We start from the raw sequence: 64354 nt of genomic DNA, 5'->3' as shown, positions 1-64354 counted from the left end.
TGGAAATGTCACCATTGTTCACTATAAAACATAGTATTATGTTTTGATTACTCAAAGACCATGAGTTATTTGCATCAACTTAAGTTAGTTGCATTGTTTGAAAGTAAAAATGTGCTATGTCACGTTTACTTGGCTATGTTAAGTTTTCCCAACTCAACTCTGTAAAGTAAAAATTACATAAAACGGAAAGCACTTCATTAATAGGGTGGTTTGTCCATTTCGGGACACCGTATATCCTCTTTAATCTCGCTTGTTCACAGTCACATGATTATCCCGCTTGTTGCAATGCACATGGAGATACATGGCTCTGCAAAATCCGCCATCATCCTTTGAGTAAAGGTAAGTAAATATCTCTTTATTACCAATACTTCAACAGTTTTAAGTGTTTTGTATACGTTAAATTGTGGTGTAGGCTGAGGTAAAAGGGGGAACTATGCTAATTCGTTACTCTTACTCTGTTTTGCTAACTCTGCTACCTGACGTTTTAAAAAAAAAAACAAAAAACAAAAAACATTAAAAAGTCAACTCGTTGAAGCGACTGATTATCAAATACGCATTACTATGTATGTATTTGTGTAGTTTTTGTAAAGTTGTGACGATTCCGATAGCAGTATCGTAAACGCCACCAATACAAATTGGCACCCCTAGCACCATTAGCGCCATTAGCTAATGTTAGCTCTGTTGGCGCCATTAGTGAGCTTATGGATATGTTGCATTCAGTGTTTTTCCGCTAATATCACTTTCTTTTTCCAACAGATATGAATGTGGTCTTGTAAAACTGTGGGATGACTGCATCGACAAGAGTCCATCTACTAATACACTACAGGTTGGATCATGGCAATTTCGGCAGCAGACACCCATACCCATGCATTTATTCTGATTGCCCTTGTGTATTTAAAACTTGGAATGCGCTTCATAGTTATTTAAGCATGTCACATACTAACCAAAGTGTTGAAAACTGTGTTACTTCAGCTACATTTGTCAGTTGTGTCCAATAACTTGCATAGCATCAGCTGTCATCAGCATCATACCGTGGGCTTTTTAATTGGTTATAATTGTACAAAGTGTGAGAGTTGTTAAGAAAGTTAGTTCAAGCTTAAATTATTTCAAAAGTTATGTAGATGTATTGATATGGTAGATGTAATTTTCTATTTTAAACCAATTTTGATACACTGAGAGTAAACATATAGGTATTCTACACATTGGGTATTCTAGATTAAAATCTGAAGATTTGTACTACATTAGGGTTGGGAAATATATCTAGCAATATGAAACAGATGTAATATGTTTTGTAATTTGATATGGTAATCTTGTGATATTACTTGTGGAAGACTTTTAAGATGTATAACTTTTTTCTGCACTTTTTTTTTTGTCTTTTTGAAATATTTACCAAGATAAGTGTCGAGTTCACACGCATTACCACCATCCCGCTTATCAGTTTATGGCGCTGCTGGTCCACTACGCTGACAGATTAACCAAAGTTCTCCGCAAGAATGGAGGAGCAGTAGGACACAAAATCGAAAACTTTATGGCTGTCATTTGACAAGGTTTGTGTATAATTACTTGCATACTAAAGTTGCTGCAGATAGTTTGCATAATTATTCTGCCACCCCACCATCCACCTTTACACTAACAGAAGTCACATAAGACTGTAGCCATCAATGGGCTTTCACACTTACCCCTGTCCTTGCTGTTAACTGACAAGTGCACCTGTAGCTAAATGGGATTTTATGAATGAATATGTGACCTCTGCATTAAAGTTGGCTGGCCAGCAGTTGATATCTGTGCCAGGGATCACTTTTAGAGACTTTTCCATGTTCCAAATGTCAATGACTTGTTTATGCAGTATATTTCCTGTTTCGTTTTGCAGAACGACTCCATTGCAACAAAAAGATCTTGCAGCTGTATTACAAAAAATTACAAATCCAGCAAGTTACGCACAAATCCAGCATTACAGACACAGATATTTTGAGTCAATTTTCTCTCCATAAGATAGAGAGGAGGGGAGAGAGGGAGAGTGGAGAGAATAAGGAGGAAGAGGAGGCTTAATCCTCAGGCGGACCTGAGCAGCAGAACCACGACCAGATGCCACGTCGTCGATTCTCATTCTGTTCCTTCTTTGACTCTTTTTCGTCTTTTCTGCTATTTTTTTGCTTCTTTCTCTTGAATTTTCTGCTCTTTTTCCCATCTTTTCTGCTCTTTTTTTGCTTCTTTCTCTCGAATGTTCTGCCGTTTTCTTTCTTCCTCTTCTCATTTTTTCACCTGCTTCTCTAATTCTTTCTTTCTGGCTTTCAGCAGTTTTTTTTTTCTATTTTAGCTTTCTGTATAAGGAGCTTCTTTATTTCATTACTATCTTTATCTATCTCTGACTGTCCGAGCTGCAAATTCATCACTTCCAGCAGGTTCATTGTCTCTTGTTGTCTCTTTATGAGCTCTGCTGTGTCAGTATTTTTCTCCTGAATGTCTTTCTGCACTTCTGTCAGTTCTTTCAATGCCTGACTTACTTTCTGACATTCCTGATACTGTCCAGGCAGACCTTTCTTTCCCTCCTCCAGCTGTTTTTCTTCATTGAATTTTTAATTTTCTCCCTTAAATTTTTTCCTTTCTTCCCGAAGCTTTCTGGTGGCCTTTCTCAACCTTTTTTGGATTTTACAGACCTCCGTGTGCTCATCCATCAGCTTTTTATTTTCTTCTGCCACACTTGAATGTTTCAGATCATCAAACAAATTAAATATTAGACAAAGATAACCTGAGCAAATAGAAAATGCAGTCCAGACCTACTTGGCCCTGTGTGGGAAAGTAAATGCCCTCTCCAATGGTGAGAGATTTTTAAAATGTTTTAAAAATTATCAATGACCTTGAAACTAATCACATGTTCTTGGGGCCCTAGGAAATATTTCCACAAAGTTTCATTAATTTTGGTTCAAGACATTATCAGTTATATTGCTAAGAGGCAGAAAGATAAACAGACAAACATAACCTCCCTCCTCTCAGTGAGCAGGGTATACATGCTTTAAGAGCCCTTCTGGCCTCTCCATGAAGCTCTCCTACATAGTCATTCCAGCCTGGCTTGATACCATGTGAGCTGGTTTTATACAGAGGCTTACTTGAGGTAAAAATGGTAAATGGACTAGTTCTTATATAGCGCTTTTCTACTCAGTCAGAGCACTCAAAGCACTTATACAACACGTTTTACATTTACCCATGCACTCCCATTCATACAAGCACTTCCATGTTTTTACTAAGCTAAGTGCTTTTTTAATTAACTAACATTCACACACATTCATACTCCGACGGAATGGTCGGAGAGCAACTTGGGGTTAAGTATCTTGCCCAAGTATACATTGACACGTAGCCTGGAGTAGCCAGGAATCGAACCGCTGACCTTCCGATCAGTAGGTGACCTGCTCTATGTTAACTCAGCACTAAGTTGAGGGTTCTTACAGTTCATATCATGGCATGAGATGGCTTCTTTTGGTAAACCCGCTGTCAAAAAGTAAAGAAAAAACACCCTAAATATGTTTAGAACTACTAGGGCTGGGGAATATGGACCAAAATAATATCTCAATATTTTTTTTTACCTGAATGGCGATATATGAACTATATCTTGATATTTTTTCTTCCCAAAGGTATAAACAAAAAGGCACTTCTGAGTCAAAGCTACATGTCCCAAATGTCACACAGACACTTTTATTAACATTCAGCTGTAGATGTACATGAGAAATTGCTCAAAAATAAACCACTGGCATATTTAAACAATAATGATCATAAAATAAATAAATACAAACCTTTCATCCTCACTGACAATGCCATATCAAGATTAACGCGAAGTGTATGTACTAATATTGAAAAGTTTTGCGAGATATGCAAAACTGACTTTTTTTTTTTTTCCCCCATGTTCCACAGAATGAATCTGTGCATCTAATAAAATTAGATGCACGGAGAAATGCAGCATCTATATTATATAGATATATAATTTTACAATAAAAACTTCCTAAAAACCTACCAAATATGGTGAAAAGCAGCCAAAATTTTAGCAACTCACCCAAAGCTCTGTATATTTACCTCCGCCAAGGAGGTTATGTTTTCGGTCGCGTTGGTTTGTTTGTTTGTCTGTCTGTTTATCAGCAGGATTACTCCAAAAGTTATGAACGGATTTCGCTGAACTTTTGTGGAGTGGTTGGAAATGACAAGAGGAAGAAGTGATTAAATTTTGGCGGTGATCCGAATCACGATCTGGATCCAGGAATGTTTTTTAAGGATTCTTCACTATTGCAGGATACAGGCAGAGCCTTACCCTTTAAGAATGTAGCCTTATTAGGCTGAAAGACACCACCCACTTTTCTCTGCCCCGTGTGTGTGTATGCGGGCTAGCGCAGGAGACGAGCGCGAGGGAAAAAGTGTGTTCGGTGGCGGTGGAAAAAGAAATAAAAGTTCTGTTGCTAAAATCCTTCGACTTGCTGCATTTCTCCGCCTTGCTGAAGCTGACCCACATGGATGAGCAAGTTAGTTACCAGCCACGAGCCAAGCGAAGTATAAACCAGAAGTCTCCCTACTACGGTTAGGAGCCGCGATCTGGTCGAGGTAACACACTATTGTGGGATAGGAGGTTATTGTTGTCTGGGAAAGATGAAAGATTATTTCACAGTATTTAGATACACGTATTACAGCGTCAGTGACCCAATGGCCTTGGCGGAGGTTTGCGCTCTCTGAGGGCTTCTAGTTAAATATATATATATCACACCTGGTGCTATTAACATGAGTTTCAATGGAGGTTTTATTGTGTTGGGCTGGCAACTGTCAGTCAGATCTGACAACCCTGGGGATGGGCAGTGGTGATAACCTATTCAGCTTCGGTGCGAATTACGGCAGATGGAAAGGAAAAGGTCAAAGCCATCAGGTGTGCAGTTTAGGAAAAAGAGAAAAGAAGAACAGGAGAAACAAGCAAAGATGAAGGTAAGCAGAAGCTGTGTAATATTTCAGTTTCTTCCATGTTTTTTCAAATAAAATTTAAAAGAAATTCTGAGTGTGTCTGTGATGGTGGGGAGACCTTCTGTTAAAACCTGTCTGTCAGACCATGGCAGAAAGCTACATGCACCACACATCAGGTGCTCATTACCCCCAAAGTGGAGTAGTGCGGTAGGCGCTGCTGTGGCGATCGCTATGGGGGGGTTGGGGGGGGGATGCTCGCCCAGGGCGCCAAACAGGCTAGGACCGCCACTGGGTACAAGACGTAACATCACTACTTTTATTCCTTTTTCCACCGCCACCGAACACACTTTTTCCCTCGCGCTCGTCTCCCGCGCTAGCCCGCATACACACACACACACACGGTGCAGAGAAAAGTGGGCGGTCTCTCTCAGCCTACAACATACAACCTGTGGCTTGAAATACATTTCCCATAAGGCTACATTCTTAAAGGGGAAGGCTCTGCCTGTATCCTGCAATAGTGAAGAATCCTTAAAAAAAATTCCTGAATCCAGCTCGTGATCCGGATCACCGCCAAAATTTAATCACTTCTTCTTCTTGCCCTTTCCAACCACTCCACAAAATTTCATAGAAATCCGTTAATAAGTTTTGGAGTAATCCTGCTGACAAAAAAACAAACAGACAGACAGTCAAACAAACCAACGCGACCGAAAACATAACCTCCTTGGCGGAGGTAATAAGAATTAAGAATTTAGGGAGCAATGACATATGGTGGGCTTGTTTACTTTACAACAATCCCACCAGTAAAAAAAACTAAAATAAATTATTTTATCCTTAGCAAAGCCAGTTATCAACAACAGTTTTTCGGTTCTTCGGTTTATTTGAGGGCATAATTTTTAACCCATAAAGAGTAAAGTTTTTCAGTTCAACTTAAGACAACATAAACATGTACACAACACATTCTGCTGATGAATATTTATAACAGTTTAATTGAAGCTCAGAGTTCCTTCACTGTCATAATGTTTTACAGTCTCCAGTATCAGCAGGTGTTTTTTTTATATATATATAAATATTTTTTTATTATCACTATCAGCAACAGTAGATGATGTGTCTGTTTTTATCTCTTGCGGTTTCTCAACATATTTTCTTCTGCCAGTGCTACATAAGTTAATAATTAACCATTAAACAAGTCTGCCTTGCTTACTGGCAACTGTACTGAAAAAAGATGCTATAAAACTAGAGGCCAAGGCTGCAAGAGGAACATACGTACAGAATCAAAAAATAAAATAATAAAAAAATAAACTTCGGTACACAGAAGGGCTACGAGAGGTCCCAGGATTTCCATTCCACAATTTCTATCACATTGATTTCAGAAGTCACAAATCCCTCACACTAATGTATAGAATAATATCTTTAATCAGCATATACTACATTAATTATGATAAATGCTACAAAATGTCAACTTTATGTAAAATCGAATGCTTCAAACTTCTTACTGGTGGTTCTGTGCTAAACAATTTTGGTTCATACTTCATTTCTCCTTAAACTTCATTAAGTTGTATTTAGTGCTAGTTCTTTTTGACTGCTCCTCTGTAATAGACTGATTATTACAGGTTAGACTGCCAATAAATCATTGTTAGATTTTATTATGGGTGGTTTCTGTGATGTTCTTGTCTTGTGCTGTGCTTACAGATCAATGTTCATTGCTTCATCAGTATCTGAGTCATCTCCCAGTTCCCCTATTTTCACTCCTAGGCCACTGTCCAAATCAGTATCAGTAAACAAGACTTTAGAGGTTTTTTTTGGTGGTTTTCCATCTTGGTAATTTTGTCTGCTGCTGGAGGATGGTTCCTCATCTTCTTCCTCGCTGTCCTCTCTATCTGGGATGATGACCACCTCTTCTTTGGCGTTGGGGTCAATGTCTGCCTTAAACCAGACAGATTTGTACCCCTCCTCCATACGCCTCTCCTTTGTCAGGATGGGTTTTACATCTTTGTCACTGTCAGCCTTATCTGAACCCACATCACTGGTGTCATCAGGCAGAAGGGCATTCAGTGGTGCCGAAGACCTTCCGATGGCCTCTTTGTTTGGGATGTCCCACACAGGTTTTTGTGTGCTTTCACGTCTCCTCTCGGGACCACTTGAACCCACGCTTCCTTCATCATCGTCGTTCTGGAAAGCTTCATTGGTGTACTGGATGCCCTCTTTTTGACCACCTGGGCCTTGACCCAGCTGTGAATAGACACGGGACAAGATTTATAAACAAGATGAGTCAAAAGTGCTACTGATCACTAGAGAGTGCAGCAATATTTACAATGAATAAATATATATTGATGGAAAATGTTCAGACTTATTCTTGAATCAGAAATTTGCAGTGGTATAACTCTGTCCTCACTGCAACCTCCACTAGACTTTTTTACACTTAGTCTGTCCTGATTAGCCTCCTTAACCTCCTGTTTTATGGAGTAAACCCTGAATTATCTTAAATGTCTCAGTCAGGGACACATTTCTTCAACTGTCTTCATATTTATTCTGAGTACAGAATAAATGCAGAACTCTTGCTATTTCAATTAGAAATGCCTTTGTCCAGTTGTGGATATTGAACTTCCTGTTGTACGACCTATGCAACAATTTTTCATTCTTGGAAGGATGAATGTTTAAATTTTGTCCTTAAGAATGTCCAGCAGAAAGCAAGGTGGCCAAAAAAAGAATTTAGCAGAGCAATGTGATGACTAGGGACCAAAGTGTTGGAAAGGGGTACGTCCGGATGATGGTTCAAGTTTCCTCACACTCTTTACTTGCCCTTACTTTAAGCACTTTACCAACCTATTGAACTTTAAACTTACGGAGCTTCGAAATATGCTGGCTTCATAGATCTTCCTCCAGTCTGCCTTCCCCCTCTGCATGCGATGGGCAAGCACGCCAGTGATCACCAGACAGATTAACAGGAGAGCACCCAAGGTTGCGCCCAGTGCTGCCATATCTGCTACCCCATATTCACCTGATAAGCTGACGACTGCAGAAACAAAGGTCAGGAGATACAGGCATTAAAAAACAACAAAGCAAAAAAACAAACACTGACTGTGCTTCTCAGATGTGACTGCAGTTTAATGGCTGATCAATTGCAGACAATGATGAATGATTAATGGTTGACAAAGATCTCATAAACCCTTTTTTTTTTTTAGCAAGTGTTTGGACTGTGTCATCAAATGTTTTTGCTTGAAGTAATAATTGTAACACTCTTACTGGAAATCTCTGATTTCTATATTGCAATAGAAATTTTAAGCAAAAAAATCTAGAAGCTTAGTAAAGTCAAGCAAGTAATTTTAACAAAAATTGATGGATTTAGTCTGGTTTGGTAAGACTTGATTGCACATAGCTTGACTTCATGTATGAACTTACCGTCTACTGTGACAGATTGTGCTACATACTAAAAATGCCATGCTAAAAGTCTGTACTGCCCAAGGAGCAAGCTGAAAAATGAAGCCAAAGCCAAGAACTGCACTTCCTCAAATGGCCTATAGATAGTTTTAACCTTCATAACAACTCTGAGGAAGGCAGTGTTGCCAGTGTTATGTGTCCAAGGTGACCCCCCCCAATCCCCATTTGGCAGCTTTTAGTGACTTTTAAGACAACCATCAGCCAGTTTTATTCCAAAACAGTTGGCATCACTTGAGGAAGGCGAATTTTTTTTTTTTTTTACAACTCATCCATCTGGATACTGGAGTTAGGGGCTTGGTGACATGAACGTCCGAACACAGGCCACTATAGCAGACTGATTTCCCCAAAGTATAACCTCCACTACTTTGAATTATTAAACAAGACCTTTCCTGTTGCACTGTTGATGTTTTCTGGAGCATTTTTAATGGATTATCAAACTAATTATATGGTACAGGCTATCCAAGAAGCTATGTATGTAACTGGAAGGCAGTAATCTACAACGTAACCTGATGTGCACTTCTCGTAATGAAACTACACGTTGGGTAGCCTGTAAGGCTTGTGAGTGACCTGTTCAGCATGGCCGATTCCTCCCATGCAATTCTTTTTTGCTGCATTTTTGGAATTTATCAATGAGAGAATAACAATCATCATCTCAATATAAGGAATAATAATAATAGGATGAATCAGGACGCACATATGCCAGCAAATTCCTGGAGGGAAACTGCTGAAACTATGGATGTGAAGGAATGTACAAAGAAGTGAAAGGAAAAAAAAAATAGAGGGAGCAATATGTTTGCACCTGAAAAAAAAGCTGATGACAACAAAGTGCAAGGACTGAGGAGGGTAAAAAGTCCCAGCATTTTATTTGTTTCTGTTGGCTGGCACTGCAAGTAAAGGACTGGGACATGACCACATGGTAATTAATGCGCACAGTGCATCTTGCACAAGCATAAATGAAAATGTGGCAACGATATCGGACACTTTGTAGGTTACATACGTAGGCACCTCAAAGACCCAGTGCAGAAGTAAAATCAGGCCCTACACTCATACAGTTTATGGATGCAACTTTCACCCAAATATGGTAACTTCTAGCACCAAAGAAAAAAAAAAAAAGGGAAACAACATTGCAGTAGCTGAAAAGCTAATGTTAAATCTTCAAAATGCATAGTCCAAACCAATGGGTGACAGTACAACTACATCTGTACTGTCCCTGATCTTGACATAAACAATTCAAGCTCCCACAACATATTAAAGGTTAATATTTACTAGGTCTTGTTGCATTTTTTAAAGAAACAGCTGCTGTCACTGCATGATGGAGTGATATTACAGGAAGCTAAAAGTAGACCATTGTCTAAAATAAGGGTGGGGTCTTATAACAACTCAAAATGCGAGACTACCGCTTTAAATTTATGTTAAAAACACAAATTAAGACTATTGACTATTATTTAGGAGCTTTTTTCTCTAAAGTTTATGATTTTGTAATCTAACAGAAACAAACTTGTTTTGCAAACATGCTAGATTTTTTATTTTCTTTCTTTCTTTCTTTCTTAACACCATTTTGGTCTTATACGTTATCCAGACGTTTTATTTATAAATATATTAGGGGTGGGACTTTAACGCGTTAATTTCGATTAATTAATTACGGGGAAATTAACTAATTAAAAATTTTAACGCATTTTAATCGCACTTTGCACCGTGGAACGTTTCTCAGTGCACGAGTTCCCGGCATACAGATTATATCGACGCACGATGTCCAAATTCAGGGGCCGCATCGTTCGAAGGACCCGGCCCACGTCGTTCGCAGCCCACGAAGACCACAAAGGCCGGAAGTGAGCGGCTAGCCTTCATATCAGCGTCACCTGCCATCACCTCTGCATAGCTCATGTCGCCTAGCAACCGTGAGTGCGAAGCACAGCTGTGTAAAAGCAGCTGTTAAACGGAGAACGAACTTTTTCTCCTTTTTGTGGTTTAATTTTAAGTCTTTATTCAAAATAAGCTGTTAAAACAAGCATGACAACATCAAGAAATACAGCTGAGCGAATGATTAATTTGCAACTATATTAAGTGAGACATTAATGTTGAATAAAACTATCCAGTTATGATGCTTAACTTTAATTTCAGGAGTTTGCTTATCACAGGAGCACTTCCACCCTTTGTTGGTCTGTGTAGTAGACTGGTGGGAAAATAAAAAAAAATTTTGAAGTTTAAGCTTATGTATATTGATTCATTCATCAACCAAACTTAAATTAATATTTATCATGGTAAATATTTAAATGTGACTAAAATGCAATTAATTTTGATTAATTAATTAATTACAAAGCTCCTAATTAATTAAATTAATTTTTTAATCGAGTCCCACCCCTAATATATATATATATATATATATATATATATATATATATATATATATATATATATATATATATATATATATATATATATATATACACACACACATATGCCACTCTAATATTGTTTGATTTGTTTTAAAATCCGTGGTGTTCAATTCTTTGTTAACGTGGCAATAACTGGTCTTATATTTACTGCTAGTTTCTTTCTTCTCAACAGGCCCACATTTGATTTGATGAAGACAAATGGGTGAGCACCTGGTGGTGCCTTGCTGGGAGTAGAGACACTTTCTTCAGGGGTCAATGTACCAGAGTTTGTGATGGAGATGGTGCTCTCACTGGGGCTGGTTGTTGAGATGCTGCTCGTGGCGGTGGATTCACTTATGGGTGTTGTGGTGATAAAGTCTGTAGTACTCAGAGGTAAACTGCTGGTGGTGAGACCTGGGAGGAGAGCACACTTTGAAGCTTAATGGTTTTACCGCATGTCCCCGTTTTCACTGACGCTTTAGGTGCCTATGCAATTTTAGCATTCTTCTAAGTTCATTGCAAGCCACATTGTGAAACCTGGATCTAATAAACCTGCGTAGGACATGAATCTTTATGCATGTGGATAATCTCTGTTCAGTCTGGGAAGGGATACATGGCTGTTATTCTTCTGCTGTTTGTCTTCATGCCACTCCCCTGGTTTGATCATGACAACTGGTGGACACATCATATTACCAGGGTTTATGGCCACAAATCAACAAGACTTTCTTCTTTGTTGGTATTCCAAACATTTTGCTTTGCACATATTACTTCCATCTATTCCATCTGGGTTTGGTTTGTCGAGTGCAATTGTCTCATTTCAAGATGAATTCCTATTGAATGGATAGTAGACATATGTCATAGTTGCAGTCACACTGCGAGATGGTCATCCTAAGCTTCTGACACCATCAAAATTTCATCCAAGGCTGTCTCAGGTTGCAAACCAACTTTGAACCTCTCTTATGATGTGATGTAGAACCACTGTTTTGGAGTCCCAGTTCTTTCACACTGCCCATCTCTCATCTGGGAGATTCCAAAATCACGCTCTGTATATTTGTTGTTATAAGGTATTCATAATGGAATCAAAATAAAATTTTAAGATGATTTGTTTGCAAAACTGTTTCTTTCTTTCTTTCAAATGTCTCTTTATTGATTACTTGAAATATATTGACAGATATACAAGGCCATGTGTAGTAATCAAATTTTAACAGATTTTAACCCTCAAATAAAACCTCAGACAGCAGACACACCCACACAAAACTAAACTGAGGTACAATATAGATATAAGATAACATTTGCTCAAAGTAAAAAAAAAACAAAAAAACTGATGAATAATTATCATGTTACGTTCTAAAGTTGCTGACACAAAAACAGAAAAACCGACCAACAAGGGGTGAAAAAGAAAAGGAACTTACATTTTAAGTCTAAAGGAGTACAACAAGTCAACAGAGAACACAAGGGAGGACACAGCAACAGGGACAGAACAGCTGAGTATAGACTAGGCAAATAAACAGGGCGGTGAGAAGGGTACAAGGTACAGGGGAACCCAGTCACGGTAATAGCAAGGGTAGGAAAAGCAACAAAGGAGGGAAGACGCAGAAATCTTCACTAAAACTAATCTTCAAAATAAAACAGGAAATAAACAGAGGGATAAACTCACAGAAAAATTAAAATGCTGACAGGAGAATGCAGGAATCACAGAAAGAAAAGAACGACTGATTTAATTAATTCATAAAACGATTTTTAGGATCATGGGAAATCCGTTAAATGGACATTAGCAGATCTTTCAGTCAACAACACTTCAAGTACCAAGTTCTACATTCATAATTCCCTGAGTAGCCCCTAATGCATTCACTGCAGTGTGACTGTGCATGAATATTAGAAAGGCAAAGATAAAAGCAGTGTATGAATGTGTGTACTCAGGTGAATGAAACTTGTAGCAGAGCTGTGAGTGCTCAACTGAGTAGAAAGGTGGTATATAAGTACCAGTTGATTTGTTGCATTGATAGAACAAGCAGTCAGAAGCACCCAGTGAAAGGTTTCTTTCTACCTGATTTCACCTCCACTGAGAGCAGAGCTGTGTCTGATTCATCATTGGTTGAATCTACTGCCAGCACCTGAAAGTTCAAAGAAGAAGTTAAATGCTTGATAAGAAACTTGCCCATTTCATCAGTCACTTTAACTAGACTTGTATACTCACTTCCAGGGATAGGCTTCCCTCTGGGAGATCCTTAATCATGAATAAGTAGCCATTGATAATGGAGAAATCACTGCTTCCCTTAACAGAATAAGTGATGTGGGGATTCAGACCCTGTTGGAACATATGTTAAAAATAAAAGGAAAAACAAAGTTGGTGCTGAACATTAGGTAGACTGAAAACTCCAGAAAGACTTGTCAGTAATCAAACCCACAACTGATACAGTGTATAAATAGTTTGCCATTACGCTGCATAATGACAGCCTCTGATAAATTCATGGCATAAGGTATAAGTTTCTCCTTGATGAAAATAACTACATCATGTCTAGAAACAGCTGACAGAATGGTTGGACATCCACCACTGTTGGCAGTTATCAAAATGGTCTAAAATGAACATTTATTTGTATCTTCTTTCACTTAGCATACTGGTACACAACAAAAGCCAAAGAGTCTTGCAACACAAAGAGCAGATAGAAGCCTTTTTTAACTGCATTTTAAAGGCATTTCAGGAAATTTACAAAAGATGACATCAGGAAATAGATAACTGAGATAGGAAACATAATTCAAACTGAAAATAATAAAAGTTTTGGAACCCATGCCATTAATGGGTATCATCCATCCATCAATTTTCCACTTCAGCAAAGCATAAACTTTTTTTTTCCCATGGTCACAGAGTTTTTATAGGGTTTTTTACCTCAGTGGCGGAATAGTCCTGATCTGTGGCAATAATGCGCAGCGGCTGGTCCTTGTTTGTTATGTCCATCGCCATGGTGCCTACTGAAGAGATGACTCCTTCATATTGAGATTTCTGAAATTTTGGGGGGTAGAGGCTTTTGACTTGGACACTGATCGTGACTGTAGTGGTGGCAAACTGATGATTGTTAACTTTCTGAGTAGCCTGTGAAAGAAAAACACACCCGACTGAGGCTCAAGCAAAAGACACTGTAGGAGTCTTAGCTGAAGCTGGGTTACATTTAATTTTGCTGTTTAGGCTACACCCTTCATCCATTTACTTCCATCTATAACAAATCCAGTTTAGGTACAGTTTTTGGAGCAGATGAAGCCGCCATTTGAATTAGATAAAAGCAAGAGAATATTTTATGTTTACCAGCACTGTCAGACTGATTGTCCCCAACACATCAGTTGGCTTCAGCATGGTGATGTTCCCCGTGTTTGGGCCAATCTCAAACAGACCATCATCATTTCCTAAAACACAAACAAACTAGGCTTCTTCTTCCGGATAATAACCAAAATCTTAGCAGTTTTTTGTTATAATTTAAGCTACTTACCACTAAGGAATGAATATGTTATCTCCTCATTTATTCCAGAGTCTCCGTCAATGGCATACAGAGGTCCTGGCTTCAGTGGTAGCACTCCAGGCTGCAAAACAAAATTAAAGTTATGTCCCCAATTGTGATTAAACATATTTAATATCATGAAAACAGAATTTTGAGGCTGCATTAAGGCCTCAGTTAGCTTCATACAGGGTTCATCAAGTCTTCCAACAACGCTTTGAACCTTCTCATTCACAGGATTAAAAGTGGCAGTATCTGACAGTTGTAACTTACAAGCTTTTCACCCAGCCTTCAAGTATCAACATTTAAAGGACCATATTATGCTCATTTCCAAATCCACACTGTAAACCCAGATTTTGATTCGACTTAAAAATATTGACTTCATATTAATTGCCTAATATGTGAACATTACTTGTTAATTCTGAGTAAGCTGAGCTGTTTCATGTCCTTTTTATTGTAATTGTGTTTTTAAGTTCAATCAAAAGCTTCTACTGAAATAAACTGAGTTTATATTACTTAAACAGCTGTCATTTTGCTACATTACTTATCAATTCTGAGTAGACTGTACTTTTATAATGGTCTCTCTTATTGTAATTATGTGTTTGAAGTCAATCAACTTAATATCATCAGGTTTTGCACCTGACAAAAATCTAGTTTATACCAGTTTTAACAGACTGGATTGATGATATTGGATCAAAGATATGTTGGGCAGCACAGTGGCGCGGTGGTTAGCACTACTGCCGCACAGCTAGCATAACGTCTAGAAGGTCTGGGTTTGATTCCACCTTGGCCCGGGCGTCTCGCTGTGTGGAGTTTTCATATTCTCCCCGTGTCTGTGGGTTTCCTCCCACAGTCCAAAGACATGCAGTTACTGGGGTTAGGTTAATTGGTCATTCTAGATTGCCCATAGGTGTTAATGGTTGTCTGTCTCACTCTGATTGATTAAAAGATATATTTTGATTTTTAAGAACTATAAAAGATAGGTTTGGTCAATGAGAACATACAGTTTAGTTCAACTGGTAATGGAGTAGTGCTTACTTAACAAGCTGAGTTAAATAAATGGGTGGTGAATGATTGCTTAAAACTAAGTATCTTCAGTTACTGAAACTCTGTTATAAGTACACTCAACTTAAATCTTTCATTCCATTCCAAAACGGCCTCAAGTACATTTATACATAGTCCACTGCACTTATTCAACTAATGCTTCATTACTTAAAAATTTTAAGGCAACAAGTTACCTTGGTTTTTTTAAGTAGATTCAACTTATCTGGGTTTACAGTGCAATACATTTATTATAGGACTCTACTAGAGTAGCTTTTCAACATTCACAGTCAAAAATAATCCTTATTTATCTCACTGGGCCTTGGTACAATCCCTCAGTTCATCCATGGTCTGAAACAAGCTGTTCAGGTCGCTCACTCACCTTTTAAGCCAGCTTTCTTCTGATTGTCTGCTGACATACAGCATCAGAAGTAAAAAAGACTGAAACTGAGCTTTTAGATCAGTCTGAAGCCTGAACTTTTGGCTCATGGGGATTCTTTGGATCTAATCTGACCTATTTGCCATTTTTCATGTGAGCATCTATGATTATAACAGTATGTACACTGTCTGACAGAAAATAGGGAAAAGCACAGGTGGTCAACTTAAAATTTTTTTTGAGAGACTTGGTTGCTCTCTGATGGGCCTTCTGACTGGCAGCTAATGATAAAATACATTTCTTGATTCCATCAAGACCTTTTGATTCTGTTTTTTTTTTTGTTTGTTTGTTTGTTTTGTTTTTTGTTTTAGATTTGTACATATGGTTCGAAGTAACTTACCTCTTGTTCATTAAGGACAACCCTGCCAGTATAGCCACTACTCTGGCAAATCACAGCCCCACCCACTTCAAGTGTGGTGCAAGGCTGGAACCACGGTGGTCTGTTGTCTCCATCTAAGATAGTGACCTGAATAGTTGTGGTGGCGGTGAACGAGGCCCTGTTATTCACTAGTGTTAATGGTGTGTCCTAAAAAATGTCAGAAGGAGAAAATATAGGTAACCTCCAGAAACCTCCAGAGTTAAATATTATTATTATTAGTTATTATTGTGTATAATCACCAGTGTGGAGTACTCACCTGCACTTCTAATACCAGTTGCACATTTCTGACTTTTTCATAGTCAAGACGTGCTTTAACAAGAATAACTGGGTTAGTAGCTGACTGCAGTCCAAAGTAAATCTGCAGATATAAATAAGAAAATAAAAATGTTTAGATCACTACACATCTTTGACCTTATTCTGCACTGGAGATGGAATTAATATCAATGACTTTGATTTTAAATAGTCTACCTGCAAAGAGACATAAGAAAAAAATGAGGTCTTACAGATTCCAATGTCAGTACGTAGTAGAGTTGAGAGGGTTTGTCCAAGTCTGTGGCAGGGAACACCCCCACAGTGGCGCCTATAGGTGCCATCTATAAAAAAAAAAAAAAAAAATGTACCACCAAATAAAGTTCATTTAACAGAAGACATGAGAACTTCAGCTTGAACAACTGACACGTCCCTCACCATAAAAAAGAAAAAATATTACAAAGATGAATAAAAACCTTTCTTATTTCAACCCTTACCTCACTGACTTCAGCGTTGTATAAATTTTTATCAAAGACAGGTGGTTTATCATTCTCATTAATAATGAGAACAATAATAGTGATGGGCACCTGGAAACAAAGATTTAATTAGTATTTCTATAAGTTTTAGATGACACGTGACCAATAAGTATATGCAAAATTCATGATCTGAAGGTTTTCTATTTGCATACTTGAAAATGTGACACAACACAAATCCAGAATTACAACAGATTGTGGCACTCATTCATCCTGTGAATCTGACTTTTGTCGAGATAGGAAACCTCATTCTCTCACTTGTTCAATGAGATCACACAACAGAATGAAAAACTGAAGACGTTTACTATTAAATCTCTTCAACATGTTTAAAGACTGTGTTACCGTCAGTCCTGTGGTTGTCTGTTTACATGTGATTTGGGCCACATAAGTGGTTTTGGTCTGCAAACAAAACAAATTTTATGTTCAACAGATTTTACTGCAGAAATGACACTAAGACATATTTTGATCTTATTGGTATTATTAGTCATGCCTGTACCTCATAGTCCAACACCCTTGTAGCTGTCATACTGCTTTCATGCAATTCAAATGGGTTGTCTGGATTTGCAGGTGGAGGATTAAATTCAAGAGTCACATCTGGCTCGACATTTATTGTCACCACAACAGCATTTATCTCGTTGTTTTCTGGAAATTCCACTTGGGAAGGAGCGGAACAGACTGTTGAGGGAGAAGAAAATATATATATATATATATATATGTCCCATTTAAAGAGAAAGACCAGAATCAAGTTAATAAATGTCTAATGGATTCATTTCTCTTTATGCACAGAGAAAGTACTGCTAAACTGTGTTGTAAATTTTGTTTTACATTAAATGCATTTTAGTAGCAGAAATTAAAGTGCCAGACGCTAAAGCTTGAAGAATAAAAAAATATGAGGAATTCTACTGGACCAAAAGCTATTTCTACATGATCTCTATTCAGAAGTGTCACGGTCTCAAAGCTGATATGTTCAGGATTTTGAGTTTTATTTATTATTTCTCAGAGTTTTTCTTTCTGCTTTCCATAGTTATTCTAGTAATATTTTGTTTTTGGCTTGTTTTGATCTAATTATTGTAACCGACTCCCCAGTGTTCCCCTGTTTCGTCGACATACTTGCACCCTCTCGGTTTCTTCCCGTTAAAAGGGAGTTTTTCTTTCCCACTGTCAGCTAGTGCTTGCTCATAGGGGGTTGTTTGATTGTTGGGTTTTCTCTTTATTATTGTAGAGTCTTTTGGTGATTTGGTGCAATATAAATAAAATTGAACTGAATTGAGTTAAATATTTATATTAATGTTACTTAGCACTGCTTAGCAGATATTTGTGTCTGAACATGACATCTTTGGACTTTCTTTGTTCTGCCATGCAGTGCAGATTGTGGGGAAGCTATTTATACAGCTAAAAACATTTCTAAACTTGAGTTCAAACAGCAACAGATAGATTTCTGTCAGGTTTTAGATACGTGGCAGATAAATAAATTAAATAATTATTTTGTCATTATAAGGTTATTATAGGCTGTCAAAATTAAGTTCTTTCTGATTTGACTGTGTAGTTTATTGAAATGCTGACAGGTCAGGAGGAGCACATTAAAAGTTATGGACAATAAACAGTCAGCCTATGTTTCCTGCTGCAGCAGCTGTCAGCATAAATGCTGCTGTTACCTTCACTGTCTTACCACATTCCCAGAAAGCATAAAGTAGCTTGCCCATTGAAAATAGTGGAAATGACTTTAGAATTCAAGTCAGGTCAGTTTATTTTTTTTATAGCACATTTAAACAGAACATATGACCACTCAAGTGATTCAAACAACAAAAAGGATTAAAAGTTCTTAAAAACAAATAAGAAAAAAAGGGAAATGTATCTTTAAAAAAGACTAGTGGAAGTTTGAACAAATTACAAGATTAGTGAAATAACACATTTAACATCTGCAACTGAAATATTCCTTTTTATGAAATATTCCTAATTTCATGAAATCACATTTGTTTATTGTAAATCCCAATGACCTAGCTAAAAAAAGACATCAAACCTTTCGTCACTGGTGTAAAAAGGCCTTTCGGTGGTGTGACTATGTACATAAGCATGATTAACATGTACATTATACATAATTCTTATTTCTGATCATCTCATTGATAAAAATGTTTGTGAAGCTTGATTAAATGAAACTCTAATATTTCCAAGTTGGCTATAACCTGTTTGGTAAGGTGCTAAAATTCATCTGTACATGAAAAACGCTGAAAAACGTTGCGGACTGAAACACAGAGGGGTGACCTTTAACTGACCGTTACTGCCATTTTAAGGATTTACTAATGCAATTTATTTAATTCCTTAGGCTACGTCCTATCCCCACTTTTTGCTAATTAGCCAGCTGACAGCATATTTGATTGGTGTGGGAAGCTGGGTCAGGACTGGTGTTGAACCCTTAGGCTGGCAGAACTGAATGTGACAAAGATCAAGATGTGAGGTAAAATATATCCTCACAGTTTTGTAAACTTGCTTAAAATATTGTTATTTGCATTTATTTTTTCCCCCTCTGTTTGATGTAATGTGATTTAGTCTTTTATTTTCCTCTGGCGGTACACAAGTATTTTGCACCCTGTGCAGGCCTTTTGGTTTACTTCACTTATCACTAGTGTCTTTCAGTCGTGTTGTGCCTGACTGATGCTCAGTTAGACATTATTTTGTGTGCTTGAATGAAGGCAAGCTAAGAATATTAAAGATATAATAAAATCTAAAATAAAGTTTATGACTTTACTGTAGATTGTAAATAAATCTTTATAGTGATGAGATAGTGATAAAATGAGCCAGAATTCCAAAATCCATGAGCCTTAAAAGCAAATGCTGGGTCATCATTTTAAAATATCTTCAAAGTAACAGTATCTGTTCAGGTAAGATTAAGAAAGTACATTTTATGCATTGAAGAAATTTAAATGTCTCCACCCCACAGCTCCACAGCCTCCATTTCATTGCAGTGTTTCCACATCACACTTCTGCCTGTTCCAGTCAGCAACTTTCTTTCTCTCTCTTTTTTTCTTCCACTTTTACAATATTTGTCTAAATGCCAGAAGTTAGGACAAATATGTGTGTGCCAATTATACCACTGAGCACACTGTTACTTAGCCCATTATTTATGTAGGAACAGACATCAACAATCAAGTAAAGCAAGTGACTCCCAAGTGAACAGTTATGAGTACTCACTGGTGGCCTCGGCGGCTGTTTGAAGCAGAATCAGAAGGATTAAGCTGAAGAGTGTTCTCACAGTGAAATGTGGATAAATGCTGTCCATGTTTTTGTCTGACCTGTTCGAACTGATTCCCATATGTCTCTATTCTCTGCTTATCTGCTTCCATTTATGGCTGCACTGGACTTTCACCCATCATAAAAACCTTTCCATGCATGCCTGTTTCCTGTCAAGTCATATAAGGTCTTTTTCTGCTACTAATTGTCTTTACTTGACTGACTGATGTGACGATGCATGTTAATATGTTTGCAAATCTGTAGAAGTATTAATAATTATTGATAGCATTAAATTAAGTATTCCTTCATCTGCTATTATACTCCATGCCCCTTGTCAAGAGATCACATGTCTTGATTTGCATTTATGGCTGACAACAGTGAGAAAAACATAACACACAGCATGTCCCTCTAGTACTACTTCAGTGCTATTCAGACTTTTTCAGAGTTTTTCCTAACATTATAGTGAGTTTCAATAATATTAGATGAATACAACTGTCATTTCCCCATTAATCTATTCACAACCAATAATGAAAATTAAAAACATGTTTTTAGAAATGTTTGTACTTTGTAGCCACTGCCCTTTGTCAACAAATGACTCTTTGCCTTATAGCAGGGCACGCCAACTGGCAGCCCGGGGGCCACATCTGGCCAGCCAGAGCTCTCCATCCAGCCCTCCGAATAGTACTGCCACTGCCAGCTGCAATGACAAGAAAAATTATATCTTTTTTTCTATGGTTCACATATTACAATAGCCTGTGAATTGTCATGGATCACAAGCCAGATGAACTACTGCATCACTGATGTTCTGTTTAGCTGATGTCTATCCTTTCTATACACAAGACCAGCATGGCAGACTGGGCTTGCCTTTCAAATCTAATAATAGATATGAATTAAAATGTAGCTGAAGCAGAGTCTGGGGACAAGGGGGACGACTCACCCATTACTGGAGATGAGATCACAAACGTAATTAAACAACTTCTTCATGCAGGGTCCCTGGGGGGTGGATGGGATTCACGCTGAGTTTCTGAAGGCTCTGAATGTTGTAGGGCTGCCTTGGTTGACATACCTTTGCAATATCGCGTGGAGATCTGGGGCAGTGCCTCTGCATTGGCAGACTGGGGTGGTGGTTCAGAGCTTCAAAAAGGGCAAGAAATGGACCGGAGGGTGTGGTCCAAATATAGGTGAATCACACTCCTCAGTCTCTTTCAGAAGGTCTATGCCAGGGTGCTGGAAAGGAGAGTTCGTCCATTAGTTGAACATCAGATTCAGGAGGAACAATGCAGATTTTGTCCAGGTTGCGGAACACTGGACCAGCTCTTTATCCACTCAAGAATATTGTGCATGGGAGTTTGCCCATCCAGTCTACATGTGCTTTGTGGACATGGAGAAGGGATTCAACCGCATCCCTCTGGGTATTCTTTGGGTGAGGGGTGCTGTGGAATTATGGGGTGTCTGGCCCATTGTTACAGGCCTTTCAGTCTCTGTAAAACTACAGTGAGAGCTTGGCCCGCATTGGCAGCAATAAGTCAGACTTGTTTCTGGTGGATGCTGGACTCCACCAGGGCTGCCCTTTGTCACAGAGTTACAGATTTCCAGGTGTAGCCAAGTGGCAGAAGGCTTCCACCTTGGTTGCCTCACAAACTCATCTCTGCTTTTTGCAGATGATGTGGTTCTGTTAGCTTCATCAGATGGTGGCCTTCAGCTTGCATTGGAGCAGATATGAAAAGTAGCACCTCCAAGTCTGAGACCATCTAACTCGGCCAGAAAAGGGTGGAGTTCTCACTCTGCGCCAGGTGCAGGTGGAGGACTTTACGTATCTCAGGGTCTTGTTCATGAGTGAAGAAGGAAAGGAGCAGGTGATTGACAGATGGATTGGGCTGGGGCTGCAGCAATGTGGAAGCTGTACCAGTCTGTTGTGGTGAAGAGAGAGCTGAGCATAAATGCAAAGCTATTGATTTACTGGTCGAGCTATATCCCTACCCTCATCTATGGTCACGAGCTTTGGGTAGTGACCAAAAGAACAAGATCACGGATACAACAGTTACAGTCATCCAAGAGGGGCTCAGAGTAGATGAGTCAATTGAGGTGGTTTGGGCATCTGACTAGGATGCTTCCTAGGTGAGGTATTCCGATTATGTCCTACAGGGAGGAGGCCCCGGGGTAGACCAAGGACACACTGGAGAGATTATATCTCTCAGCTGGCCTGGGACGGCTCAGTTTTTCCCCCAGATAAACTGGAGGTGGTGCCTGGGGAGAGGGAGGTCTGGGTTTCTCTGCATAGGCTGCTGCAAGAAAAGTGTAAAAAAAAAGGTACCAAATGTACTAAAGTAATGCAATCTCTCCTTTCATCTCAGACAGCAGTGTTGTAAAACTGGGGGTAGACTGCCTAAAACGTAAGAGCACCTGAAGTGTAAGAAATGTGAATCCAGAAAACACTCCCAATGAAAGAGTCTTCAAGTAATATGACTTTGTGCACTGGTATTTGTACTAATTGCCCATCCAAGAAGTCTGTACTCCAATTTTGAGAGTGATAATATAGTATTATATTTGTACTGTATTAACAGTGTGTGTTGTGTAAAAATTGAAAAAAGATGTCGGACGTTGTCAGTTGAATCAACAAAAATGACTACAGAGGTGTTTTCTACACCAAATCAGTTTGAGACAAGTGTTCTTTAGTTAACAGGAAGCTTCTCATTTCAATATAATATATTCTGATCTGATATAAGCCACAGAGAAGGGCCTGAATACTTATTTTTTTTAAGTGAGATTTTAGTTTTTGATTTTTAAAAATACATTTTTAAAATGATGGGTTACTGGGTTGTAGATTTTTCTGAAAAAAAATTCTTTAAAATGAAATCTGTAGTACCATAAAGTGTCAAAAAGTGTGGTTGATGATTTATTGCCATGTTCAAACCAGTGATCACTATACCCCCCTCATCATTTGAGTAGGATCACTATGTCAGTGTATCATAATGGAGAAGCAAACACATCCAGCACAAATGTGAAGTGGCCTACCTTTTGCAAAAATGTGGCCAATGCAAACCCTAACACCTAAAAGATGTAGGTGGTTGAAGCAGAAAGATTATGTTGTTTTAAGATTTTCTCAGCAGAGTATTATATTATTATAGGTATAAACCTTGTCAAAACAGGGCTTCTGTACAGTTTTATTCCCTGCATTTCCAGTGGTCAGCTTCTTTGCCCTGGCAGCTGGTCTATCTAAATAATTCAAATAAGGTAAACAAAAGCTTTAAAATTACACCAAAACTGATATCTTTACTAAAGTATTTTACTTTGGCCGTGTATCCTGTGTATCCTTTGTGCTACAGTGCTCCTTGAGACCAGGGTTTTTCTTATTTTCTTCAGTCAGTGATCACTAGTACAATGTCCTAGCTTTACAGAGTAACAGACTCTTTTTCCAGGCTAAAAGAAGATCTTCTAAATTAGTGAGATGCCACTTTTTCTCCAGCTTATGGGTTATCTGCTTTAAGCTGTGTGTTTGCGACTTATACCAGGGAGTCAAGCACTTCTGATCTGAAGGTTTCTTTTTCAGAGAAGCCCCAGTAAGGATGTGGAACTACTGACAAGATGAGCTTTCTCTGTGGGAGTAGAGTTTAGGTATCTGCTCTGCACTGTGTTGACACATGGCATTGAAGAGCATAATAATGAAGGAATTGTAGCCTTGAACTTAGCTACATCTCTTTCAGAAAGACAACTGTAATGATATTTATTCCCCACTGCTCTGTAATCCATTAATGCAAATATAAATGTTACTAAGAAATTATTAGACAGGAGGGGTTTTCAGGGAATACTGTTAAGTCTTCAGTTTCAATGCAATATGTCAGAACAAGATCCAGAGTATGATTAAAGTGGTGGGTGGGCTCCTTTACATTTTGAGAAATGCCAGTTGAATCTAATAATAAACAATGCAGTGTTGAGGCTGTCATTTTCAGCATCTGCATGGATGTTAAAATTACCCACTATAAATATTTTATCTAAACTGGGCATTAAATCAGATAAAAAAAACAAAAAACAAAGTCTGAGAAATCATATAGAATAAAACTGTTTTTTGAATTTTCCAGTTAGGGTGTACACTTTGTGTTTATGCCTCAAGTTCATGTTATGTTTTGTCAAGCCAAGTTTGCTATTGAAGGTTAAATTTTAAATTAAGCTCCCTGCCTTGTGAGTCCTGCATTGGGGTCCTCTGTCTTGCTGGCCACAGCACCACATTCACAGCTCAAAATGATCCCTATTTGGTAAATGTTAAATGGACTGGTACTTTTATAGTGCTTTTCTACTCTGGGTGAATGAGGCTTGCAGTAAAAAGTGCTCAATCTCACACACATTCATGTAAGTGCTTTTTTCCTGTAACTTGTCTTAACTAACATTTGCACACACACTCACCCTCCAATGTTTGCATCAGGGGCAACTCAGAGTTCAGTATCGTGCCCAAATATACTTTGACATGCAGACTGAAGTGGCTAGAGATTGAACCACTGACCTTCCAACTGATAGACGACTCACTTTACCTTCATTGTTTTCTGTCTGAAGCAAGTTTTTTTCTTTTTTTCCCTGTCATTTTGTTTTCCTTTAAGTTAAGTTTCTTCTGATTGGCTGCCCCTCATGAACATAAAGTTTGAACAGTGCACGTGAGGGGCTTCTGTGCTCACAGTTTGAGTTGTGTGTCTCAAATCATACTGATCCAAGAATGAAAAAACAAAAACAATCCTATATGAAACCCGAGCTTTTGACTTGCAGTGGATATTTAAAAGAGGCAAAAGCTTCTGACAGTTTAACCATGTATTTAAAGGAATAATTAATATGATAGTACAATATGTTTTCTATATCACTTATTGAAACAGACATTCATCTGGGGCTATGTAAAAATTTAAGTAGTCATGGATCTTCACTGCTGATCTGTCCGGTTACAAACTTTGCATTTCAGATACATTAGTAATCAGTGCAATTCAGAGATGTTTACTACCCTTTTTGGCAGTTTTCTGTATGCATACCAGTTGTAAATGGAGCGAGTGTTATATATGCTTAGAAAATGAAGATTCTGATTTTTTTTTTATAAGAAAAGACTGAAAGCCAAACGTAAACTTGCTTTGGAGTACTGAAGAAGATTAAAGTTGGAGATTGAAACTGATGTGCACTCTTTAAAAGTGAAATTCAAAGAAAAGTCCAGTTACTTCAGTTGACTATGTGTAAATACAACATGCATACCATGACCTTTTCTGTGACTTTATCTTTAGGAAAAGATCACAATTACTCAAGAGATTGTCTTCAAAAACTGTGAGATGAGCCTTTAAGTTTTCATGTAGTGCCACCTTCAGGACAAATCATTATTATTACAGCACAGTGTATTCTATTGTACATGTAAATGTAAAATGCTCCATATAATTATTAAACACACTATTCACCTAAAAGTACATATTTAATAACAAAGTGATGCATTCCCACACTAAATATGATAACAGCTGCATGCACAGACATTTATTCAGATCATCAGTAACACGTTTGTCCAACTAGCATCAGACTGAGAGTCTTCTACAGGTCAGTGGGCCAGTTGTTGTAGACAGACGGACACATGTACTGTTTCAGCAGCAGGTTCACTTTTTCCATATCTGCTCCCACAGCACTGTGGACAAAAGTGATGTAAAAAAGAGGCTGTCATAAGCAGATAGAAAGACAAAGAGCCAGTATTGAAGAAAAGATAAATTCTCAAATGAGGTCTTCTGATTTATTTACCCTCATCTGCAAGAGAACTAAAGCTTCAGTTCTATTACTTTATGGTAGCAACAAACCTTAATTATCCCTAGTTTTATTTGCCAATTTATATGCCAAGTTTTGCAGCCTGTTTGAGAATATTTTATTAAGAACAACACTTCCTCCAAGTCATATCAGACACTTTACTCTGCTAAGAGCAGAGTTAGGTTAAAAAAAAACTCAGTAAACATCATAAAAGTCAGTTGGACGTAACAGTCTTATCTCAGGCACTTTGCTGCATAAATAGAAAAAGTCCGTTTAGAGGGGTGCTGGGTATGGTTGTTAAACAGAAAGAAAAATGTGACGTAAAATATTTCAGTATGTGAGTGAGTCCTTCCTCCTTTTATACATTTAAGTGTAGCAACTATTAAACTATAAGTTGGTAACTGATTTCACTTTCTAATGAAAGCAAAAAAGATTAAGCTGTTCTATCACTAATGCTATAACATGTTTCACTGTTCTGAATGTGCCTGCAGTGTGTCGCACCTCTTCTTTACTCCTTGCATGCGGTGCAGAAAAGCACAGATCGAGGTGTGTTTGGCTTTAGAGCGCAGAAACTCTGAGTATCTGTTTGAGAACTCGATGTCTCCCAGCTGCCTCCTGCGGTCCAGACCTGAAGATATCAGCTGCCTGAAACACAATCACATTAAAATTCATGTCACTGTGGGGTTTTTTGTGATGCGTCTTCACAATTTTATGTTTATCTGTTCATTTTTTGTTTTTCAAAATGAAATAGTTCATTAAGCCTTATTGTTTTTATGTTCTGTGAACAGTTTTAACTGCAATTTAAAAAAGAAAAAGACGGAATGGAATAAACATTATGTCGCTTATTACAAAACAAATTATTTATGCTTTTTGGAAAATGTGCAAAAACTGCTTGTTACAGCTGCTTGGTGAAAACAACACTAATAGCCCTCTTCCACTAAAGCTAGCAAAACGCTTGCACAGTGTTAATGGGAAATAGGTGTGAGAGTCATGTGTGTGAACCAAAAGAGCCAGATTGTGGTCTACAAGCTAAACAAAATATTGCTCCAAAAAGTAGAGTGGCAGCAGAGTTAAGTGATATTGCAAACACTCACTCTGTATATCTGAGATCCAGCAACACAGAATCATTTTTTTTGCCAATAGGTGGAAAAGTCTATTTATTATTTTTGGTATAAACTTACATGATTCTAGCCTCAAGCAGAGCGTCTACAGAGTTTGGTGACAGAGACCATGGTGCGTTCAGAGGTCTGATCTGAGTCAGGAAATCTTCCACTTCATCCTGATCCCTGAGGTTAAATGACAGGAAGATAAATGTTCTTGAACTCTGTTCAGGTTTTTCACAGTAATCATAAATCTTCATGTAACTTGTAATTTTTTTTTTTAATTTTTTTTTTTTAGCAGAATTAATGAGATTTGCTGGGATGGGATGTTACCTGACAGGAAGTGATGTGGTGATGTGGAGGAGGAAAAACAGCAGGAACACTTGAGTGATACTGATGGATGACATCATGAGGATAATGATGATGATAATAATTTCCTGAGGAGATAAATGGATTTTTCACACCTTCTTCAGTATACTTTGCTCAGGTTTGTTTTATTAAGTTCTGCTTGTGACCTGCCTCTCATCCAACACCTTTGGGATGAACTAGAACATCATTGTTGGGCATCACTAATGCCATTTGTGTCTTGAATCAGAGTAAATCACCCTCAGCTACAGCACTGAAATTTCATATCATATCAATCTTTTGTTTTGTTTTTGTTTTTTGTGGCTCACATCAACTAAGCACCACTGTTTAAAGCAGGTAAACAAAAATGAAATGTGTATGGTGCTGAATATTGTTCTGACCATCCTGATGATGTTAAGTAGCATCGATCACACATGAAATGCAAAAAAGTGTCCATTTATGTATCGCTATGCACCTTTAAAGCCACATAGCTTTATTTCAATACACACATCTGCACGTCATTATCAAATACGTATACTTACATCATCCAACGGTTAGTTGCACAGATTATTTTGAATAAAAGCTTCAAATCTCAATTATTTTTTATTTTAAATAGTACATGCCTCAGACAGCAATAACACGGCTGGTGATTCTTTCTTTTACTTGCATGTACAGTGGAATGTAGATGATGGAAAAAAAGAGAATATAAGCACATGTTTTACAGTAAACATGTGGTGCCTACAGGGTGTGCACTATTGTAAGTATTGGAAAAATGGACAATCTTTTCGTCAGTAACAACTTAAATTACAGCCACCGTGTTTCAAATTCAGACAGAACACCTGATTCATAGAACAAAATGGTAAATGGATTGGCTCTTACTACTCTACCTGAGCACTGTCTTATCAAAAGACAATGAAATAAAAACGGAAACAAACCAAATGCAGTGATTTCTACTTCTTTAAAGAAAATACAACTAAAACCAAACTATGCCTATACTCAGCCAGTCACAGAATTTATAAAGTGGTTTTGTTGCATGTCTGAGAAGAAACTTCAGCTTAAATGAACAAACGCAGTACAGTCAATGCATTGTGAGACTCACCTGCACAGATCCTGCTCAGATCAACCCTGCAGACTGATGTCAGGGTCCACACCACCTTCTTTTGTACCCCCTCGGGTATCGACCTCTGCTAGACTTCACTCTGACTTTATTGGTCTGATTATTTATTCTGTCAACAGGTTGAGTTTGGAGTCAGATTTTCCAGCTGCTGCGGTGGCTTGTTGACATCCTGAAATCTTAATGATATGAGATCTGACTTCCTTGATGAGCTTTAATTACCTGCGAGAGCTGCATCCTGTTTGCTCACATGAAATCAGCAACGCGTCATTGTTGAGTATTGATCCGCAAGCACACATTTCTATCTTTTTATTATTGGGATTTGTGCTTCTGCCTGCCTCAGAGCCAACTACTAATTAAGAACTAGTTCAATAACAATGGACAAACATTCCTGTTGTTACCCAGCTTACAGAGAGCTGGTATCATGTCCAGGCCTCTGTTCCATTATCAGAGCTTCCGGGGTTTATTTTTCATATTCCAAGGCAATAAAGTCTAATGGGTGGTAGAATCTTCAGTGATCATGCCCCTCTCCTTTGGAACCAGACAAACCCCTTCTAAACTTTTAAGGGTCTTTTTTGATAAAGCTGAATAAGGAGCTCCTATCAGCCATGGTTACTCAGGGGACTTGCTACTATTTAAGTAGATGATGGCCTTACTGCCTGCATTGAGGTGGTTTTCAGCCTTAGCAAGAGGCTGAGATGGTCTTAGTCCTTCCAAGACTGAGGCCATGATTGTCAGTCGGAAAATGGTTGATTGCCCGCTCTTTAATATGGGAAAGAATTTCTCCTCAAAGTAGAAGAGTTGAACTTTCTCAGCATCTTGTTCATGCATGGAGCAGGAAATTGGCCAGTGGATTGGCATAGTATCAGTAGCAATGTGGATGTTGTTCCAGTCTGGTAAAGGGAGACAAATTATTGATTTACTGATTAAGCTATTTCACCCTGACCTATGGCCAGGAGCTGTGGTCATCAAATGAATAAGAATGGTGTCTGGACTAAGAGACGAGGTGAAGAGTTCAGTCATTCACAAGGGGCTCAGAGTAGAACCATTAAAGGAGATAGCTCATATGGTTCAGGCATCTGACTGGGTTCCTCCCTCTTGATTCCTCCTATGTGAGGTGTTTCAGGTATGTCTAACCTTTTGCTTTATTTGGTCTGGGTTTGTCATAGTTGAAGCACACGGGCAGGTTTATAACAAAAACAACCATAAGAAGAAGAAAAAACTTTATTTATATAGCACCTTTAATAAACTGAGTTTACAAGATGCTTTGTGAGAAAGGCAAAAGCAGAATACTCAAAGGGTTAAATGTGAACAAAAAGGCACAAACACACAAATACACATGCATACTCACATACACAAAATTATTTTTAAAAAAATAACAAAAATGAACTGAAGGATGAAAAACAAAAGATAAACGATCATCATATGTGATGCAATCACATAAAAGCAAGTCTGTAAAAGTTTGTTTTAAGAAGTGATTTAAAGAAGTTACTGATTCTGTGAAGCTTATCTCCTCATACCAAAGTTGAGGGGCCCTGATAGCAAAAGCACAGCTACCTGTAGATTTAAGCCTCAACTTTGTCATAAAGGGAAGAGCCCGTGTGAGGATCTAAAAATCAAACTTCCAGGCAAGCTTTAGAAGAGATGAGTAAAACCTTAAAATCAATTGTAAATCATACAGGAAGCAAATGGAGAAAAGCCAGAACTGATGTGATGCTGTCTGCCAAAACTGTTGAGAAGTTGAGTTGCTGCATTATGAATTGTTGGGGGGTGAGAAAGTCAATTTTCATTTATGAGAAAGAGGAAGATGTTGCACACTTGAGAAAATAAATGTGTTGATGAATTTTTTTATTTATTTTTATTTAAAAAGAAGAAGAAAAAAAAAAAAGCATTTCTCCAGGTCTGACAGGGTCACAAGATGATCATTCACAGCTTGAGCTACATGCCGTCTTTGCTGACAATGCCAGATGTTACAGCCAACTTGTTTCTTTTTAATCACATTACATTTTCCAGTAATGTAGTAATACAGTGAGTTACTGTACTACATTAAGTAAGAAAGAAAACAATCAAACAAACAGGCTTTTTTTCTTCCTGTGCACTTACCCTACACCAAGGAAATGTTGGAGCAGTCTACAGCAGAGATACGGTCAGAGAAATATGGTCAGGTCGTTTTACGGAGTGACGAGAAAGTAATGTAACAAGTAGTGTAACAAATCATTTTCTATGGTGAGTATTTAAGTAACGTACTGCATTACTTTTAAGAAAAGTAATGAGTAACATACAATATTACGTTATTTGAGTACCGACTCCAACCCTGGTTACAGCAAATCCAAGGGGCCTCTCACTCAGAGCCGTTACACCTGCGTTGATGACAGGCTAGACTATAGCTCCCTGACTCCAATTAGGTATTGGGATGAAATTTGCGGACCCACTGTCAGACCCTACACCGGTGTAGTGGGCCCTAGGTTCCTCCTGGTGTATGACGATGCCTGGCCTGTAAACTGTATGTATCTGCAGGGGAGTTAAAAATATTAATGAAAAATAAAGGCCTTATATTAGCAAAACAGCAGGTTAAACTTTGTATAATTATTCAACCAAGTCATTTCTCATAGATGTTAATCTGAAAGTGCTGTCTGAGTTCAACTTGTCTGTTTTATTAAACTAGATGTGGAAGGAGTCGGGGTCCCCTCTCCATCATCAAGGCTTTCTTTTCCTAATGTGCTAAAAGAGTTCATAAAAACTTTTGGCCAACATGGTTGGTAAGAGAGGAAAAAATCTGTTATGATGATAAATCACACAAGTCCACAAATGACCACATAGTAACTTATCTCAGACCAGTGAAAACAGAGCCAGCGGCAGCTTGTTTAGCATGCTAATCTAATGGCAGTCTCCCACAGTATGCATGTGCCAACAACCAGAGAAAAAGCCACCGGCCTCTCAGCTTGATAAGCTCAAGCCTTTGTGAATGGAACACAAACGCACCAATGAAATCTAGACATGCTATGGATTTTAGTGGAATCAAAACAAAGTCTGCTTCCTACCCAGTTTTGGCCACAAGATGGAAGCAAAAGATGAATGCAAACAGGTGAGAAGCTTTGAGATAAAAGGAAAGAGATCACTTTCACTTTGGTTTTAATTTAATTAAAATTTATTTTTAGATTTCACTGGACAAGCCCTGCTGGCCTTGCTCATCGTGATGGGATGCCACTGACTTACTTCTACTCCCACAGCAGTCGATTATCTTGTCAGTGGTTTTACATCCTCACTGCATATGACTCTGGACACTGTGGCTCCTCTGAAAATGAAAACTTCAGATCAGAAGTGCCTGACTCCCTGGTATAATTCATAAAAGTGCAATGGCATCTTGCTAATTTAGAAGATCTTCATTTAGCCTGGAAAAAGAGTTTGATGCTGTATTAAAAAGCCCTCCGTGACACTGGTTCATCTTACTGTTCATCGCTGACTGAAGAAAGTCAGAACAACCCCAGGTTTCTTTTCAGCACAGCACAAAGAGTCAGAGCTCTGTTGAACCGAGTATTTTTAACCATAACTAGTAATGACTTGATTAATTTTTTTGAACAATTAGAGAAAAAATATTCAGAAACATCTCACAGTATAGCTACTTTCAGTACTACTGATATTTAGACTTTCTCTGATTGATCTTTCTGAGTTAACTTCAAGTTATCAATCTCTCTCTATTAATGAACTAGATACCGCAGGACTTTAAGGTGGCAGTAATTAAACAATTACTTACAAAGCCATCGCTTGACTCTGTTGTCTTAGGTAATTATAGGCCAATCTCCAACCTTCCTTTTATTTAGAAAAAAAAAGTCTTGGTTGTAAAACAGCTTTCATCTGCAGAGAAATGGTTTATATGAAGAATTTCAGAATTCGACACATTATAGAAACAGCATTAGTGAAGGTTATGAATAATCTTCTTATGGCCTCTGACAGTGGACTCATATCTGTGCTTGTCCTGCTAGACCTCAGTGATTAAAGCATGTCATATGTATTGCTACAGTGATTTGAATCATATTTATCCAATAGACTAATTTGTTCATGTAAATGGGGACTCTTCTTCACACACTAAGGTTAATTATGGAGTTCCACATGGTTCTGTGCTAGGACCAATTCTATTTACACCATACATGCTTTCCTTAGGCAGTATTATTAGGACAGACAGCATACATTTTCATTGCTATATAGATGATACCCAGCTGTATCTATTCATGATGCCAGATGACTCAAACCAATAAGTTAGATTGCAGGAATGTCTTAAAGACATAAAGACCTGGATGACACCTGATTTCCTGCTTCTAAATTCAGATAAATCTGAAGTTATTGTACTTGGCCCTAAAAATCTTAGAAACATGGTGTCTAACCAGATAATTACTCTGGATGACATTCCCCAGTAACACTGAGGAATCTTGGTCCTTGGTCCTATGTCCTTCAGTGAACATATCTAACAAATATGTGGGACTACTTTCTTGCATTTGAGCAATCTTTCTAAAATTAGAAATATCCTGTCTCAGAGTAATGCTGATAAACTAGTTCATGCATTTATTACTTTTGGACTGGACTATTTAATTCATTATTAATATAAATGCTCCTGGAAAAGCCTTCAGCTGATCCAAACTTCTGCAGCTAGAGTACTGACAGGGGGGAGAGAGAGAGAGAAAATATTTTGCTCATATTGGCTTATCATTCGCTTCCTGTTAAATCCAGAATTGAATTTAAAATCCTTCTTTTCACATACACTTCACATTATACATAAGGCCTTGGGGGCAGGTGTGGTGTGTCACCCAGTGGTTAGTAGGTGAAGCTGCTAAAGTGGTCCCATTTGCCTCTTCACTTCTGCCTGCTCCACAATTTTATCTGCAACTTAGACATTGAGGGCTTTGGCGTGCGTGCATGTGTGTGTGTGTGTGTGTGTGTGTGTCTGTGTGTGTGTGCGCAGCTGGGTCCGGGCTGAGCCTTGGCCCCTGTGGAACATGGTCGTGGAGGGTGAAAGTCAGCTTTCCTGTTGTTGCCTCCCCCAGGATGTGCATACCTGTTGGTTCCGGGGTGCATGACCAGATATTTTGGCGTGGTTGTTGGTTCGCTCCCTTGGGGATTGCAGGCTGGGGTTGGCCCGGCTCTTCAGTGTGGGAGGGGGGCGCTGGTGGGTGTCGGGCAGTTCTCGTGCAGGGGTGACAAGAGGGACAAGGCTGCCACGTGATTGACTGATTATTTTGGGCCACAAGGGCTCCATCTAGGGCCTCCCTCTTTCTACTTCTTCTGGGGTGCACACGCGGATGCAATCGGGATGTGTGGCCTTGGGTCTTCAGAGCTCCTGGCGAACAGCCCGGGTCACCTGGGTCTTTCTGTCTGTCTCGGGGGCATTGTTTCAGCCTCTCACCCTCATTAAGTATGTTTCATCACACACACACACACACACACACACACACACACACACACACACACACACACACACACACACACACAAACACACACACCCCAAAACTGCGTAAGTCACCTTCCTTCCCCAGTCTGATGCTAAATTTGAAATTTAGCAGGTCATGTTGACCATGTCTACATGCCTAAATGCACTGAGCCGCTGCCACGTGATAGGCTGATTGTTTTTCTTACATCGTGTATGTACTATTTTCTATTTGTTTCCTAGAATTCAAGAAAAACCTCATAATTCTGAACATGTTGAAAATATTTTATTTCTTGATAATGCAACAGCTACAGCAGAAAGTATAAGTTACAGCTCAGATTACAGCTTGAGGTCGACTGATTCACTAGATTAAACTAGTTTTCAGTGTCAGATTAAACTACAGTGTTGGAGATTACTGTATTCCCTGTAAGCAGGAGAGGCTTTAAATTAAGAAATACTTCACAGAACTGGAACAGGGTCCTGTAAGAAGAAGGATCAAACTGGATTTAAAGATATGAAAGATGAACACTTAAGTTTTTATATGCTATATGTTCAACAAAACACTACAGATGATACGGTTACATTTTTCTCTACATATTCAAATATAATCTAGCTTTTTACAATTTTCACCTTCTGAGGTCCCGGTCACATCACCATTGTTTGCATAAGCAACATTTTTTTGACCAACATGCTGTCATGCAGCTTTTACATGACATATGCCTGCTTTTCATATCTTTTTTGTGGCATCAAATGACAGTCAGAAAGCAAAACATTCAGTGATAACACGCATAGTGATTTGGCATGTTATTCACGGCAAAAATCTTAATGTTAACCTTTGAGACAAGGAAGATAGTTTTAGTTGTGCAGTCACCCTGCTGTCCATGATACCATTAAATTCCCCTCATTAATTTTGTTTTTGCCAAGTTTGCAACATAGAAAAAGAAGAAAACCTCATTTTTGATCAGTATTTAAAGCAGCTAATTCCAGTGGAACTCGATTCACGGTGGAGTGCAGGAAATTAGCAGCAATATTCATGTCTAATGTTTGTGAATGTTGACTTGCCAGATCACACCACCAGATAAGATAATGTCAAAACATTAATGGCTCATCTTATTAGATGTGTGCCACCATCCAGCAACACATGTAGCTAGATAGAGTGATATCTCCCCCCTCCTGGCTGGTTGTGCTCCACACTCAGCTTCTTGACACCATGTAGATGATACTCTTAATGCACTGATTGTACTCACAGCTGTGTTTGTGAATACCCTAATGTGCTCAACATAGCAAGCGTACGTATGCACACTCAGATTCAGGAACTGTTATGACATCCAAAATGACAAGATGCTGGGAGTACAAAACCTGTAGATAACATGGTCCCAGCTTGACAGATACAGTGCTCACTACTTGACCAAGCGTGTGTGACCAGGCCTTTTATGTTTGCAGTGTAATCTAGCAGCATGCTTGGCTGGACAGTTTTGCTACACTGCTTGTTACCAACTGAATATGAAAGACGGGCTACTATGGTGGGTATGTTTGCAGTTAGCTCAGCAGGTATAGTATCAGTCCAGCAATGCAAATGAATTTGCCAATATCCAGTTAGACTAGTAACAAAACTAGGATTATGGAACACATTTCAATAATAACTAGAACTGGTTAAATGTAAATATTTGTTTACGCTCTCCTGTTTGAAAATCCACTTCAGTCATCAGTCGACCTCAGTGTGGACAAGTTTAAATGTATTTGGTTTGTGGTTTGTTTGGGGGTTTTACAGCAGAATGACAATACATCAATACATCTTTAAAAGCTAAATCAGCATGAGAAAGACAGCTCAGCTAAAAGGTCTTCACAGGTCCATCTGGTTCCAGTTAACAGAGGCCTGACCTCTGACCCAAGTTTACCAGCTTTCTGAATTCATGGTCACTTTTCCATGTGTCTACTTTAGGCTGGTTTCAAAGGTTTAGGAGCCCTGAAGGCCTCTGGGCTGAGTTACACCTATCACAGACACAAACTGCTACATCAGTAAACCCCTGCTGGTATTTGGTCAGATTAAAGATGAGGCTAAAGCTGAAAGCTGATTGGTAGGTGTTTCGGTATTTCATGAGCTGCTACTGGTTCCCTCCTCCGTCAGTTTGAGTCCAGCTCAACATCAGCGAAAAGGAAACAGGAGTGCTGGTAAACACACAGACAAAGAAACCAACATCTACAGTCTGGCATTCCAGAGTTGATGCTCGTTTTCCTTTCTGAGATAAATTATTTTCCACATTACTGATTCAAAAAGTTAATTCTCTGGGGAGATCATGATGTTTTAATCTAAAAAGGACAGATATCTGTTAATAAAATTAGACCTAAAAAGACCTTCACCATGAAGCTCTTTTGAGGATAACATAACAGTTGAGGCTGCCACACATAGACTTCACGATCTACAACAATCTTGTGCCCACAGTGAGCACGCTCAGTGATGCTCGCTGAAAGTTTTTAGAAATGAAGACTTCTCTGTAAATGTTCTCCTCTGAGCAAGTGGATGAATATCAACACTGGGCTGTACAAAGAAGCTTCGTTCAACACAAACACAATTACACAAAAAAAAAACAAAAAAAAAAGGAAAGAAAAGCATTTCTCACAGTAAGATTAGCTCATTTATCCACAATGTTATTTACTATGAAAACTGTAGATAACCTGTGTATAAACACTTACAGCCAAATAAAATTGTAGACAGCCCTTTCTATATCCTTTGTTTGCAGTGTTGCCCTAATTTTTTCACCTGTGATGCCGTGAACAAAGATACTTAAGAAATTAGTGTCTAACAGCTATTCAGATTTTTTAAGGCATAAATTCATTAATAGACTAATGCTCAATTTTTGTTATTTACATTAAAACAGTTTGGACAATTCAAACTATTACACCAGCTCTTGATTCTTGTGTTTGGTTTCTAAATAATTACGGTCAGAAATCGCTTAACATTCCCGCACTTCAGGAAGAGAAGTTTCTACAGTGCAGGGTTGCAACGCTTCACACACACTTTAAGCTGAGTGAATCCACAGAGCTCAGCACAGGATGCTTCCACATTACAGATATCATCCAGTATTAATGCTGCTGTGACCTTTAATGCTACAGACAGTGTTGCAGGAGATTACTGTCTGTAGCTTTGGAATATGCGTTTTAGCTACATGTTATTACTTTTTAGCTGTCTACATACATGGCATCTCTCACTGTGAGGGACATTTTTATAATGCATTTTATTTTTGCAAAAATACTGCAATGGCTATAAATCCTTTTTCATTTTTGGAAGGTTCAGGTAATGATCTTGAGATTTTATGAGACAATATTAACCTGACAGATAAGTTCAAAACGTGACGCCTTACTACAGTGAACTGAAGATACAGCTACAGCTTTAGCTCACAGATTATATATTATCAGAACAGTTAATGTGAAAACTGCTGTTAAAGCATGAAAATTTTCCTTTGCATGTCTTTACTCAGACTGAATTGCATATCGAGCAGAAATGGAAGATAAAAAGCCTTCGTTTGTGCGCTGTTCAATTTATCCAGCCATAACCAGCTTGATTGACAAGACTAAAAATAAAACTTCAGAGCTTTCTTTGCTTATTTTCTGAGAGTTAAAAAGAGAGTAAAAACATACAATTAGAAAGCTACAACTGAGCTTAGGGCTCCTGGAAAAACAAAGAAATCATGGAGGAGTGGGGGCAACTCTATTGGACCTGTTTGAGAAATTCAAATCTTCCCATAGCAACAAATGTGGTGACTGTTTGAGAAAAAGTTGGAACTGTAGAAACACAATCTCATCAGAATTACTGTCTGTAAATACTGACCCAATTACCTTTACCATTCAATGAACATGAGGTAACCCCTGATCATCACATGACCCTGGGAATGATTGTAGGGTGTCTGGCATCCTTGTAACATGTAAGGCATGTAAAAAATAATTCCTAATATCTGGAGTCGAGAGTCAACCATAACAAGAACAAAATACATATAAACGCTAGTGACAGGTCAAAGTCAAGGCCCACAGGTTTCAAACAAATCTGAGCCTGAAGGTTCACTTAATAAAGGTCCCGTAAAGCTTAAAATTAAAATAAAACTTTGGTCAAAATAGCAACAAGATCGATCCAAGGCAAATTTAAATCACCTAAAAGACTTGGATAAAAAAGCAGCCAACTAAAAGACCAAAGTATTAACATGGCCGACAGCATGTCCACCAGGAGAGTTGTTAGGACAGGCCAATAAACCAGTTCACATGAATGATTTACACTTTTTTTTAAATTAGTGGATATAAGTGGATGGGCAGAGGATTAGTAAGGAGGGAGTGAGGGCAGCTAGGAAGAGAATGAAGAGTGAAAAAGCAGTCAACCAGATGGTTTAACACAATCTTGGAGTGTGTTGGTGCATGAGGAATGGAGAAGAATGTAGTGATACCGATTTTCAAGAGCAAGGGTGATGTGCAGAGCTGTATTAATCAGCCATACCATAAAGATATGAGAAAGAACTGGTGAAGCTGAGTTAAGGAGAGAGAGTAAGCAGCAGTACGACTTCATGCCGAGAAAGGGCACTACAGATGGGATGCTTTCAGAGTGTGGATGGAGGTCTTTATGGATCCAGAGAAAGTATATGATAGGGTGTCAAGAGAGGAACCGTGGTACTGCATGAGGAAGCCAGGAGTGGTACAGAAGTATGTGAGGGTGGTGCAGGACATGTATGAGGACAATGATGGAGAGGCAGGAGTCTCCATGAACTCTGATGTTTGGAGACAACACTGATCTGTAGTGAGAGTAGATAGCATGTGGAAGAGAGCCTGCAGCGGTGGAGGCATGCTCTGGAGAGAAGAAAGTAAGTCAGTAGAAGCAAGACCGAATGTGTGAATGAGAGGGACAGAGGTGGAAAGGTTAACATACAAGGAGCAGAGGTAGTAAAGGTAGATGAGCTTAAATACCTGGAGTCAATCAGCCAAAGCAACAGACAGTGCACAAGAGAGGTGAAGAAGGGAGTGGAGATGAGTGCCAGGGGTTTTTCTGCATTTGAAAAAAAGGGAAAAAGGAGGAGGAGGACATGTGGACGTGGACAAAATTGTTGGTATCCTTCTGTTACAGAAAGAAAAACTCACAATGGTCAGTGAAATAACTTGAAACTGAAAACAGTAATAAATAAAAATTTACTGAAAATGAACTAATGAAAATCAGACATTGCTTTTAAATTGAGGATCAATTCAATTTATTTTGAAAAACAAACTAATGAAACTGGCCTGGACAAAAATGATGGTACCCCTAGAAGTGTTAAACTAAGATGTATTTTGTAATTAGCATCACGGATGTCTTCGAACTTATCTTCAGTCTGCCTATTTAAAGGATGAAACGTAGTCACTGGGCTATTTGATATCATGGTGTGTGCCACACTGAGCATGGACCACAGAAAGCTAAGGAGAGCCCTTCAGTGAGCCCCGATCTAAATCCTATTGAACATTTGTAGAATGAGCTGAAACATGCAGTCTGGAGAAGGCACCCTTCAATCTGAGACAACTGGAGCAGTTTACATATGACGAGTGGGCCAAAATACCTGTCGACAGGTGCAGCAGTCTCATTTTAGAGTTACAAAAATTACTTGATTGCCTCAAAAGGTTAAGCCAGAAAATATTACGGGTACCAAGGGTATCATTTTTGACCAGGCCAGTTTCATTGGTTTTCTTTTTTAAAATAATCTTGATGAACCGTAACTCAAAAGCAGTGTTAGATTTTTATTTATCACTTTTGTCAGTTTCAAGTTATTTCAGTGACCATTGTGCATTTTTCCTTTCTTTAACAGAAGGGTACCAACATCTGTAAGTGGATGACATCACCTGAACAGGTAAAACAATCCATTTTAAGTTTGTTTTTTTTTTTAAATAAAAAATTTAATTTCAGTTTAAAGAGGCTAATAAAATACATTAGCTGCCTTAACAGTTGAAGGTTTGTCTGAAAATGATGAGGACTTGTGTCCATTACTGGTCAAAACACCCAGAAGACGGAGGCAACTGTTTCATGACAAATCCTTGCTCTGATTTTTGGTACATGAAACACTGTCAAGCTGTACAGGACTCAGTTTCCAGCCTGGAGTTCAATATTAAATAAATCAGGTACCAAACACCCAACAATCATTCCCAACAAGCACCAACAGTCATCTAGAAGAAATCCAAAATCTGAAGGTGACACTTTACTGTCTGGATCTACAGTTTCCTAAATTTCAACAGTTTTTTTTCCCAGGGAAAAGAAAACTAAGCATCACTTCCCATCTGAAGAAACCACCTTAAATCCTCAGACCTGGAAAGTAAAGTTTAGTTTCTGACCATGCTGCTGACATTTGTTGAGTAACAATATAACTTAGCCAGAGTATCCTGCTGAGTTTTCAAGTGGAAGATGTGATGAGTGTCACATGATGGAGGTTGCAGCAGTGCTTTAGGCAGTGGCCATAATCAGATGGCTTCAATGCCAGGGAAAGAATAATTGGGGTCTATATTGCACAGGGGTTGGTGAGATCCTCAAACACTGGCAGCTCTTCGATCCCTCGAGCAAACAGCTTGATCAACTGGCAGTGCACTCTGAAAAAACAGCAGAGAAAGAAATTATAAATCAATTTTTAATATCTGGAAGGAAGAAACTCCCAGAGGGTTGTCATACCTGACGTCAATGGCTGTGTGGGTCAGGATCTCGCCATCGCAGTTCCAGCTGCTATAGGCGGGTGCACAGCCACAAGCTGGGTGATCTTTGCAGATCTGGCTGAAGATCTGCCGTTTGCCATTCTCCTGCAGGTCCAACTCCAGGTCCGAGTCGCTTTGGCAGTGACGTGGTGTGAAACGGAAACGCCTCACTCGATGGACCTCAATGAAGGTTAGGTCAAACTGATTGCGAGAACAAGAGAAGAACGTAGTGGGTTATGAACTGTAACATCCTACCATTATGTCTAAAGAAAATCAATCAGAACATGGATTTATTATCCAGTCTGGAACCACACCTGGTCATCTTTGCTGGTGTGTCGAAGGAGGTGTCTAAGGAAGTTGAAGCGAGAACATTTTCGGACGAGGATGAGGTCTATGGTGCCGTCAGCCAAGTGGGCAGCAGGCGAGAGGCCTTTAGGGCTGCGAGGACAAGCACAGCTCATGCTGGCAGCATTTATAGCAAGGAACTTCCCTCGGATTGTTCTCCACTCGCCATTACACTCTGGATAAAAAAAAAAACCCAAACAGACTGATTTTACCTCTCTTGTCACTGCTGCCAAACAGTTGTCACTCTATTCCATAAGTTTGCCTTTAATTAATTAAAAAAAAAAAAGTCAGCTGATGTTATTATAGAAGACTACAGAGCAGCCATGGATGGACATATTTAAGAAGGTGCTACATGAATGCTAGTTCTCACAAATATAAATATTTTCTGAGATTTAACAAGAAACAACATGATGAAGTCAGACAAGAAGGTCATGCAGGAAGGCTCCCGGGCTGTCATCGCCGTGGACAAACTGTATGTAAACGGACAGCTTTACCGAGACAAAAACACCACGCCATGGCTCTGCTGATCGATCAGGTGATCTGTGTCCATATTAACGTTCTTTTCTGAGTTTTTTTTTTTCAACCATCTAAACAGTACCATTAAATAGTCTAAATCTGTCTAAGTAGTACCATTAACGCCGACGAGTCAGCATAGTACCGTGATCGTTTGTTTGTTTGTTCTGTTTTGTTTTCCCCTCATCTAATTTCATTCTTATGTCACTTAGGTCACTTTTTACACGTCTTTTTTCTTTCTGCACTCAGCAATATGTTTACGTCACTTACAATGCTACAGTTTACTACACTAACATACAGCGCAGATGCACACACACCAACATACAGCGCACATACACACGCACACATCAATATAAAGGGCACACGCCAACATACAGAACATATGTACACACACACACACATCCTTAGTGAGCACACAACAGTCCATCAGTTAGTTTAAATATGAGCACACTCAGATTTGTCTCATGGAATGTGCACGGGGCTGGTTCGAGGGAAAAGAGACTAAAAATTTTTAATCGGTTAAAAGACTTAAAAGCAGATGTTGTTTTTCTACAGGAGACACATGTGTCCAAAACATCTGTGCTCACTCTTTCCTCTCCACAGTTCCCTCACACGTACTCAGCCTGCTATAACTCCAAACAAAGAGGTGTAGCTATATTGATTAACAAGAAGATAAACTTTAACATTAGCAACAGTACAATAGACCCTGAAGGTAGATTTATAATACTTAATTTATCTATACAGAATACAGATTTATGTATTGCTAGTATATATGGACCAAATGTTGATGACCCCTCCTTCTTTCATGCTTTGTTCACTTCACTCTCAGATCACTCTGACACTACACTAGTAATAGGAGGAGACTTCAACCTGGTACTTAATGCAGATATTGACAGGCTCAGTGCAGCAGTGAGTCAGAGGAACTGGCAGTCTGCAGACATTCTTAAACAGTACATGAAGGATTTTGGACTTTGCGATGCTTGGCGTTCACATCACCCTACTTTGAGAGATTATAGTTATTTCTCACCAGTACACAAAACTCATTCCCGCTTAGATTACTTTTTAGTTAGCAGCTCCATAATGATGGATATCACAGACACTCAGATTCACCCTATCACTATTAGCGATCATGCACCGGTGTCTATGTCTCTGACACAGAAAAGAGTCACACCACCAATCAGGAACTGGAGATTTAATACATCATTACTTAAAGAAGAAGATTTTATTAATTATTTCAAAAAGGAATGGTCAGCATACTTAGAATATAATGATATTCCAGGAATATCACCATGTGTTCTTTGGGAAGCAGGAAAGGCAGTAATGCGGGGCAAAATAATATCTTACTGCTCGCATAGGAAAAATAAAGAAAAAGCACTTGTGTTAGAATTAGAACAAAAAATTAAATCTTTAGAAACTGCCTATGCCGCTTCACCACAAGAACATACAATTATCAGCCTGAGGAAACTGAAACTGGAGCTAAATGAAATAATTGATAAAAGGACACAATTTATGTTGCAGAGGCTGCGTTTGGAAAACTTTGAGCATGGAAATAAATCTGGAAAATTCCTGGCCAAGCAATTAAAACTGAATAAAGAAAAAACAGCTATTTTTTCTATTAAAGACTCGACTGGTATTATTACTCATGACCCACAACAAATAAATAACTCTTTCAGAGACTTCTATGAAGCCTTATATTCACCACAGATTAACCCATCTGATACTGAAATTGAAGAATTTCTTAATAATATAAATCTACCAAAACTAAATGACAGCCAGGCTGCAGCTCTGGATTTACCTCTTTCATTGTCTGAACTTAGTGAAGCCCTACAGCATCTCCCAAATAATAAAGCCCCAGGTCCAGACGGTTTTCCAGCCGAGTTTTATAAAGAATTTTGGTCTGAGCTAGCTCCCATTTTTTTCAGAATGGTAACTCAGATTCAGAATGACCACATCTTATCTCCAACCTTAAACTCTGCTAACATTAGCCTGCTTCTTAAACCAGGCAAAGACCCCACACTCCCATCCAGCTACAGGCCAATCTCTCTCATTAATGTAGATCTTAAAATAATTTGCAAAGCCCTTGCCAAAAGATTAGAAAGTATTACTCCATTTATTGTACATCCAGATCAAACAGGCTTTATCAAGGGTCGGCACTCAGCCAATAATACACGTCGACTGATAAATATAATAGACTATTGTTCTATTAACAAATTAGAGACGACAATCGTGTCTTTAGATGCAGAGAAGGCATTTGATCGGGTAAATTGGAAATTCTTACTAGCAGTTCTGCAAAAATTTGGATTCGGTTCATCCTTTATAAACTGGATCAGAACACTACACAGCTCTCCGAATGCGCGTGTTAGGACAAATGATCTCATTTCACAAAGTTTCAGTCTGCAGAGGGGCACTAGGCAGGGCTGCCCACTCTCTCCCTCTCTTTTTGTAATTTTCATTGAGCCGCTAGCAGCAGCAATCCGTCAAAATGTAAATATTAAAGGGATTCAAACTGAAAATATGGACCATAAACTTAGCCTTTATGCTGATGATGTATTACTTTTCCTTGGGAATTCACAAGGCTCTCTTTTGAAGACTATCACACTGATAGATAAGTTCTCATCTATATCTGATTACTCTATCAATTGGAGTAAATCAACAGTTTTGCCTCTGAATTGTAATTTCCAGAGAACCTCTAGGACCCCACTAAAGTCAGGAAATATTAGATATTTAGGCATAAATTTTTCCGCCAGGCTCTCAGACTTGGTACGATTAAATCATATCCCCTTATTAAAAACAATAGAGGATGATCTCACACGTTGGAACAGTTTACCTATATCACTCATGGGGAGAGTTGCTGCCATTAAAATGATGGTTTTACCAAAAATTAATTATCTATTTTCATTGATCCCTAATAAACCTACTCTTCCTTGGTTTAAGTCACTAGATTCAAACATCTCAAAATTTTTATGGAAAAACAAACCATCAAGAATAAGCTTAAAAACTTTACAAAAGCCAAAACACAGTGGAGGTCTAGAATTACCAAACTTTTATTACTATTTCTTAAGCAGTAGATTGCAGTATATTTCAAAGTGGATCAAATCCAATTCATTAGACAACCCATGGCTGGATCTAGAACAGGCGTTTTGTGGAAAAATAAAAATCTCAGATTTACCTTTCATTAGTTCCAGTATTAAACATCATAACTGCTATAAAGTCCTTAGTATAAATACCTCTCTGACAGCCTGGTGGGAATTTTTAAAAATAACTAAGTCTTCACTCATCCCCTGTAAACTAACACCCATTTGGAACAATCCAGATATTTGTCAGAAAAAGAAAATGCTGAATTTTCCGTTATGGCGTGATAAGGGTATAAATAACTTAGAACATATTATCCAAGATGGAAATTTTATCACGTTCCAAGAACTTATATCAAAATATAGAATTGGCAACGGTAGATTTCTGGAATATCAACAAGTTAAGTCCGTCCTACAGGGAAGATTTAACCTTAATCAATTGAATCTAGAAATGCCTACTTGGGTAACAGAATTTCTTAACCTCTGTACCCCAAAATTGTTATCAAAATTATATAAATTATTAATAAAAACTGATGATTCAGTTTCCCTCCCAATTACAAAATGGGAGCGTGATCTTTCTGTCAACCTGGATCAAAATTTATGGACAGAAATATGTTTAAATATCTTCAAAATGACTAAAAGACCCCAAATACAACTTGTACAATATAAGATTCTCCATAGAACATACTACACTGGACAAAGGATGTTCCAAATGGGCCTTACACACTCAAACATATGCACCCACTGTACAAGCAATTCAGAGGATAATCATCTACACGCTCTGTGGTCTTGTGTACCAGTTCAGAGATTTTGGCAGAGGATTTGTGAAGATCTATCCACATGGTTTAGCTGTCATATCCCAACTTCCCCCAGACTATGCATCTTAGGTGATGTCAGTGAATTAATTATGGAGTTAAATATATCACACATAGTTCTTACTGCCTTGTGCATCGCTAAGAAGATGATCCTCATGAACTGGAAGACAAAAAATAAACTATGTATTACTCAGTACAGAAATTTATTAGTAGATCATGTTAGTTTAGAGAGAATGTCTGCTTCTTCTAAAAACAAATTGGAGGAATTTGACTCTCTTTGGTTCCCACTGCTCAGCTCCATTACTTAGTGGGGGTGATGGGCTGCGGGCTCTGCTCCTGATGTGCTTTGTGGGGGGGTGGGGGGGGACTCCGGGGGCCTGGGTAGCTGGTAGCCTCCTGGGGCTGGGGCCCTGGGGCGACCTTCTGGTGATGTCTGTGTGCCTGTCCTGGTTGATGGTGGTGGGGGCTTGGATGGTGCTGCCTTCGGTCCTGGGGTGTGGGCGGGGTGCTTGGGGGGGTTGTGCCGGCCCTCGGTCGGTTGGCTGGTCTTCCCTGTATGGCTTGGGGGCTGGGGTCTGGGGCCCCGGCACTGGGGCCGCGCCGGCTCCCGGTGGGCCCCCCCTGGCGCGGGGGGGGGCCTCTGCTGTCCCGGCCGCGCCGCCGGGTGGGGTGGGTTGGCCTGACGTCGGGATGTCCGGTGGACGCTTTTGGGGCCCGGGGGGGCCTGCATTGCGGGGGGGTGGGGTGGGGGATGGGGCCGCGGTGGGGTGGTTGGGGGGGACTGGGCACTGCATTTCCATGCCCAGGCCAGTATGTCCTGTCGCCTGTTTGTGTCTATTGTTGAGTGAATGGGCATCTAGGAGGAGCGGGCCGCCCTCTGCGGTGGGGGCAAGGGCGCCAACCTCGGGTGCTGCAGTGCTCCGGGATGCTGTCACCGCGGCCCTGGGCTCACCTCCCCCTGCCCTGTGCTGGGGTGTGGGAGGTCGGGGTGCCTATTGAGCCAGCGGACAGCTGGCTCTCTTCTTCCAGGATTTTTCCTGGTCATATGCCCCCCCCCCCCCTCCCCCTCCCCATACACAAACACACACACACACACACACAGAATACACATCACTCACAGATGTAGGATGGAGAGGCCACGTGGAGAGCTGCACCACCACTTGCCTCTCCGTTTTAATTGCACTTTAGTCATTATAACTCACAACACATACACACTTACACCCTGATACACATAGGACCTTTGGGGCAGGCATGTTACTCAGAGGTTGATGAGATGGGCCGCTGAGGTGGCCCCACTCGGATCCTCGTCACTGTCTGTCTCCAAATTTTATTTGCACTTTAGACATGGAGGGTTTTGGGGGGGCAGTGTGGGCAAGTGCTGACGACCAACAGTTGGCGCTTGTGGCATAACTGTCCCCTCAATTTTAACTGCACCCTATACACCTCATTCACTCACAAACATTAACACATAGACCTACAAGTTGGGGAGGAGGAGGGGTGGATGGGTCATCTTACACCCCGATTTCTTGCGTCTCGCCTGGGGTAGGGGTCGGGTGGTTCCTTGGGGACCGGGCTGGTGGCGTCCTGGGGTCGCTGTTGGCCCTGGGGTGGTTTCCACTTGCCCCGCCTTCAGAGGGTGGGTAGCTATGGATGAATGTGTGTCTTTGTGTATTTGTCACCGTCTCCGTGAGTATGGGTGGGTGAGTGAATGTGTATGTATGGCATATCTGTGTGTGGGTAAGTATGTATGGGCATGTATGAGTATCTGTGTATAAATGTGTACACGGGTGTCTGGGTGTGTTTGTATGTATGGCTGGACCTGGGTCTGGGCCTTGTGCCTTGCCTCCTGGCCGCTCCTTGCTGGTTGCCTCCTCCCCCCTACCCCCCTGGGATGGGGGTGCCTCGGGGTTCCTGGGTGGGGCTGGGTGTTCTGGCGTGGGTGCTGGCCTGCCCCCCTTGGGGGTGCGGTGCGGGGCTGCGTTGGCTTCTTCGGCGTGGGGGGGGGCTCTGTGGAGGGTCGGGCGGTCCTTGGGTGCCGTGGGCCCGGGAGCCCTGCCGCCGGCCAGTGCAGGGGGCTGGCCGCTGGGGGGGGGCTGGCTTCTCATCGCCTTGGGTTCCCTGGAGCCCTCGCTCCTCGACTGGGGGGGGCTCCGTCTGAGACCACCCTCTCCCGTCTGCTGGGGTAGGTATGCGGTTGTCTTTGGACTGAGTGGCCGGGGGTCTTCCTGGCTCTTGGTGGGCTGCTGGTGGCCTGGGGTTCCGGGGGCTTTCCGTACCTGCCTCTGGCTTCTGATGGGTGGAGCTGCAGCGTTTTGCCCTCATTGGTAAGTACGTTCCATGACACAGACACAAACATGACACAGACACAAACGCCCACTCAATCACAACTCAACAAAATTGTTGGTGTGCGTAACATGCTTTGTTAGTTTTGTTTTTCACACACAAATTTATTTTTGCAAGTATTGATAGTATTTTTTTATATGTTAAAGTGATGAAGTATCTGATTAATAGACTTGTGCTCTTTCCCCTTTTTTTTTTTTTTTTTTTTTGCTCCCTTTCTCTCTCCCTTTTTCTTCTCTTTATTTTCCTCTTCTTCAGCCTGTCAGCTCTGGCTGTTACATAGTATGTGGAAAAATAACTCAGATAAATAAAATAAAGGGTTAAAACATCAACAAGAAGAGCCTATTGAGAACCTATAGAGCTCATCTTGAAATAGCAAATATGTTTGGCACAACAACGCATTCAGATCACAGTTCTGCTTGCAAGATCTACCAGACATGACAGGCTTAAAAAAAAAAAAAAAAAAAAAAAAAAGAAGGTGCTACATGAATGCTAGTTCTCACAAATATAAATATTTTCTGAGATTTAACAAGAAACAACATGATGAAGTCAGACAAGAAGGTTTGCCCCTTTTCTTGTGGAGGGGATTGAGTCATGTTCAGTGTTTCAGAGCTCTGGAAAACTATTTTTTGGACTCACCAGAGTCTGACGCTTCATCCATCTCATACTTCTCAGTTCTCTCTGAAAGTAGCTGCCCATTGTGCTGACAAATCACACACCTGGAAATTTATAGAGAAACCATTGTTACTTAAAGGATGCCATGAAAAGACTATAACAAGAAGCCATTTTAGCTTTGACATTTTACATAAACAAATCATTAGTTAACCTCAGCAGGTTATTAATTCATTTTACATGATTCAGCTAAAAGAGTTTGGCCAAATTTGAATTCAACCGACCTCGACAGTCAGCTAAATGTTTTACTTATTGAACTGAAAAAATAAAACTTGTGTTATGATTGTAACTGAGGTCATATGTTTATGAGCTTTTAAATGTCTACAGATTCTAAAGCACACATTTATTAAGAAAAAAAAAAAAAAAGTAGTTTAAAATCGCTCACCCAGATCGACACTTGGTGGCGTCTCGTGGTGTTCCTATGATGCCTCCGGCTGGCAAGTAGGACACTGTTCCTTCGTAGCAATGATGAGTCAGGAACATCTTCAGACCTACAGATCATCATCATAAAATCAGCATACACATGAAAAAAAAAAAACTCTCTGCTCATATTTACCATGCTGGACTTAATTTATCAAGCATAACATTCAAACACAATTTTTTTCCTTTAAGGAATGCAAGTAAATAACTGCAATCTTAATCAAAAATGAATAATGTGCTTGACCATTTTTTTCTGCTTTTTTTTAAAAACAGTACTTTTGAAATTTCATCAATAACATTAATTATATTTTAGCATTAAAAATATCATTTCACTTAAAGAGTTTGTGCATATTGGCAGGTTAGCCATTACAGGAACAAAAAAAAATTTGGTAATTACCAATAGTGTTCATTTAGGGCAGCTGCGGCATAAACCTTACATTGGGTAGTGGTGCAATACATTTGTTAAGAACACACACACACACACACACACACACACACACACACACACACACACACACACACACACACACACACTGAACTATTTGCTCTCTTCCTGATTTCACACTTCAATGTTTCAGATCAAACACATTTTAATATGAAACAATGATAACTGCAGCCACGCCCAACCTGCTATAATACTGACTTGCTATAATTAATGAAACCATGAATTCTGCTCTCTACCAGAAAATCTTAAAGGAGAATCAGTTTGTCCCCTGAAGCTCATAAACATTTTAAGAAATATACTTATCAGGAATTTATGTGTGTTTTCATATTTGTCAAGACCAGGAACCTGCAACATGTTTAATATTTGAAGTTAAGCGCTCTATGCATTATTCATAAACTTCCACATGGATGTGGGAAACTGATTGTGCCGTTGTCACTCACTGTGGCAGAAAAACCAAGACTTGACTAAAAACATCACAGAGGAAACGATAAATAACCCACCATCTACAGCTCCTTTGAAAATATATCCATATACCGTAATACCAATATAACTTAAAAATCAATATAATCAAAATGTAGTTGGGATCATGACATCTTAAAATGTATTTTATTTCCACCTGAGAAGTCATATCTGGCAGGCCCCATCCATCTCTTCCTCTCACTGTCTGTTAGCACATCACCATAAAAACCGTATCCCAGCAGCGAGACAGAGTATCGCAGGAACATGTTGTTGTGGTGAACCGAGGACACATCCAGCGCCTGAGAGTCTCCTGAACACACATAACAACAACAACAACAACAAAAAAATCTGTTGGGTTTTTTGCTTTTGAAGAGACAAAATTTAAAACTAGACAAGTGGGCGAGTACACTGAGGACCAATATCACTAATTTAAAAACAAACCTGTGGTGTGTTTTAATTTAAGTTTGTTAATTTGGGGCACGTTTAGAGCTTACCGTGTGAAAAACAAAAGTGATCTTAACATATTTTCATTACATTTTGTGTGATTAGAAAAGAGGGCAAACTGTCTTTGTTGCAATTTGGAAAAGGAAAAACTGTTGGAAAGCTAAAATCTGTTTTTCTAAAATGGCAAAAAGTGAACCATCACAGTGAACCGAATAATTTTACTTCCTGTTCCTAACCAGACCCTGTATTATATGAATCATTTGGTCTTTAAAACAGGAAAAATTGTGGATAAAGTTCATCCCAGGGTCCATTCGACTTAATTATTTTTGTCTGACTAACAGTCCCAAACCTAAAGAGATACAGTTTATTATTATGAAAGACTTAGAAAATGTAACAAATTCTCACATTTGACAACCTGAAACCCATCAGTGTTTGACAAATTTTACTTTAAAGTCTACTTCAACTCTTACTTTCTCAGCAAAATAGTTAGATATGAACCCAGGAGTGTTTGTCCTTTTTAATAGCTTCCATGTTAACTATTGACTCCAAAACAGATTGTTTTGTGGGAATGGATTACATGACAGCTGATGTCATGGAGATCATGTGACTGACCCACAATGACGTGTAGAGCAGAGGTCACAGGGTCATTTGTGCCCACAGTGGCGAAGCAGATACAGTCTGTTGACCCTGAAACAAACAGGAAACAATGAGCTGAGAGAACACATTTATCATGTGCTAAATGTTTAACAGTGCAGAACATTCCAGTGAAAAGAGGAGGGTCAGTGTGTTCGTCACATATTGTAATCATTTTTAAAACTTTACAGTTTGAAGCGACACGCTTTGTAAAAGCACCGCTGCTCCAATCATGCACTCACAGCAACTATTAATTGCCCATTTCACTTTTGTTGCTGCAGAGAGGAATAATGTCTCCCTGATGACTGTGTGTGTGTGTGTGTGTATTTATAAGCAGACCAACAGAAAAACACTAAGGAGACAAACCAGCACTAATGAGAAATTAGGTTGCAGTGACTATGCTTATGCTTGGGTAACAAACACTCCTGCACTGTAATTGGCTGGCAGCTGTCAAAAAAAAATCATCTCACCTCGAACACTATTCAGGTCAGCAGTCGAAACTTTGTTCTAAATCAGGAGGAAGTCTGGCCATTTTTCACTGGGGAGGTTTTATATATAGTAACATAACTATTGATATCCCACAGAGAGGAGAGCTTAGACAACCATTTGAAAGTGGTGATGCAGGGCTTTCATACAGACAACAGAAGGCAATATTATTTATGTATTTATAGCAGGTTTTTTTTTTGTACAAAAATGAAAAGTTCAGACCTGTAGCAGAGTTTGTGCTGAAACATAACACGGGGTAAGGACAGTTTAAAAATTAAACAAGGAAAGACAGAAGTGGCTTGTAAGTTGGCAGAATGGCGGCTCCTGGAGAGCTGAAGGTTTCTATAGCAAAAAGCAGATGCTACAGGCTATGTTAGTTCGCCTAAATAATCCCTGGAGCCAACTTCTAACTTGCTGAAGGACATCAGTGCGATCTAGCTACGCTGAATGATGGCGGCAGAATTGCCTGCATTTTAACTGAATCCACAACAAATAGAAAAGCAGTGATTTCACATTTCCTGAGTGTCAGACCTGCAGGAATGATTCCGATGCGTAGAGAGCAAGGAGACAGTGCTTCCTCTGGACAGTTTGGATCGACACCGCAGTCGATCTGTGTCCTCCAGATTAGCCCGTGGATGATCTCACTAAACATGCCGTCCCCTCCAACGCACACCACACTAAGCAGAAGTCACAGTGAAATATTAGCACAGACAAAATCAGTGACCATTTCTAAATGATGACATGTATAATAAAAGTTGTGCAATAAAATAAATAAATAAAATAAACCACAAAACAAAAAACAGTCTGACAGATATTTCTTGTGGTGCTTTTATTTTTGAAGTTCACTGATAATTACTGTCCCGCATGTACAATCAGATCCATGACCATTTGAACAATGACAGTTTTCGTAATTTTATTTTGTAAATGGGGGATTATGTATAAAAACTGTTGAAATTCCCAAACAAACATCATGATTTTTAGGATGAAAATCCTCTCATGGTGTAAAGAGGCAAAATTACCAAAAAAAAAAAAAAAAAAAAAAAAAAAAAATCACTGTCCAAATATTTATGGACCTGACTGGATATTTTGTTCTGCAATTTCTTTACAGCATTTAAATAATTAATCTTCACTGTATTTTGTGGGTAAGCTTCTGCTATGGACAAACAAAACTCACCCATCAAATTTCTCCAGCTCTGCTGCCGTCCTTAAGTGATCTCTGGCATGATTGGCGTACTCAGTCACTATCAGAACAAATACACAGAAACTCAGTTTTTCAGACACATAAATCTCTGACACAGGAAATTGGAGAACAGGATGCGAGTGATCTAAGGTGTACCAATGACGCTGGTAGAGATGCCAGCCAGTGTGAACAGGGGGGCGACTTTCTGCTCGTAGATCCGTTTTCCCTGACGTTTCCCGCCATATGGATTTATGTAGACCAACAGGTGTTTGGGTCTGCTGGCTGTTGATACAAATAATCGCATCCATATCACAAATAGTTTCTGGCAACAGCATGAGTTACTCTGTCCGTGTGTGTTGTTGTGAAGTCATACTGTTAGTGGCGAGCAGCTCTCTGATGTTGGTGACCCAGTGCTGACACACCGCCTCATCTGAACAAGCGAAGGTGACCTCAGCACACCGCCAGCGGTACTGCCGAGACCTCTCCACATACAACACTGACACAAGTCAAAACCAATCATTTAATGATCAGCCAGGTTTGATTACCAAGGTGCTAAACTGCAGATCATGAAGGGTTTGAATTACCTGTGAAGGCCTGCCTGCAGTCTTTTTCTTCCCTTGATTTAATCTTTTTCCAGCTGCCATCATCTCTTTGTCCGCTGCCGTTCTCCTCCTCTTCCTCTCTGACAGAGATGATCTCTGACACCGGGACACTGTGACACACACCTGAACAACACACACACACACACACACACACACACACACACACACACACGTTAGCATCAACAACCAGCAAGTTTAGCAATATTTCAATGTTACATTCAAATACAGGTTTCACACATGACGGCTTGGTTATCTTTCAGTCACATGACGCATATCTGACTGACTCATCTGTAGCTCATATCACAATCACTCTTCTGCTATTCTGTGTCCACCTGAAGGCAACACAGAAACTTTTCACCATTTATATTAAAACTAAAAGTGCCGGGAGCTTCCAGCAGCATCAGAACCAAAAGTAGCATACAGTGTATCACAAAAGTGAGTACACTCTTCACATGTCTGCATATATTTAAGTATATCTTTTCATGGGACAACACTGACAAAATGACAATTTGACACAATGAACAGTAGTCTGTGTGCAGCTTATATAACAGTCTTCATGTAGCTCAACAATTCATCTTTTAAGATCCTCAGAGAGTTCTTTGCCATGTTGGAACTTTCAGTGACCAGTATGAGAGAGTGTGAGAGCTGTACTCCAAAATTGAACACACCTGCTCCCTATGCACACCTGAGACCTAGTAACACTAACGAGTCACATGACATTTTGGAGGGGAAATGACAAGCAGTGCTCCATTTGGACATTTACGGGTGTAGTCTCTTAGGGGTGTACTCACTTTTGTTGCTGCTGGTTTAGACATTAATGGCTGTATATTGAGTTATTTTGAGGGAAGAATAAATTTACACTGTTATATAAGCTGCACACAGACTACTTTTCATTGTGTCAAAGTGTCATTTTGTCAGTGTTGTCCCATGAAAAGATACTTAAATATCTGCAGAAATGTGAGGGGTGTACTCACTTTTGTGATACACTGCATTTTTAAAATAAATAAACTTTTCATATTTGAGGTACAATCAAGAAAACCAGTGACTTTGCCGATAAAATAAATTAATAAAAGCAACAATGACACCTCACTTAAATTTCCCCATCAGGGTCACCTCCTTGTGCACCTCTGGACCACTTCCATTGATGCCAATTTTATAATCACTCCATGGAAGTCCTGTTGTGATAACAGGCATTGGCATTGATGATGTCACGAGGAGCCAAGTCCTGCAAGTATGACTGGTGTTGAGTGACAACTGTACTGGTGTATAACAATTCTGCAACCATGATACCCTGCTAATTTGAGATAATTTATCAGGAGAGGGACCACACATTGCAAACACTCCCCCTTCTGATCATACATCTATAAATGCCTACTTGCCCCACGCTCCCCTTTGTTATCATTTCTGTTCCTCACCCTCCTTCTCTCTGTCAGCCTCTCTCAAAAGATATCAGGAGCCAGGCCCAGGAGCTAATGCCAATCCTTGATGAGGCTTTCTCCAAACCACAGTCTCTGGCCTAGCTTGGTTCTTTCATTATCAATAAACATTTTTTATTGGCATTTGGGGTTAGGCTCCCTGTGGTCGAATGCCTTGTTAAAGCTTACTAGTTTAGATAAAGCTGAATATTTATAAGTCTTTCAGGGAATGAGTGAATTGGAAATGCACTGGAATAAGGGAGGCTTAATTTTTTTTTTTTGTTATTAATCCCCTTTAAAGAAAAAACGTATGGTATGAACAGTGATTTGGAAGAACTGTGATCCCTAAATGTTTGCCCTCAGATGCCTCAGGACAGGTGTGTAGTCATGGTGAACGACCCTGTATAAATTCGCTTGGTCTCATTTCTCACCTGATAGAGAGGATGTATTACTCCAATGAAAACTACTTTTGGTGTGTGGGCTACAGAGACCTAACTCTTGTCACCAGTGATGTTAAAATCATAGTCGGTTTTGACCCAGAATTTGGTGTTAGCTTGATCGCTGGTGTAAAAACCGAATGCACATAGTCAGCTAGTCTGAAGAGAACTTCTACGGAGCATTGGAAGCAGTCCAAAGGTGGACCAGGAGATGATATTGAAGGAAACAGTGTCTACTTTCAGTTACGGTTTTCCTTGCTATGGGCAGTCACATGACCTTTTGTTTCCATCCTGTACTTTTGATCTACATTTGAGCACCTTACTCTTAGAAAGAGAAAGTGGAACATTATTCCTCCAGATGTCCACCTATTCCTTTACAGAACACTTGACCAAACAGTGTTTTCTTGAAAGCAGCAGCATGTTTATCTCCCAGATAAACTTAAACCACAGTTGGCCAGCAGAATTACTACAACTACAGCCAAACTACACAAACACTGACACAAGAGCTACAGGGAGGGCAGCATGTTTCTGCTAGATCTGATATTGATGAACAAACTGAACACAGCATCAAAACTGACAGATTCTTCCACTAAACGTGATTTAATTCCAAAATATGATTTCTGATGGTATCATTTTTTTTTTAATCAAATTGAGACTATTTAATGTCTCCAAGGCTGGCTCTTTAAGATACTTTTTTGCATAATTTTGGAATAAAACCACTTATTCAACTCAGGACCACATAAACAGAGTTCATAATTCAGCCATCAAATGCAGAAACATGTTCTAACAGCAGCAGCACCACTAAACCTCCATGTGACAGGTGGAGGTATCCCACTGCATTGTGGGAACTAAATCTCCTACCTGGGTCAGGTCGACGAGGAAACAAAGGAACACAAAACCCTGCAGGAAAACCATACAGTTACTAATCATTGCAGCAAGCAGAGAGAGTCAGTTAACCCAAAGACAATAGAACTTTGTCTTTAACAGAAAGAAAGGTAACTTTGAGTTCAGATCTATAAGTGGCTTATTGATGGGGCAGTGATACGAAGAAGTTTGTTAACTTGCAAAGTCTGCATGTTTAAAAAAAAAAAAAAAAAAGCTTTCCTTTCTATTAGTGTGTGTGTGTGTGTGTGGGGGGGGGGGGGGGGGGGTCCACACAACACAGTATTGCAATATTTGGCATGGCAATATTTCATCAATACAGGGACACCAAATAGATATTTTATTATAGATATAGAAATTTTTAGTGCTTGAATAACAAAATCAACTGCTTTTTCAGTCCACCAGATGGAGCTATTGAGTTTTTTAGTGCAGTCAGCAGAAATGATAGTTGTGTGGAAGAAATCAGAAAAGCACCATGTACATTTAAATCAAACATGGATTTAGTTTGAATTGTTTTAAACAGGGACGGGACAAAGGAGACATGGATATAACACATGGGATTTGGAAGTGTTGTATAAAAGTACAATACTCTTGGAATAACATGAACATGAGACTTATCGAGTCTTATGACTTATCGAGTTGATAAGAACCTCCATGTGACTGCTTAACAGGATTGCTGATATTAACTTGAGTGAAGTAAGGCCCCAGGAGGGTATCAAAAGGTACAAACCTTTACAATAAAAATACTGTATATTCACTATACTGTTCACCCCATTCCAAGTTCAGATATCCCATTGTGCATACTATGCAAATAATGCTGCACTATATTGCTATTTAGTCTGAATGTGCACCTTTATCACTGCCACAGGAACATCACTAGATCAGACATAAAAAATTCACCACTGAAATATGAACACATGCTGCTGTCTGCTTCAGGGTTATACACACAGCTGTTGTCACCAGGACACTGCAAACACAGGAACCCTGATCAGCTGGGAGACTGATTCAGTTGAAACAGAAGTGAAATAAAGACCTGCTGACTAGGGTTTAATATTTTTCCCGAAAATGACATGAATCAAATCCCGGGAAATGACGAGCCATTTCCCGGGAATCCCGGGAAAAAGTTTATTTATTTTTTTATTTTAATTAGGCCTTCTGTAGCCTGTGTCGGCCTTAACCTATTGTGATATTGTAGAGGTAGCTTTCCAGCTATGTCCTGTTATGCCCAGTAGGGGGCAACGTTGGCTTGATTAACGCAATAAAACCTACATCTCGACATTGGAGTGCTCGAGCTATGCGGTGTTGTATCGTTCCTCAACACTCCCTTAACAAATATAATTCGAATATTCCTGCATTGTACATGGAATTATACCAAGATATTTTACAATTGCTGGTGCAAAACAATACGGTTCATCTCCACAGCATTGATAAAGGCTCAGCCACGCTGTCGTGGCGACATCTGTTGCGCTATATCTCCACCAGTGGAACGCTGTAATAGTCATTGAAAAGTTAACTACCGTACTACACTATAATATGGCATAACACAGGGCCTTGAGTAATGCACCACGACTTGGTCATTGCCATTCTGGCAACAGCAAATTTATAACACCGTGTCTAAGGGTTAAAGTAGGTTCGCTGTGAATCGTCTATTGAAAAACTGGCCAATCCTTATAGCCTAAAAAATATACATTTTACTCAACTCCATTTTAAAAGCAAAATATGTTAAAGTAATCTATTTCATGATAATTTCTTCACACATTAGGCCCGTATCCTAATTCATGATTGTTAGTAAGCGGCTGCAAACGAGGAAAAGAAACACTCGAAGTTAAACAGATATTTCTTTATTGCTCAGGGCAGGCATATTTTATAGGCTATATAATGCAATATAACAATATATAATAATATAAAATTATATAATACAAAATACCTTAGGGTAAACACATTGCCTACGATTTCAACAAATTAAAGAGGAAAAAAGCACAACTGTGTAATACCTCTATTAAAACGCTTGAGATGAAGCTGAAGCCTTAAACGGAGGCTGAACATGCCTGAAATGAAGAGTAATGCTTTTCGCATTAAACGAACCCTTCTCTCAATATTTCCTTAAATTTAACTTTAGCTTTCTTTTCTTTCTGAAAGTCAAATCGACGCGCGCGACTTTTTTCCCGGTTTCCCGTCTAACGTTTCCCGGGAAACGGGAAATGGTTCTGATCGCATTTCCCGGGAATCCCGGATCCCGGGATTAAACCCTACTGCTGACAAAAAAAGAATTATGTCACGCATCTCCTGTAGTAACAGTCTGGATCATTTTCACAGAAACTGTGAAGTGAGTCATTGGTGTTGAAAATGGTTCTCTGGTGAAAAACTCAAAGATGCAAGTCCTTAGGTATTGAAAGCAAAGCACTCGTCTCAGTGTGCAGATCACAGTGAACTTTAAATGTTGCTTTATTCTGATGGAAAACCTTACTGCTCTCCTGATTTGTTTATTCAAATCATCAGTTTGCATTTTTTTAAACTCCTGCACTCTCTGACTCAAGACACACCATACAGACGAGAAATAGATTCTTTCATCATCACGTATGCAACTGAGCTGAATCCACTTCAGTTCATCCATCATCTGAAACAAACCAGCTCCACTCCCTTTAAGTCCAGATATACTGCCAGAAATGCACCTAGGCATGACCTGTATATACACGGACCTCATCTGGTAATTTTTAATATGAGATCCAACATTGTAACAGTGTATAAATTATAGAAGGAAAAGCATAATACTCCCCTTTACTATTACCTTATTTTTCACTAAGTAGTTGACCCAAATGAAAGCAAGGGAAGACCTTGCTTCAAAAAGCCAAACACATAACCACAGACAAAGGGAATTAAAGTCAAGCATTTATGTTCACAGTTCACGTGATAAAGAAGCACAATGGTGCCCTCAAATCTGTGAGTTAGCTGCATCATCTATTTGTGTTAATACTTTGAGAAGTATAATGCTTGGTCCTGTATTTTTTCCAACTTTCCTTGACAGTAGATTTGGTAAATTGACCAAGTTAGTTAAGAGACCGACTCCTGTCACCACTGTTGACCCCAATATAGGTAGTGTGTAAATGGACTGGCATTTAAATGACACTCTTCAACTTGGCTGTAGCTCAGGAGGTAGAGCAGGTCACCTACTGATTGGAAGGTCGGCGGTTTGATTCCTGGCTACTCCAGGCAAGATACTTAACAAGATACTTAGCTTAGTTAATCATGGAAGTGCTTGTATGAATGTTTGTGTGTTTGAATGCAAATGTGTTGTATAAGCGCTTTGAGTGCTCAAACAGAGTAGAAAAGCGCTATATAAGAACTAGTCCATTTTACTGAGCACACAAAGTGCATTTAGATTACAAGCCACAGAGACATTCATACAGCACTTTACTCTGTGCCTTCGAGTGCTTTTCTTTTTTTTTTTTTTTTTTTTTTTTTTTTTAAAGCCTGTCATGTCTGGTAGATCTTGCAAGCAGAACTGTGATCTGAATGCGTTGTTGTGCCAAACATATTTGCTATTTCAAGATGAGCTCTATAGGTTCTCAATAGGCTCTTCTTGTTGATGTTTTAACCCTTTATTTTATTTATCTGAGTTATTTTTCCACATACTATGTAATAGCCAGAGCTGACAGGCTGAAGAAGAGGAAAATAAAGAGAAGAAAAAGGGAGAGAGAAAGGGAGCAAAAAAAAAAAAAAAAAAAAGGGGAAAGAGCACAAGTCTATTAATCAGATCTTCGAGTGCTTTTCACTTGTCTCACACACACTCCAATGGATGCTTTGCAGGCAATTGCTCGTATGTTTGGCAGCCAGTAACAGTCCTCCTGCAGGTTCATCGACGGAAATCTTGTTACGACTTTTACTTCCTTTAGTTAGTCAAGTTTGATCGCTGAACATTTTTTCTTAACAAAACAAGGCTAGACTCACCTTCAGCTGTGCTTACAATCTGATCACCACCAACAAAAGCCAGCTCCTCAGTGCAACACAGTGCTGAAAATACTTCAAGTCACATGGGCTGATCTTGCATTTTGAGACTTTGATAATTCAGACTAGTCAGAGATGGGTATTTAACGGGTTATGACGTGACATGATTGATTGCCGTATTGTACGTGTGGAAAGGTTTCTGTAAATATTATCTGACTTTTGACGGAGGTGATGTTTAGCGGCGTTTGCATCTTTCAGTGGACTGGATGGAAAGCTCTGGCGGGCCAGATGTGGCCCATGGGCTGCCAGTTGATGTTCACCGATCTAGATTCTGGAGATAACTTAAAGGACCAAAACTTGCATGAACAAACAAGTGTAATCCACACTGCTAGTTATTTACTTCCCTCAAGCGGCAATAAGCAGCGACAACATGTAGACTACCAATGCAGTACCACCAGACACCTTAACACGGCACACACAGGGGTTAATGCTGTAGCACCAACAGATTTTGCCCTGAGATACTCCGAGTTTAAGAAAATCCTCGAAATAAAATTAAAAGGCAGAATCATGTTAACAAATCTTGAGGTTAGTGGCTGTAGTGGTCTGTACTGCTGTTTAGCTTGAGTCCAACAGAGGGTAAAGCACTTATGATCACCACAACATCATAAATTATTCATTGTTAATATATTCATGTATTAAACGCTATGATTGTCCACAAATGGTACACATGATAAAAATCCTATGTTTAGTGATGCAGGTCTACACTATAAAAGGTTTGTGTTAGCGTCTACATTTCAAACAACAATGCAGTGATGAGCTGGCCAATTCACAAAATACTTTTAGTCACTAATCAACAACAGAGGTAAAGTAAGTAAGTACCTCAGGTAAGCCAGTAACATTGTACACAAACACACCTCAATGTGACTGTTATTCAACAACAGCAGTAACACACTGATTCATTTGTGAACCAGTTATTGTGGGACTTGTATGCAAGAAATTTGGAGATTTTGTACGTACTTACTTTTTTTAAATACTGCTGTGACAATTAAGTGCAGTATCTTCTTTTAAAATGTTGCAGTGTATGAACACCTACAAGTACATACATGTACCCAAAAGTAGTTCCCACGGATGATTTAAGTATTCGTGCTGCAGTGGAAGTTTTAAACACAACTCTAGGTATTTGTTCAACCCCTATGTGACAGTCCCATAGCTGTCAAAGCTGTGCATCCCATCTAGCAGTCAGTTCCATGAAAACATAGCCAGATATGTTTTTATTGAACTGGCTGCGACTGAAACAGAGCTAAAACAAAGTGTATGTTGCAGTTGCTCGACAAAAACACTAGACCAAAAGGAAAGCTAAAACAAACAAACAAAAACCTCCCACTAAATCTATCGCTGCTGGGAAGACTACGGCTTTTCTTTCTGCTGTATGTTTGTAGCTAAAATATTATAAAATAATGTATGAGACTTGGTTGGTTTGTTTTTCTCTGCAACCGCGGTGTGACCTTCACTGTCAGACTGGATGATGAGTGTTATGTAACCGGATGTATCATATCTCATTTGGTTCTACAGTCTAGACTACACTGTGTTCAGAGCTGAAGCTAACTGCATGATATCAACAGGTCCAAACACTGCCCGCGTCTCCTTTCACGTCCTATCCCGTCTGTTCTTTGTTCATCATGTAGGATGTCGCGGTGCGTTAATAGACTAACAAAGAGATAAAAAGATACACAGACACATTAATCGTGGCTCTTACTGGGTCTGAACGGGTGGTACACCGGGCTAGAGGCCCGTCTTTTCCAGGTGAGCACTGACCGGCTCAGGCTAACATCGTACAAGCCGTTTCTGACGCGGAGCTCCGACAGCAGCAGCAGCCTACCCGGCCTCTCCATTTGCGTCTAGCCGTCCTGTTCCGTCCTTTAGCCGGATGAGGAGGCAGCAGCACTCCGAGTACGGTTACCTTTTACCGGGCATATTGTCTGTCAGTTTCCCTTAGAGGCCCCAAACCCCCAAAATAAGGGCTTTTTAAACACCGAGGGTAACAGTAAACGTATATCTATGTAACGGGACTCCAACTCGGAATATTTTTCTGACGAATAGCGGTTTCTCACCGGATATAGGAGGGGCTTAGTGTTGCATTCAAGTACTTCCAGAAAACCCGTACTGGTTAATTCCAGTAGTTTGGCATTTTGTAGTATATGTAATGCAATGTAATGTATATTTGTATTTGTATATAATATATAATATTCAGTGTAATTTCTCTTGGTACATGTTAAAAACAAGGAAAAGAGAAGAAACCCATATTACCGAAATAAATGAATAAACAATATCCTTGTGAAATTTGCTTATTCTTCTTCCAATTTTATTCCGCATCCGCCAATCGATGATTAGGGAATAGCTGGTATGCACGTTGCGGACGTTGACTAATCAGCTTGAGTTGAAACTCAATTTGTGTTTGGCATAGAACACAGAAAATAAAAAGAACCAAAACTTCTGGATCACATGTACAAAGTTTTTGTTATCATTTGCATACCTGTACTAGTTTGAGATTATATAAGGAGCCAGCAGAAGTTGTCTGGCTCTTCGATAGTGAAGAGGGACTCCCATTGAACTGAATGGGATGGTTTGGCTCAGGCTGTTGGAGTGGGATGATGTTCAGTTTAGAACAGGGGTCACCAACCTTTTTGAAACTGAGAGCTACTTCATGGGTACTGAGTCATACAAAGGGCACCAGTTTGACACGCTCTTCTGAAATAACAAATTTACTCAGTTTGCCTTTAGTTATACATTATCAATAATGATTAATGATACTCATCTATGAGAAGACACTGATCATGTTAATGGTTTCTCCCAATAATTAGCAATGAAAACAAGGTGGGAAACATATCAATATTCAGCACTTTATCTCTTTTAATCTCAGTAATTGTCACATTTTTAGATAATCACTTACATCACTACATTTCATAGGAAAAATGTCCAATTTTCACTAGCCATTCACAAACATTTTTTTAGCAAATCATGAACTATGTTGCACCATGTTTCAAAAAGTTATTATGTAATGTTAAAGAAAAATCAACTTACATATTTTTAAATAAATCTTGTCACATTTTGAACTCATGACCAAATCTGCTGCATTTTTAACAAAATTATAACTTATATGTCATGAACACACTTTTAAATTGAACACAATTCCTCAATATTTTAATTAAACTTTGCCATGACACTGCCATGTTGCCACTAACATCTGGCATTGGTTTCTTTATTAGTGAGAAGACTGGCATTGCATGCTGTTCACCAGTGCACTGTAATCTGGTGTGTAACTTGAAACTGCAACTGTGAGTGCATCTTTCAGATGTGCATCAGTGAGGCATGTTCTGTGTTTGTTCTTGATGAAGTTCATGTCAGAAAACGCTGATTCACAGAGATAGGTTGAACCAAACAGGCTGGCAACCTTCATAGCTGCTGTGCATACACCACTGTACTTCTCTGTGTCAACAAGGGACCAAAAGTTTGGTGCAGTCTGGTAAACTTTGAGGTGTAGGTCATTTTGCAATGTTATGATTTCCATCTCCACCTGTCCAGCATCCAAGTTGAATGTTGCACTTAGTTTCTCAGCAAAGTATGTTGTGTCCACATTCATGAAAGGATTGGAAATGAATGACACACATGGCTCAAGCTGATCAAGATCACAAAACCTATTCTCAAACTCTTGCCCAAGTCTGTTTATGACTTCACAGTACTTTTCTGCAACTTTGTCAAATGTGTCAGATGCAGAAGCATTGTTTTTCAGCACCAACTGCACAGAGGGAAAGTGCAGCACTTTTTTTCTCTGTAAATCCACAGAGAAAATGTTCATCTTGGCTTTAAATGCATTTAAAGCACTTATCATATCAACAACAGTTTTACCTTTGCCTTGCAGCTCGCAGTTCAAGACGTTTAGTTTCCCAGTAATGTCCGTCAAAAATGCAAGGTCAAGGGTCCACTCTGTGTCTTCTAGCAGTGAGACGTCTTCGCCTTTGGACTGCATGAACTCTTTGATTTCACCCAAAAGTGACAAAAAACGAAATAAAACTCGTCCTCTGCTGAGCCATCGGATTTCTGTGTGTAGCAGCAGTTCACCATATTCAGCTGACATCTCCTCCAATAGCACCTTGAAAATCCTGTGCTGTTTAGCTTTGGAGCGGATGTTGTTAATTATTTTTACAACGGGAGTCATCACGTGCTCAAAGCCGATCACTTTTGCACATAACGCCTGCTGGTGAATGACACAGTGATAATGCAGAAATGTTGGGAAGTCTGGGTCACCTTTACAGTGAGCGATGAAACCTGTATGTCGACCGATCATAGCAGGAGCCCCGTCTGTTGTCACCGCCACCAGTTTTTCCAATGCTACCTTCTTCTGCACGAAAAAACTCCTTCAGCGTGTTATAAATGTCAACTCCCCTCGTAGTTGTCTTTAAGGGCAGTAGTGTCAGGAGTTCTTCTCTTGTGGAGAAATCTTCAAACACCATCCGGATGAAGACCAATAGCTGCGCTGTACTGCTGCCGTCCACGGACTCGTCGCACTGGATGCTAAACCACCTGCACTTTGCCAGATCCCGGTCCAGCTGATCGGCCAGGTTACCAGACATAGCTGACACTCGTCTAGCCATCGTAGATGCCCCCAGTTGGACGTCGGAGAGAGTACAGATTAGATCGGTTCCATTTTTGTCGTCTTTAAGTACAGTGTTAGCTATTA

At 39.4% G+C, this 64354-nt stretch overlaps 2 protein-coding genes across 3 annotated transcripts; both read right to left on the bottom strand.

Moving 5' to 3' along the window:
- Window positions 1–6476: 6476 nt before the first annotated feature.
- Window positions 6477–20151, bottom strand: LOC115782300 (cadherin-related family member 5-like). Its single transcript, XM_030732407.1, has 15 exons — window positions 20061–20151; window positions 17368–17546; window positions 17214–17270; window positions 16836–16925; window positions 16593–16682; window positions 16346–16447; window positions 16051–16236; window positions 14228–14318; window positions 14047–14144; window positions 13633–13836; window positions 12943–13053; window positions 12793–12859; window positions 10977–11159; window positions 7776–7945; window positions 6477–7161 (listed from the first exon to the last, which is right to left on the bottom strand). The coding sequence occupies exons 1-15, from the start codon at window positions 20146–20148 to the stop codon at window positions 6616–6618; spliced, it is 2262 nt and encodes a 753-aa protein (XP_030588267.1). The 5' UTR covers window positions 20149–20151; the 3' UTR covers window positions 6477–6615.
- Window positions 20152–39014: 18863 nt separating this feature from the next.
- Window positions 39015–61717, bottom strand: LOC115781261 (ceramide kinase-like). Of its 2 annotated transcripts, XM_030730813.1 has the most exons (14): window positions 61373–61717; window positions 55651–55689; window positions 52920–53060; window positions 52709–52831; window positions 52492–52617; window positions 52330–52396; window positions 51687–51832; window positions 50649–50723; window positions 49750–49902; window positions 48654–48759; window positions 48236–48315; window positions 40827–41032; window positions 40493–40713; window positions 39015–40413 (listed from the first exon to the last, which is right to left on the bottom strand). In XM_030730813.1, the coding sequence occupies exons 1-14, from the start codon at window positions 61506–61508 to the stop codon at window positions 40326–40328; spliced, it is 1707 nt and encodes a 568-aa protein (XP_030586673.1). In that variant the 5' UTR covers window positions 61509–61717; the 3' UTR covers window positions 39015–40325. The 2 variants fall into 2 exon arrangements, with proteins under 2 accessions (XP_030586673.1, XP_030586674.1); XM_030730814.1 differs by lacking the exon at window positions 55651–55689 and having other exon boundaries at window positions 39016–40413.
- Between the last annotated feature and the right edge of the window lie 2637 nt (window positions 61718–64354).

The sequence above is a fragment of the Archocentrus centrarchus genome, chromosome 6 (assembly GCF_007364275.1).
Source record: "Archocentrus centrarchus isolate MPI-CPG fArcCen1 chromosome 6, fArcCen1, whole genome shotgun sequence".
NCBI lineage: Eukaryota > Metazoa > Chordata > Actinopteri > Cichliformes > Cichlidae > Archocentrus > Archocentrus centrarchus.
Note: the sequence above shows the minus strand (reverse complement) of the source record. Positions and strands in the feature narration are given on the sequence as shown.

Excerpts from the sequence above, each read along its gene's own strand:
- LOC115782300 (XM_030732407.1), bottom strand. The coding sequence starts at position 20,148 with ATGGACAGCATTTATCCACATTTCACTGTGAGAACACTCTTCAGCTTA. Across the intron at positions 16,926-17,213 it reads AGACAACCACAGGACTGACG|GTGCCCATCACTATTATTGT; the intron begins GTAACACAGTCT and ends CTTTGTTTCCAG. Across the intron at positions 16,683-16,835 it reads ACAACGCTGAAGTCAGTGAG|ATGGCACCTATAGGCGCCAC; the intron begins GTAAGGGTTGAA and ends TTTTTTTTATAG.
- LOC115781261 (XM_030730813.1), bottom strand. The coding sequence starts at position 61,508 with ATGGAGAGGCCGGGTAGGCTGCTGCTGCTGTCGGAGCTCCGCGTCAGA. Across the intron at positions 52,397-52,491 it reads CATCTCTACCAGCGTCATTG|TGACTGAGTACGCCAATCAT; the intron begins GTACACCTTAGA and ends TTGTTCTGATAG. Across the intron at positions 48,316-48,653 it reads GCCACCAAGTGTCGATCTGG|GTGTGTGATTTGTCAGCACA; the intron begins GTGAGCGATTTT and ends ATAAATTTCCAG.